Here is a 63,146-nt window from a genome sequence, read left to right on the forward strand (position 1 = left end):
CTTGGTGAGACCAGGCCCTAGCTGTAAGAGGCAGGAGTGGGCTGGAGGCTGCAGGACCAAGATGGGGCTCAGGGACTGGTTGGACCCTGCTCACTAGCAGCACGTACACTGCTTTTCCCCAGATCCCCACTATTTCTGTGAGCCCTGTGTGGTCTGGGGGGCCTCACACAGCTATGTACAAGGTTAGAAGAGTATAAAAAAGGCTCCCTCCAAGCCCTAGGCTTCTACCCCAGAGCCCCCAGTTTTTTGGACTCCCCCAAGAGACTCTGGAACCTTCTTCAAGCTCAGGAGCCTGCATTCAGCGGTGGGAGAACCCTGGGGACCTTGAGAGTAATTGAAACCAGGGCTAAGACATTAGAAACCATAACGCCAACTCCCCGGCTCCCCCAGGACAGCTCCTGGTTTTCTTCTTACCCCGATCCCCCCTGTTGCTGACAGGCTGGCTCTCTCAGGCCCCCACCAGCTGGGCTGTTGACCTTCCTCTCCAAACTAACTAGAGGGGACCTCCAACCAGAGACACCCAATCCAGACCTTGGGGGCCTCTTCTCTGTGCTTCAAGAACCTCCGTGTATACTATGTTAACCTTCTTATTCTGAAGTGTCCCAGATTCTAGTCTTAATTGCTTTTTGCCGAGGTGATACTGGGAGGTTGAAGTTAGACAATAAGGGTTTCTCCAGGGGGAAGGAGACAGGGGTGGAGGAGGTGGGCGTGTGGGGGCAGGGCGGCCCTGCAAGCAGCAGGTGCTCAATAAATGCATGGAAAAGGAAGAATTCTCCAACAGGGGCCCCTCACTAGGAGGCTTTGGCTGCTCTGAAGCAGCCCGGGGAGGAGAGGGGTCAGCTGAGGAATGTCCCGAGGTGGGAGCCTCCCCTCCCTCCCTCCCCTCCCTCCCTCTCCTCCTCCCTCCCTCCATTCTTCCCTTTCCTTCCTCCATCACTGACAAGAAGATCCAGAAGTTGCTTTCCTTTTGTCAGCTTGGTGGGAACTCCCTCCCCTAACAGCTGCCTGAAGATTCCCGGATTTCCAGATTACCCAAGAGGGTTGGTATGGGAGTCTGTCTGTCCCCCACCTCTGTCTCTGTCTCTCTCCCTAGCTCTCAGATACCTGTTTCACAGCTTTCCACCTTTGAAGCCCCAGGCAGGTGACTTAATGTCTCAATTACTTTAGAAGGAAAATGAGCCTCAATTACCCCAGCAATAAAATGGGATCATAACAGCATCATCTATTTCCTAAGACTGCCATAAAGATTAAGTTAAATGAGACAGCCCCTAGAGTGCTTACCACTAGGCTTGGCCAGTACTGAGCCTTCCACAAGCTGGCGTCATCTGTGTGGCTGGGTCTCCTCTGCCAGGCTTTCTCTCATTGTCTATATTATCTCTCATCTGAGGCTGGTCATCCCCAGCCCTACATCTCTCTCCTGATCTTTGCTTTTCCTGTGTCTGCCTCTATAGACCTGCTGTTCCACCCACCCCATAGCTCTGTCTGACTCTTCTATTCCCTTGGCACAGCTAGGGTGGGCCGGGGGGGGGGGTTAAAACTTCAAACATGGGATTCCTGGTAGCAGGATCACGCCTGGGCCTGAACATGGGTGAATCACAGTGGAGTGGTGGGAATGTTCCACTATACGGTCCTCCCTGGATGGATGGGTGGGAGAGCTGGGGGCTTTGGCCCCTCCACCTCTTGGAGGAGAGGGACTTGTCCTGACTGCTTCTGCCACCCCCACACCTGGGTCCAGGCCAGATCCCCCACGACTAGTGCCTTCCTGGAGGTAAGGCAACCTGCCCAGAGCTGGAGACCAAAGGGGGAAGCCCTCTGCCTTCATATAGAGTAGCTTCCTGCACATTCCGGAACCTCCCACACTCAATTCCACACACTGTACAGAAGTGTCTGTCCTAGATCTCCTCAATCACATTTGAGCCACAACTTGCTTTTTTTTTTTTTTAATAATTCATTTAACTTTATTTTATGTGCATTGATGTGAAGGTGTCAGATCCCTTGGAACTGGAGTTACAGACAGATGTGAGCTGCCATGTGGGTGCTGGGAATTGAACTCAGGATCCTCTGGAAAGAGCAGCCAGTGCTCTTAACCACTGAGCCATCTCTCCAGCCCCTGTGCCATGACTTTTGCACCTGCATTAACTTTGTGTTCCCAAACTAAGGCTGCCAGAGCGAAGAAACCTTGAGAGGGCTCTTTATCAGGCCAAAGATCTCCTTCTGATTGTTGATGCACAAAATCTCCAAGTTTCTGTGTCACCAACCTACCTGTTAAGGCAGGGGGCACGGTGCAGAATAGGTGTTCACCAAATGGGAACCAAAGGAGGGAGAGGCAGTTAGAGGGCCCCAAATGAGGAAGTGGATGACTGAGGCTGAGGCCTCTGATGGCAGGCCACAGAGAGGCTGAGGCTCAACTTTGGGGCTCGGCAAGGAGTCTTTACTGGGGACCAGGATGGGTCTCAACTGGCCCCAAACACCCCCACACCTGGGCCTACGCCAGACCCCTCACGTCAGCTTTTGGGCAGAGGGCCAGGTGGGCAAGCAATTAAGAGTCTTCTCTCATTTCCCTTTTCTCAACACATCATTGCCTCAAGGTGCCCATCAGCTTCAAGGAGTGCTGGGAAGATAAACCCAGAGAGGCAGGAATACTGGGCACAGTCCCACAGCAGGCCAAGGCTGGGACAGAGACCTGCCATCCTGACCGCCAGCCAAAGCCTGTCATGAGGATCTTGTTACTGGGCACAGTCCCACAGCAGTCCAAGGCTGGGACAGAGACCTGCCATCCTGACCGCCAGCCAAGGCCTGTCATGAGGATTTTGTGTCAGTGCTGTGACAGGGGCCGGATTCAAAACAGGACTCTATGTGGGGAAAGTGCTTAGGAATCCTAGAACATGTGGGCAGCTGGTCCAGGGGTGGTGCATCCCATCAGGCAAGGACAGATGTGTGGCTTCCTGTCTTTCCCATCAGAGACAAATTGTGGGACAAAAGGTTCAGTAAGACAGACCAGAGCAATTGAGAAGAGGCAGACCAAGAAATACCATTCTCAGGGACACAGGCACAAAAACCAGAGTGTGGACAGAGACATGAGACGTGAGACAGATGTAGACGCACGAGGGAAAGTCATGCGATCACAGACACAAGGGCCCGGAAGTCAGAGACAGAGAGACTCTGGCAGGGAAACTCAGGAGGAGGAAAGAAAAAAAAAAAAAAAAAAAAAAAACAGTTGGGAGAGAGAGATCAAAAGAGGCAGAGAAGTGGAAGGGGAGTCAGGCAGACAAAGACAGAACGGAGCAAAGAAACAGATCAAAAATATTATGATTAGGAAGAGCAGGTGGCCCAGCGGAGGCTCCTGGTCTCAGGCTCTGCCCAGGTCTCCCCAGGGTGTGCCCCTCCTTGCTAGTCACTTGTTTCCATAGCAACAACGAGGGCAGCACCAAATCTGCATACACATTTACATCCTTTCTATCTGCATAATTCAACAGGTTCTGTGCATATTCATGAGACGGAATGAAGGTGACTCCTCAATTCCTACTCATGGGCTTTCTCTGGTGCCTCCTGCTCCAAGTACGTGGTTATGGCTCCCACCTGAACCCGTGAGACCTGGTAGACAACATTCCCTCCCATTCATACCTCCAAGTGTGCCTTTTATTCTCCCATTTCCTGGGGTTCCTCTTCCTGGTGGTACACCCTCTCCTCATCAATATGTATGCACACGCAGGCATGTGAGTAGTGCACTCTGGTAGATGGAGGTTGCAGGTGGCACAGAGTGACTAATACTCTGGCTCCCTGGTAGGGGAGGCCCCTTAGCAATACTGAGGACACATGAGGGTCACTGAGAGATGCTACCATGCAGGGTAAGCTACTGACAGTGAGGAACATAGATGATGTGGCCTCTCAATATGGAAGCTGACCAAGACCCTGATTCTAGCCAAAATAACACGAGGAGCTAGGACAGAGTTCAAAAGAACAGAGGGTACGGTAGCTCATACGCTGGGCAGAGGGCTAATAGCACTTTCAGAGTAACACACAGGCATGAGCGGCCCTGTAGGCTGGAAAGGGCTCCCCAGGGCCTATCCTAGTCATAATTTTGGCCTGCTGATCTCTTCCTGGCTTCCTCACTGCTGTTTCAACCCTGTGTTCCCTCCACTCAGCAAGTTCTCACTCTAAAAGAGTCTGACATTTTACCTCGTGCCCTGCTCAGACTTCTGGGACCTCTCATTACTCTCAAGATAAAGTACAAACTCCCTGGCAAGTGTACAGGTCTTTCTGTATACAGTGTGGCCCTACGCCATCCTGAGATTCATTCCTCACAGGCCCTTCCTTGAATGTCATTCTTGTCTTCCCCTATGCCTCAGCTCATGGTTTCCCTTCACCCCATCCTTCCTAGTCAAGCGTCTCCTCTTTTTCTCTTAGATATTGCCTGTCTCTAAGTGTTGGATGAGGGGATCTTATTTCTGCAGTGAGGAACTTCCTGAATCTTTGTACCTATTATGCCTGTCCCATTTCACTTAAACGTGAAATACTGAAATCATCAAACATGTCTATAGCTTACACAGAGACTGGAAGTTCTACGTTTGTCACCGTGGGTTATCATTATCTGTCTTTTTCAACAGCTGAGATGTCACTTTGTCTATTAAGGACCAATTTCAAGACTAGATTGTTTTGCTTCTTTCTATCTTGGGGTTTCTAGAAAAGTAGAGTTTACAAAGGATAGATGGGCTATCTCTTTGTGAATCCTGCCACCTTGTGGCCACAGGTAGAAGTGCTTAGGGTATTTTGAGACATCATCTCAGGCAATCCTGGCGCTCCAGCTTTCCAAATGTTGGGGTTACAGATATGAACTTCCAAGTATTGCTTTAGAAGAGACTTGAATTTGAAGGGAGAACATCTAGGACAAAAATCAGAGGAAGAAAATCTAATAATGTTTGGAAGAGATTAGGCATCAGTGTGGTCAGAACGTAAAGTGCAAAAACCGAGCCAAAGATGAACAAAGATGGCAGGCAAGGGGTCCTTTAAGGCTATCCCGTGAATAAATCTGGATCTCCCCCTCTAATCTGGGGATGGAGGGCCAAGGGAACAGGGAATGACAGTCTGATCTATGTGTGTCCACATTTGGAGGCTAACATTCACCCATTCGTTGAATGGTTACTGTAAACCTACCTGGTACAGATCAGGCTCAAGATTGCTAGGTTACTTTAGTAAATAAAGCAGACATCTGGAATTCACACTGTAACCAGGAGATGATAAATAAAAGTTCTATTTTATTTCATTTATATATTATTTAATTTTTTGTGTATTTTTTTTTCTTGCATTTATATCTGTGTGCCACATATATGCCTGGTGATTGAGGGGGCCAGAAGAGGATGTCAGGTCCTCTAGGACTGCAGTTACAGCTGGTTGTGAGCCACCATGTGGCTTCTAGGAATCAAACCGGAGTCCTCTGAAAGAGCAGCCAGTGCTTAGCCCCCGAGTCACCTCTCCAGATACCCAAAACACTATTTTAAAGAGGCAAATTATATTTAGGTGGAAAAATGCATGACAAAAAGGGGGCGGGGCTGGTAAGATTGCTCCCTGGGTAAAGTACTTGCTGGTAAGCTTGAGACCTAAGTTTGATCCCCGGGTCCCACTTGATGGAAGAAGACAAATGACTCTTGCAAGTTGTCCTGTGACCTCTGTCAGCTGTAGCCCATCCATGCATACACACCCAATAAACAAACAGAAAAAGGAAAACCACCTTTTGAACTGCTGGCCTCCACAACTGTGAGATGCTACGTTTGCGGCAGTGTTATGACAAGCCCCATGAGACTAACACGGCTACACTTTCCTGTCTCTCTGGCATCCCACCTCACCCACTCCAGGCAGCTCAGGAGACCGCCAGGCCGCAGAAACCTGTACTCTTGGAGCATTCCTTCCAGCTCAGTGTGGCCACCACGGCCCTACTCTCTGGCCACTATTCCTTCATTTGTTCCTGCCTCACCTGTCTTGTGGGTACTGTGGAGCCCACATTCTGCTACTGAAAATCCAAGTTCAAGTCTTGCCGGATCATGTCATCTCTCAGTTGCAACTATTTAGACTCCCTGACCGTTTCCCACCCTTGTATAGCGACCCCTGCATCATGATGAGAGGACTTCTGGACTCACTTCCCACTGTCACCTCCACACGGCTGCATGCTTGCCTGTCCTCAACTCTTTCCTTTCTTTGACCCTACTTAAATTTCATTTAAATTTGTTTGTCTATGTGTGCATATGCATGGAGGCCAGAGAAACTTGTGGAAGGCAGCTTTTGTTTTCCACATGGGTTCTAGGATTGAAATCAGGTTAAGCTTGGTGATGAGAGTCCATCCTCTGAGCCATCTCACTGGCCCCTGCTCCTACATGTATGTCTGTGAACCACATGTGTGCCTGGTGCCTGCTGAGGTCACAAGAGGGTATCAGATGCCTTGAGACTGGAGTTACAGACAGTTGTGAGCTGCCCGGTGGGTCCTAGGAAGTGAACAAGTGGTTTGTTTTTCTTGTTTCTGTTCATGGGTGTTTGGTATGCTTGTACATCTGCACCCCAGAAGAGTCTCACTGGGACTATAGTTGAAATTGGTTGTAAACCACCATGTAGCTGCTGGGAATGAACCTGGGTACTCTGAAGAGCAGCCAGAGCGCTTAACCGCTGTACTATCTTCCCTGGCCCTGATTCTACTTTTTGATAGGGGTTTCCTACATCTCCTTACTTTTTGTCCCAAGAAAGCTTTTGTAAGTCATTATGGAAGCAGGAGCCATATTACAGTGAATTAAGGGGAAATGACAGAATCATGTACAACCCTCAGGTTCTCTCCTAAACTTGAACTCACTGCCCAGGCTTCATCTCCGGTTCTTTCGGCATATTCCTCCTGAAGATATCAGAGCCAGGCAGACTCTCTAGGTGCCAAAAGTTAGGGAAAGAACCCTAGAACCTCTCAAGGGCTTCTCTCAAGGGCTTCTGACCACACTCCCTCCACACTCATTCTGGAACTCTCAGGTGATTTCTAGTTAAGACGTCCAATTGGGAGTCCCTTCTGCTCTCCAGAGCTCAGTTATCCTGAGTCGCCCCTTCAGCTAAGCTATTATGTTTATTTCATGTGATCTCTTCAACCCGCCAAAGCAAAGTGATCAGGATGGGTTGCTAGGTCAAATTATCAATAACCTGCAGGGCAGTGGCTGCACGACCTTTAATCCCAGCACTGGGAAGCAGAGGCAGGTGGATCTCTGTGAGTTTGAGGCCAGCCTGATCTACAGAGTAAGTTCCAGGACAGGTTCCAAATCTATACAGAGAAACCCTGTCTCAAAACAAAACAAAACAAAAAAATTATCAATAACCTATAAGGAAGTATGGTTCGAAGTTCTGAGACTGTGACACTGACAACTGCTAACAGTGAAGATACTCTGAGCAGGGCGTGGTAGGAGCTGAGGAGCCGAAGCTTTGATTCAGCCAAAAGCTCCAGGTCAGGCAGTTGTTGGCAGTTTAACACAGCACAGCAGTTTAACTGTCTTCGGCGGTTATGTTACAGGTTTCAGGACCCTGTGTATTTACAGGGCCTGGTAGAGTAGCTACTGAGACTTCACCTCTCCCAATATCCTGACTTGCCCCTTTCCCTCCAGCCCCTCCTCACTGAGGGATAACTCACCTTGGAAAGCAAAGGATGTAGTGTTTAAAGTCCCAGCCAGTTCTGTGGTCCTAGGGTCACTCGTGCCTCCTTGAAGCCCGTATCAAGTCCCGAATTTCCCCAGCTTTCTCCCAGCATGCCAATCTCTTCTGCCCAACACCTTCAACTAGCTGGTTCCTGCTCCATGAACCCAGCACAGCCCCAACTTCATTTGCTTGTAACTGGACGTCTGGGTTACTAGACACGTTGATTCAGTTAGTGTAGCTGACCAGCTGTTGAGGCCACTGCTGCTGACAATCCCACCCTATTACCTGGAGCCAGCTGACTGCCAATATAACCATTCTCTTTCTTCAGACCCTTTCGGTAAATCTGAATCCAAGGCCAAAGTGAGGCAGAAAAAAATCCAGCAGTGGAAAAGAGGCAAGAATGACACCCAAAGAAAGACTGTGGGGTTAAGGTCTACTGTCAAGACAAGAAAACAGCATGTTTGTAAACTTAAGTCACTTGTAACATTATACAGCATCAGGCACTCAGGTGTTATGTGTCAAATATGTACACCTCTTCATAAAAACACGAACTGGGGGGGTGGGATGGAGACAGTTCAGCAGTTAGGAGCACTGGCTGCTCTTCCAGGGGTCCTGGGTTCAATTCCCAGCACCCACATGGCAGCACACAACTGTCTGTAACTCCACTTCCAGATCTGACACCTTCACACCAATGCACGTAAAATAAATTTAAATAAATTATTAAAAAGCATGCTAATGAGGTAAACCCTCTATACCCCATTTCATAGAAGAGAGCACTAAGGTCCAGGAAGTAACTTTATCCAAAATCACAAAGCAGTAACTTATGAGTGGGAGAGCCAGGATTAAAACCGTGACAGGCAAACTCCGAGTTCATGATCCCACTTTTCTAAAACATTTGCCACAGACGGGAGAAATGCCTGACCTGGCTGAGTCCCAAACCAGCTTAAAGCAAGAGGCAAAAAGCCATCCAGGTGACTGCTGAAATTTATTGACACCAGATCCACCCAGCAGCAGCCTCTACCTACCCTTCTGGCCTCCAGCCCATGAGCTGGGGGGTGGGGGTGAAGGAAAGTGGGCCTCACACTCTTCCAATTCCCTTACTCACAGCAGGCCAAACAAATGGGCACGGCCTTTATCTCCCTTCCCTAGGCTGATGTCAAAAAAGGCAAGTCAGATATACTGTAGATGAGTAAGCCCTTCTCAAGCAGTCTTTAATTCAGCACTGACCCACACCTTCCATTCCTCATAGCAATGCCACCCCAAACCAGAGGGATGGGAGGGCAGGCAAGACTTGAGTGGACTCAAGCCTGGCTGGCATGCTCAGTGTCACACTGCGCTTCTTACACAAGGCAGATATTCAGGTCTAGAGTACAATCGGGCTCAGCTGGTCTTCAGGACCGGGTGTCCCGAGCCCTTCTTCGGGGTCTGGGACCACAGTTAGGTATGGAGCCCAGGCCGGGGGGCGCTCCTGGGGGTTGGTAGCCACATTCACTGGGGTCCAGGGGGTCCCGACTGAGTAGTACCCACACTGCAGGCACGTGACGTCGAACTGTGAGGGGGTCTAGGCCTGTGTCTGGTGAGGCTGGGACCCAGCTGTCCTCAGTTTGCAGGAAACGAAGCTTGGTGAGTTGGTGTAGGCCTGGGACCCGTCGTTTGACAATCTCCGCACAGCTGACAGCCTTCCCAGCGGCCCGACCAGAGCCTGAGAACACCACATGCCTTGTGCTCCCCCCCTCCAGCCGACCCAAAGCCAGTCCTAGAAGGTTTCTGATTTTGCTCCCATCTCGGACTCGCATTTCCAGGGTGTCAGGAGGTAGCTGGGGCATTGGTGAAGATGCTGGGAGCTCTACAGAGCCAGCCCTCCGGTAGTGTTCCATTCTGCTGCCGTGGCTTTGGTACTCTCTTGCTGTGCACTGGGGGAAAGGGTCAGATGAGTGGCAGGACTATGACCAGGTCCATCCTCCATCGCTCCCTCCCAGGATATGGTCCCATTCCTCACCCTATCTTCTCAAGGCTGGGGCCAAGAATTATCCCTAGACCCTTCCCTAAATACTTGCACAAGTCATGTACACGGTCAGAACCAAACTCCCCCCAAAACCAGGCTATCCGGGGTAGGGCCATGCTTCATCAGCTCAAGCCTTTCAGGGCTGGGTCCCAGACCCCTCCTCAGCCACAACTCTAAGAACAAGAGCCGTTCCTCACTAGGCTTCTAAGGACTGGGACAAGGCCCCTCGCTTTGTGCTTCCAGGGACTAGAACCAAGACTCTTGGCCCCAGGCTCTCACAAAGTACTCCCTAAAGAAAGCACCGGCCCCTCCGGGCTCTAGGCCGGGCTGAGCAGACCTCATCCTTAGATCACCAGGGTTGGCCGGCTTCAGCCAGGCGGTTCAGGAACTCGAGAGTGGGGGCTCGCACAGACGACTGCTCGGACCAATCGTGGACGGCCTGGCGGGCTCCCCGGTCGTGGGCCGCTGTCCCAGGCTGCAGACCTCCCCTTTCCCCACGTCTGAGTCCCCAGCCCCTGGGATTTGGCTCTTACCACTGTTGCCAGTACACGCTCAACCCTCACGGAGTAGCCAAGATGGCGCGCAGGCCAGGAGCGCGCGGGGCGGCGGGGCCGCGCACGCAGGGGGCGGGGCCTGAGGGGACCCGGGATGCGGCTCGGCTCAGCGGAGCCGCTCCCCGCAGCTGGCTGCATCCAGGGATGCCGAAGCACGCCAGTACCCTCAGAGCGCCCTGCCCGGGAGAAGAACGGCTATCGGAGGAGTCCTGCGCATGAAGAATGCGGCTTTGTGCCCTTAAACGACGGATGGCGCGCGTCACCTGTTGACACACCGCATCAGTGAAGGTGAAGCTGAAGCACTGGTGGACACAAGCAGGCGATACCCTTAGTTACAGAGTTCTGAGCTTTGCTCTCATCCTGGGGCACTGGACAACCCTGGCGGTTTTCAGTCGGGACCAAGCAATCGCTTGTTCACAATTCATTGGCCATAGATTGGCATATGTGGGGGGGGGGGAGGATCCGGTAGTGGGGTCAACAGATAGATACTGGTGATCCTGGGGTCTATACCCTACACTATCATAACGCTTCAGCCGCGGGTGAGGGGCCCCCACGGAGCCTAGTACAGTATCCAGAGTATAGGCTCTCCAATATTTGTCCAAAGATATGTTGATTAACCACCGAAATGGCAAGAATTGAGAAGAAATTAACTTGGCAAAAACTCGTAGGAAGTTTTGGGGAAGAGCCGGGAACTATTTGTTGGAATAGTCTATGATGACTGCTAGTTTCAGATCGTTTTGGACTTGCTGCATTTTGCGTGCCAGCAACACTACGGGTTGGATGGTCTACAGGTAGTTGAAGGAGCCGAGACACTCCCTCAGACCACAAGAGGGCAGCATACACTTGGTAGAGCGGAGTGCTTAAACAGTTCATCCAAGCTTTCCCATCAAGGTTCGTTGCTCCTCCTTCCCAGATCCTATACTTGCTACATCCAAATCTCTTGGGCTCCTCTTCTGGCTACTGGCATTAGTTAGACACAAGGCTATGCTGCCTTGGCTCTGAACGTCCCTGCTTGTTCCTCCATGACCATCCAGGCATGTTGAGCCCCACCTAGTAGGACTACCACTTTCTTGGTCTTCCCCCAAAACCCTATATTCAGGTGAGGTGACCCTACCTGTGCCCTCCTTACCTGCCAAAGGATCTGATACTTAGAGGGTAGTTGGCAAATGTGGGATAAATAAATATGCAATGCCCCAAGCCAGGCAGTGATGGCACACGCCTCTAGTCCCAGCATTCAGGAGGCAGAGGCAGGCGGATTTCTGTGTGTTTGAGGCTATCCTGGTCTACAGAGCGAGTTCCAAGACAGGCTCCAAAGCAATACAGAGAAACCCTATCTTGAAAAACAAAAAAAAATCAGATGAGAGTGCTACATCTCTCAGCAAGCTCCACCAGGAGTACAGTTCCAGGTCCCACCCTGATGCTACTGACAGCTCTCCCCTTCACCACCCCAATTCTCACAGCCAAGCCCATCCTAGATCAGCAAGCCATTACACTCCTTCAGTGGTCTCCGCAGTTTATTGTCACTGGAATAAATACACTGATGGAGAGTGCAAAGCATGACTCAGGTAACCCAAGTTCTGACCTCAGAGCCCCAGCTGAGCAGACAGGGAGTCTTTGAACTCTGAATAAATACAATGCTGTCTCTGCCTCACAAAGACAGGGTGACACAGAGCCTGGCGCTGTCCTCTTCCCTGGCCTGGCATGGTAAGCAACTGTCATTCTTCTGCTGGCTTCACTTGCTTGGCAGCCTCGAGCTGGCAGAGTAGTTCATCCCACTGCACGAACTGCTTGGAGAGCAGCATCGTCTGGTCACAAGTCAAGGTGACAACAGGAGTCTGAATGAGGAAGCCCAGAGATTTGGCATGCGCCCAAAGCGGTGAAGGCGTGAGAGGAGAGAATGGGATGGGCGTGTTAGGGGTAGCAGAAACAGGCTTTGGGAGAGGGCCCATTAAGCACAAAAGATACAGTCTTGTTATATTCCTCCAGGAGAGCCTTGGACTCCTCAGTGATCTCCATACACTGGTCCTGCAGGCCAAAGCAAAGCTTAGAAAGGAGTGGGATAAAGCCCCATCTCCCACCGAACTCCCTGCCTCATCATTCCCTCCAAACCCGGAAAAGATGGTGTTTAAATAACCTAGAGTGAAAGGAGCAAACCGCAAAACAGGCACCCTAGGCCCTAGGCCAGGTGCCCTAAGCAGCAGTCCAAAGACTAACTGGAGGGGTGGTTTCCACACATTAACATCCCCTTCTCTTCCGTCCCTATGTTTTTTGTTTGCTTGCTTGCTTGAGACAGGGTTTCTCTGTAGCTTTGGAGCCTGTCCTGGAACTCACTCTGTAGATCAGGCTGGCCTCAAACTCACAAAGATCTGCCTGCCTCTGCCTCCAGAGTGCTGGGATTAAAGGAGTGTGCCACCACTGTCCAGCTGCCCCTATGTTTTTTAAGGATTTATTTATTTTTAGTTTATGTGTTAGGGTGGTTTGCTTTTATATATGTGCACCATTACATGCAGTTCCCAAAAAGACCAGAAGAGGGCGTCAGATCCTCTGGGATTGAAGTTACACAGAGGTAACTGTGTAATGCTGACCATGTCAGTGTTTGGAACTGAACCCAGACCCTCAGCAAGAGGAGAAAGTAACCTTAAGGGCCAAGCCATCTCTCCATTCCCTTTGTCCCTATTTCTAAAAAGTCTTTGAATTTGAGAAAAGGTATTTTAGGGATTATTTGGTACCTCTCAACTTCAACCTCTATTCTGGAAAGCAAGAGACCTGGATGTGGCCCTAGGCAAGTCCTTTCTCCCTCTCTAGGGCATTTAGGAATAGAAGATAAAGCTCCACATTTCCTCTGCTGACAACACAAGTGTCTAGGCATTTTCTCCACCCCCAACCCTGCTAGTGTCAGCAGACATGGCCTCTCATCACCTCCACCCTCCCTTCCAGCCCGCTCTCCTTCTGTACCTGCTGTTGGATGTGGATCTGGGCCAAGCGCTGCAGGCGGGCAGCATGCTCAGGAACAGCTGTAAAACATAACACACCGCCCAATGATGCTTGGGCCCTGCCCCCCCCCCCCCCCCGGACTGCTCAATAGTCTATTAGGTCGTCGGCAGGATTAGAGTATTGAGTAGAGAAGCTAAACAAACGCCAGGCTTCATCGACCGCTGTAAGCTGGAGGTGGTGGAAGAGCTCCCTGCCCACTCCAGCCTTATTCCAGGACCCATGGAGTGGGGTTGGGTGGGGTAAGGGAAGAACAGGTACCCAGAAGACAGAACCTTAAAGTCCTCAGTATTGCTTGCTATGAGCAGGGCCAAGTAAAGAGAGCTTTACCTATTTATTGTAGGCCCTACCCCTTTTGCTCTCAGCCCAGCAGAGCTAGGTCTTCCCAGCCTAAGGAGCTTAGGTGGACTCAATGAATACCAGGTCCCTACACTGACACCTAGGGCTCCTATGCTGAGAGCCTTGGCCACTGTGTTATGCTGCAGCTTTAGGATGTCAGATACTCAAGTGGGTAGCTGATCAGGGCAGGGAGAGGGAGCTGAGAGAAATACCTCTAGAGACAGACAAGATGGATATCTGGATTCAATTAAAGCCACTGCCTGCTTGTCAAAGCCCAGGCTCAGGGACTCTTTTAAGAGTGCAGCAGGAAAAACTCACACGCCCGGCAGGAGGTCTGACAATAAAATCTGGGCTCTGCAACATCCTGAGGGAGAGATACTAAGGGAATAGAAAGCAGGAGTCTCCAGAGTTGGGATGGCTGGAGCTTGTGCAATTGTCCTTCTTTGGCCCAAACTGCCTGAGGTCCTGGCCCTAGGCTCTTACTCGGGAATTTAAACCATAGTATGGTAGCACGGGGTAGGAAAAAGGTAAGGAACATATCCAGCATTCATACAGGGAAGCCTTGGCCCCACCAACCACCTTCCCAAGCACAAGAGTGGACCTGCAACGGCAGAGGGTACCTTTGATAGAAGCACTGTCCAGCATGGGCACCAAGGCATCCACTTGTTCCAAGAGTGCCGCCTGGGAAAGGAGGAACTGCTCCTCTGCAGCACAAAGACAAGACAACGGCAGTGAGGCAAGCATGGGCATCGCTACCGCTGTGAACCAGCGGACAGAAAGCTGGGCCCCAGCGCTCTGGGCAGCAGCTATATATACCTGCTGGTCCCCTCCCCTGGGAGTTCATTCCCATCCTACCTGACCTTTTCCGGGTGCCTCTGCCTAGCCCATCTTGAGCCAAGAGCATTTCAGTCTCTACAAACCCCTACCCCCAAGTTTTAACTCCAGATCCTTCTCTTCCACCCTCCTACCATCCCTTAGCAAGTGCTCCTAGGCCACAGGACATAGCTTCCCTAGGCCAAAGGTCCCAGGAAAGACCTGAAAGGAGACATGCATCAGACTGTTTTGGACAAGTTCTGTTCATCAGCCCTCGGAGGCATGGGTAATTACAAATGGCAGAGAGCTGAGAAAGAACGGGAGAGGCCAGTGTGGAGAGCAGCAAGCTCTGGGTTCATCATGTTCAAGGGGTTTCAGTGCACTGAAGTCCACAGAGAAGGTACTCAAGAGCAAGGTTGTCATATGCAAGCCATTGGAGGAAGGGATACTTGGGAATCAGAAAGAAAGAATTCACTGAACTGGCTGGGAAGTCAGGCTTGGTAGACTGAGAGGATTTTATCCTAGCAAATAGAAGATACTGGGGCTCATATACAGGCCAAGTGATATGACAAAAATGTTTGTGAAAATGGGACAAAATGCAAAAAGGAAGAGATGATATAGGAGACTATGCAGTAGTTCATGTGTAAGTGGATGCCTACTTCCCAAGGCAGAGTACAAAAAGGGATGGGGAGGCTGGAAGAGTCCTTGAACTTGGTGTCTGAGCCATGGCAATGGATCTAGGAGCCCTTTGAGAACTCCTACCCCTCCTACCCCTGGTCCTTAGTGTTATAATACAGCTGTCATTCTCCCAAGATAGGTTACAAGCTCAGGCTCCTAGGACAAAAGACTTTCTGATTCACCATTGTATATCTCGTACAAGAATAAAGCCTGTTTATGATCAATAAATGTTACCTGTTTCCCTTTAATATTTTTCTTTTCCCTTTTTTTTTTTTTTTTGAGTTAGGATCATGCCATGTTGACTCAGGCTAGCTTTGAACTTGTAATCCTCTTGCCTCAGTCTCCCAAGTACTTAAGACTCTACACACATGCCCACATGCCATCTTGGTGTCTTCTGGATGAATGAATGCATACAGGTGCTCAGAAAACTCTACTGTGGAATGAGTGACTGACTAGAACCTCTGCCTAGAATACTAAAGTCCTAGAGCTTTCTCCCAAGAAAGATGACCTTCAGTGAGAGCCACCCTTTTCCATAATTTGCCAACATGGAAAACACAAAGGGGAAGGGAAAGGAACCTGCTGTGTGTTCTCTAGACCTTCTAGAAAATAAACAGCAGGGCTCAGCAGTTAAGGGTGCCTACTCTAGCTGGGCAGTGGTGGCACACGCCTTTAGTTCTAGCACTTGGGAGGCAGAGGCAAGTGGATCTCATGAGTTCAAGGTCAGCCTGGTCTATAAGAACTACTTCCAACTCCAAAGCTACAGAGAAATTCTGTCAAAAAAAAAAAAGGAGAGAGAAAACCTGTCTCCAAAAACAAAACAAAACAAAGCAACAACTCTCCCGCCATTCCAGAGACTCAAGTTCAGTTTCCAGCACCCACGTCAAGTGGCTTACAACTACTTGTAACTTGAGCTTCAGGGAGATACGATGCCTCTGGCCTCTGTGGGCACCTGCACTCATATGTACATACCTGTACTCAGACACACACCAACTCATGGCTAAAAAATAATAAACCTTAAAAAAGAAAGGAAAAACACCCAAAAACCAACCAACTCACCGACAAATTGTTCCACATATATGTTAATCTATACGTATGATATTGCAGACACTAATGGAATAGGTACTATTCAAAAAGGAATGCCCTGTGCTATCATGGCAAAACAGGGAGAGCCACAGTGTCACTAGGCATACTGTTGGCATTGTTGTAGGTGACAGGCTACATGTATAACAAGATAGAAGAGGAAAGCCATCACTGCCTGCCTCCTCCACAAATGATACCCTCGGGTGCCTGTGCACACATAGTGTAGCATTACCTGCTAAGATGAACTGTAACTTTGAGGCATCAGGTATGGCGATGCGATCTATGTATTCAGGATCCAGGTATTTGATCAGGTCTTCAACTAGCAATGTAGCAGGATAGAAAAAAAAAAAAAAAAAAAAAAAAAAAAAAAAAAACAAAAACAAAAAAAACAAAACAGAAATGGAACCTTATTTTATAAAGGAAATTTAGAGGCTGGCAAACAGGTAAAGGTAACTGCTGCCAAACTGACGACCTACATTTGACCCCTGGAATCTACATGGCAGAAGAGCTGACTCCCACAGGCTGTCCTCCAACTACACACACACACACACACACACACACACACACACACACACACACCCCATAAATATTAAAAAGCTAGGGTTTTGTCTAATTTCTAGTTACTGAGAAAATTACTATCTACAATAATTTAAGACATTTGGATAAACCAACCTTGCCTGGAGAAATGTCACATCCTGTCCCCTCTTCCAATAAGGAAAGCTTTGTGGGAGAACTCTGGACACTGGACACAGGCTTGGGATTTACCCATAAGAAAGCACACCACAACTTACCACATCAACAGGAATCTACCTGCTATCCTCAAGGGGCTACTCTAGTGACATACAGGCTGGAGGGAAGGGACACAGCCATGGGAGGCAGTGCAATTGCACACCTAACAGAGGTACTTACTCTTTTTGTAAAGAATCTTCACCCTCTCCCTCTTACTGGCAATGTTCCCCAAAGCCACCTGCACCTTGACCAGACCATCAGCCACCTGAAAGGAAGTAGAGGTTAATTCCAAGGTATACCACATGGCTTAAGATGTAAAAGAACCCAGATATAATGGTGTAAACCTTTAATCCCAATACTCCAGAAGCAGAGAGATCTCTGTGAATTCAGGACCAACCTGGTTTACATGGCAAGTTTCAGGACGGCCACTGCTACTTAATAAAGACCCTATCTTAAAAAAAAAAAAAGAAAAAGAAAAAGAAAAAAGAAAGATATGGGCGAATCCTTGTCTCTCTAGACTTTCATGCCTCTGAATTCCAATAATTTAGTCTCCCTTCTCTTGCATTATGGATGGTAAGGTCTCATCTCCAGGAACACTTTAAAAATGTGGAAGGAGAGGGACTGAATCGTGTTAACCTTGGCAGGATGCGGGTGGCAGTGTGTGTCTAATTGGGGATGTAATGAACTAGTTTAGGATGTGATGGGGCACCCTTACATACTATATATTTCCTGGTTCCCAAGTCCCAGGTTTGGGTGTGAAATATGCAAATATCCTCACCCAGTTCTTCTTTCCCTCAAGGCTGGAGGACAGATTGGTTGGCCTACCTCTAGCCCCATCCCCTCTACATCAAGTCTAGTACAGGAGATGGAAGACTCGCTAGGATCCTGAAGATGGTGCATCCTCATCTTAGAGAACACAGAGGAAGATCAGCTTAGGGCAGAGCACAGTTAAGGGTGTGAGCTTGAGATATCTGTGGGATATCCCAGAGGACAAGGCCAGCAGACAAACATTAGGAAGCTTCACAGAATAGAAAATCCAGAACAGAGATACACACTGCAGACATGATGTCAAACTGTGGGAGCGAAATGAGCCAACAACAGTCAGGGTCAGCTAGCCCGTCAGGCTGAGGAAATGGATGAGTTCAGTCAATATTTTTGTTTTTGCAGAAGGTGAAGAATACTAATATCCAAGGGACAAATACATGGGGAGGGGGACACATATAAAACTGATAGTGTGGAGCCGGGCGTTGGTGGCCCACACCTTTAGTCCCAGCCCTCGGGAGGCAGAGGCAGGTGGATCTCTGTGAGTTCGAGACCAGCCTGGTCTACAGAGCCAGCAGTTCCAGGACAGGCTCCAAAGCAGTACAGAGAAACCCTCTCTCGAAAAACAAAACAAAACAAAAAAAACAAACAAAAAACAAAACAACAACAACAAAACCCTGATATTAGCAGCCAGAGATAAGAGGAAAATCAAGAGTGTTTTTGAAAAGCTGGTTCTCAAGTGGTAACACAATCAACTGGTGATGATTTTACAAAAAGTACACAGACCTTTGATGTAGTTAGCTCCAGAGAATTCCTGACACGACCAGAAGTTCTCCAATAAACGGTTTCCACATCATAAAAAAGGATCTAAGGGCACCTAAGCTTTTTCACAAAATTCAGACACTATGTTCGTTCGTTCACCCTTGAACACCTAGGACTCAGTTCCTAGGCCTTCTTGTCTGGGCCAACTCAACTCTCATCCCTCGGAGGCTTCTTTATCCACCTGTGCTCAGCCTGTAGGGCTCTTGTGTCCCCGCGCAATTCATTTAGCAATTAATTTCTCAAGGCTCCAGAACCACACTCCACTGCGGCCTTCAGCTCTTACTGAAACTCCCATCAATCAGTTTTTAAATTGGTCTGGTCTCCTTAGCGCGCCTATGAGCGCCAAGAGTAGAGTTTTAGTAGAAGTCGTCACTGAGCCCATCTCAAAAAGGCTTAAATATCCTCCTCGAGCCTCCGCTCATCCCAATCCCAAAGGGAACGGACCCCAAGGGTCCGATTCTTTCCAGGGAGGTCCCGGATCTTTGTTATTCCAAAGGCTGGGTTGCCCACGACGGGATACAAGTGGTTGTTTCGTCCCGGGGCAGGGCCAGTGGACCGCTCCCGTCCTGCCCCAGGAACGGAACCCTGAACAGCACCGCTCACCTTCTTGGAGCCTCGGGTCCCGCCCGGGCCGTACACCCAGCGCTCCAGCTCCTCCACTCGGTACTGTAACCGCTGCACATCTGTCAAAGCCGCCATCGCTCTGCAGCCGGGTCTCAGCCACCAGAAACAGTCAAAGGGTGGGACGTCCGCCCAAATAAGAAGTCTGGCCAATCCTAGAGCACCGTTGCTCCTTGCAGGAACTGACGTCACTATTTAGTCTTTGGATGTCGGAAGTGACTAGACCGATGTCAAAGCAATCTGGTTTCCTAGGTAACGTTCTGGGTCCTGGCTCCAGCCTGGTTTCCAGGGCCTAGCTGTTAAGACTTTTGGTGTTCTAATTCCAGGATACAAAGCCTTTTCCCTGAGGGTGCGTGTATAAATACACCCAGTATTCCAAGATATATTCATACCCACCCAAAACAAAAGAGGTGAGCACAAGTGTCTGGGTTCTCAGAGAATCACACACATCCCATGCCATAGGCAACTAATCAGAAGGCAGCTTCCTGGGGAAGACACCATGAGGTTTTGGATCTTTTAAGGTTCAAGTAACCTGCACCTAAGTCTCTTATCGTTAGACCTTAACACCAGTCTGATTTGGGCGTGGTGATACTAAGAGAGAAAGCAAGAGGATGATTGCAAGTTTGAGGCCAGCCTGCTCTACACAGTGAATTCAAGACCGTCAGGGGACAACTTAGTGAAAGCCTGCTTTATTTTCTTTTAAAGTGCTCGTCTATTCTTAGGGAGCTTTGCTATTCTGCTTTCCGCTTGGACAGCTCAATGTAGCCTGTGTACCCTTCACCTCCCAAACCCGAGCAAGAAGAAGAGGCGCGGGATACAGAGGAAGTACAACTTTATTTTCCAGATGCTACCTAAAGGGACATCTTAATCCAATCTTTTATCTGCCCCCTGAAAAGGAGCAGAGTTGACTCAAAGAGGTGGGGTACCAAAGATGACATTGACATAGAGGTCACATGAGGAGATGACAGGGGTTACTGAGGGAAGAACTCTTTGGTATGGAGGTGGGGGCCTCCTTTTACAATGAGGTAGGTAGAACATAAACAAGAAATCCCTTTGGTGTGGAGGTGGCATGCTGTCATCTCCCAGAACTGGATCCCAGAGGGGGCATCACATCCTGAAAGAATCAAGGTGGGAGGGCACCTTCTCTCCCCTGCAATGATATTGAGACTCTTAATTCTCAATAGCTGCCTTCAGGGCAAGGTGCTGGAAGGAGGCCCTGTAGAGGGTGGAGGTGGAGGATTGGTTGGACCCAAGGAAGCTGGCACAGGCTGGCGGCGGGCAAAGAGGATACCTAAACAGGAGAGGGCGGGACCCAAAACAAAAATGCTGAGCAACCACACACATCCCATGCCACACAGTACGGTGACAAGTCTGGTCAGTGAGAAGCTCCTATGGCAATGTTGATACCCTCACGTGGGTACAGAATAAATACTAACACAGAGACCCATGAAAAAGCAGACATCCCATGACAATCATACCGCAGAGATCATGCTGGGACCCCATGCCATGTAGAAATGCTCTTTAACCCATTTTAGTGTAACAATCCTCTGACTCCCCATGCAAGTTCAGATACCTTTCAACCCATGCTGGTAGAGAAAATCTATAATCCTCATGCCAGTCTAAATCCCAACTTCATGCCAGTGTAGACAGCCTATAGTGCCCATACCAGTGTAGACCACCCCATTGATCTCCAGTGCCATGTTGATACTGCTGATACCACTGCCTGCCAGATTGAGGGGCCCATCCAATCGCTCTTCTGTCCAAAAGAAGGCAGGGGAGTCACATTGGGGCCAATCAGATTTCACTCCTCCCTTATTCCTACAGATAGCCCCCATTTCACTTGAACCCCATACCAGGACTATGTGGCTGTCCATATAAGGATCTATCTGTACCACCTCCAACATCCATCAGATGAAGTCTGTCTTCCCTCGGCACAGAAGCCCAAAGTCCTTCACTAACAAGCCCTTCCTCACCCCTTAGAGGAACCTTGCCACGGGGTAGGAAACTGGAGGGTGCACTCAGTCGAGGTGGGTCCATGGGGCCCATCAGCACAGCCCTCTTCTCTGGAGGCTCTTCTGGTGCCAGCTTTTCCCGTGCTGCCTCCAAGGCTAAGCCCACAGGCACTGTCAGACGAGGAGGTGGAACCCCGGTCTCCTCTGGGGGGGGGGGGAAGAGAGAGAAAAACCAAACAGGTCACTAGGCTCCTCTGGCCCAACCAACCTGTGATTCTTCCCTAGGCCTGGGACCAAAAAAGGGCATGCAGGCTGATAAACAGGCTCAGTCTGTCCTTCCATCCAGGGGCTCTGAAAATGGTGGAGAATAAAAGACCAGCACATTGGTCCAGGTTGGTTTTATGTCAGAGAATGTGCAAGCTCTCCTTTCCCTTTTTTTTTTTTTTTTTTTTTTTTTTTTTGGTTAAATAACCCAAGACACGGGAGTAGCAAACTATAGCCAAATGGGCGCTCTATGTGGACGGCTGTGGAATAAAGCTGCTGTGAATGGAGGACCCCACGGGTCTCATGGCTTTCTTGACCTCAAGGCTCAGAATCTCTAACTTAGAGATTCCAAAACCTTCTACCCCATCAGATCTTTGCTTCCCACACTTGAGTCCCTATATTTTGATATTCCGTGTTTCAGTGCTTGCACAGATCTCAGAGATGACATCCCCCAAACTCTGCCTTCTCCCCTCGCACCTTTCTTTACAGGGCTCGGGCTCAGTTGAGCGCACGCGTGCACAGGCAAGCCAGCAGCAGAACCCTGGGCGGGACCGAGGCAGCCCGGGGTCGAGGCCGGGGCGGGGCCATGACCCGAGGCGGGGCCAGGAGCTCCCCGAGGTGTCGGCCCTGCTAAGCTGAAGAGCGGGACCGTGGTGTAAGCTTGGCGACGGCCCTCGCGCCGATTGCTGTCTATGGCAGCCTGGAGCTCCCCTGGGGAACTGAGTGCCCGCGTCTCGCACTCGTATGGGTATAAATACTTCATGTACCTAGGGGCAGACGGATGGGCGGTGGGAGGCTGGACCCAGCGGATCGTCCCACCCCCATCCCGCGCTTCACTCCCCCGCTCCACCCAGGCCCTCTTGCTCTGCCCCTGTGCCCGTGCCCTCTGCTGTCCTCACTGGGTGCGTAGTGTGAAGGCTGCAGAGGTGATGGTGGTTGGCAAACTGAGGCCGCGTGTGACTTCTCGCCACACTTTTCGGTTGATGACTTCCACCAGGCCACCCTTGGCTGTCACCAAGCGAAACAACGCATACAGGTCCAGCACCTGTTTGGCCATGATGGGAACCCGGTTCACTGGCGTTCCTGGTGTGAAGTGGGTAGAAAATCAGGATACCAACATTAGGCCTCATCTGAGGTCACCTAAGCCGACTGAAGGGTATCTCCACGAAGCTTGGGTAAGGACAGGACCCACAAAAGGATTGTGGGGGAGTGATAGGATTACAGTCAGAACCCTATGTAGGAGAAGGACAGGAGACTAAGACAAGAAATCAGTTTAGTTGTCCTGTAAGGGACAGAAGGTAAATATTTAGACTTTGTGGGCCAAAGGGTACCTGTCACAAATACCCAACTCTGCAGTTTATCCAGAGAACAGTCCTCCATCTAAGAGGATGGGCAAGGCTGTGTGCTCCAATCAACTTTTATTCACAGGCTCTGAAATTAGAATTGCACAGCCCGTAAATGTTTTGCCTATTTTAACGCTATTTTCCAAATACGAAGGGGGGGGGGAGGAAAAAAGAAAGAAAGAAAAGAAAAGCCATTCAGCCATTCTAATCTACCAGACAGATGGATTTGGTCTGAAAACATGGGTTTGCTGGGCTGACTGTAGGAAGGACTTGCATATGTACTGAAGAGGTATACTCGCCAAAGCAACAACCCTCAGATGCTGCAGGAAGCCAGGGGACAGCAGGTGCAGAAGAATCTGCTCCTTCCTGGGTCAGTCAACTCCTCAGCCTAGCCACCCCCGCCAGCCAGTCCTGACAAAGGGGCCTGTCTGAGCTGAGCGATGGGACCCAGTTAATTCCTTACCGATCCCCAGCCCCTTCCACCAGTGCCTTTGGACCCGAACAATTAGCTGCGGCCTGATTAATGGGGGGAAATTATCGGCCCCGCGAGACCTCCTCCCCCTGCAGCTGAGCCGAGGGAGGCAGAGCTCGGGGTGTGGGCAGTGCTGTCAGACCACACCACCCCATTACTAGGAGAGAGGTCCCCCAAAAGGTGCAGGGAGGGAACACTAGGGCTACTAGGGAACAAGAAAGCCTGGGGTCCTCACACATGGCTCTTAGTTAGGAAGGGACCAGAAAAGGTTGCTGAGCGTTGGGTTGAGGACTGGGGAGACTAGGAGGGGGGCAGTGCAGCCAGTTAATTAGCAGCTTATCAGGCTGTGCTCTGAGTGAGTTAATTAGCTTTGTAGAGAGAGATAATGAGTCAGTGTTCAGTCCCGTGAATCTGGGGAGAAAGCGGAAGTGATGGACTGCTGCCCACCCTCATCCCTCCCAGACCCCTTCTATATTCTTCCAACACTGAGATTTTCTGGAGAGGAATTCCTTCTCCACTGCCCAATTCACATGGCCCCAGCACATCCTTTGGGAAAGCCTTCCTTCAGTCTAATCCTATTCCTTCCTGCTGCAGAAAAGATAGGGAGTGCCCTGGGATAAAGCAAAAGGAAATGGAGTAGAAAGATAAGGCTGGGGGAAGGGTATACTGTATGCAACCGAGGATCAAGGATTCTGGTTGGTCCTAAGTCCTGGGACCCTCCTATTTCAAGCCAGTCCTGACCAGTCCTCCCCCCCTTCCTAATTGATCTCACACTCATTAACCTGCCTGTGGGCTGGGCACTAATTAATCCCTGGTGGAGAAGGGGGTCAGGGTCAGAGGTTAAAGATGCTATTGAGAGCCCAAAGGACAGGAGCCACCAACCCTGGACCTCTGCAGGGAGGACCTCCCGTGAGGACTGCCCCTTGAGGTCTCCTTTCCTCGAAACCCAGTCAACAGGAGAAATTCCAGGGTACTTCCCCACATCACTTTACTCACCCCTCTTCTGCATGAAGCTAAACAGGTCATCCAGAAATTCCTTCCTCTTGGGGTCCGCATCGAGTTCATACAGCTGGGGAAGGACCAAGGTCATTCTCCAGCGCCACTGGCCCCCTCCCTCCTGGAACCCCAATTCAGGTGGTACCCTGGATGAGAGTGCTGGGTGAAAGGGTGGATGGATTCTAGATGTGAATTCTCTGGCCGTAGACCCACCCGCAGAGCAGACAGAGTGCCTTCATCTAATACATTCAAGAAACCTATCTTAGCTAGTGGTTGGTACCTTAGGTGGCTTAAACCTTGCATCTGGCAAAAACGGGGTGGCAGGAAGGTACTTCAGTGGCTCAGCCTGCTCTTCAGGACAGAATCCTAACCATCCTGAGGAGGGACATCCAGAGTCCCAGGAGGGAAACCATGCTGGGGCCATGCTCCACAACCAGGAGACTGACGAATATCTGAGGTACTTATTCATTACCCTTAATCTGTATAAGGGCTTCATGCAGTTCATATCCTTGTGGGCCAGGATATGAACTAGGGTGAGTGAGTTCAGGTAGTAAGGATGCTGGGGAACTCCTTATGGGCACCATCTTGTCTCATCTCCTTCTAGAGGTGGGTACTGTGCCTACTACAAAAGCTATCACGTGACACATGTCATGGCCACATGACACACAGAACCTAAGATGTCAGAACGTAAAGAATCTACTGGTCATCACCACCTCCAACATCAACCCAAGTCTAAACCAAACAATTCGAGTAATGGAGTCGTTGACCCAGAGTTACAGCTTCTCAGCCTGAACTTGCTATGAATCACACACATAAGTAACATTCCATCCATCAATAATAACTCTCCAAATCAAATCCTCCCAGGAGCATCAAACCCAAGAGACCCAGCTTCAGAACCACACACACATGACCCAGAGTTCTAAGCCTCACATGTAACTACAATGACACCCACACTCTCTCAGTCATAAACCTAGAACAATGCCCTAGAAAAACAGACACTAGAGCCGAATCTCCAGGGTAACAAAGCCCTGAGTGACGCTCCTGGTCTTACACTAATGTCACAGAATACTAGCTACAAATTAGCACTTCTAGAAAATACCCCAAACCAACACCCTATGAGTAACACCTCTAGAGTGGCACACATGGAAATCACAGCCCTCAGTAACACCATGGTGACAGCCCATACTACTGTCCCTAGAATAACACTGGAAGGGTTCGGATTAAGGTCGTAAAGACGTGTAGTGCCCAGGTTGCACAGGGGCCCTCAGTTACAGCAGCTGAAGTGACCAGCACAAGCTGGAAACTGGCATTGGTGGAATTTAGGCCAGAGGGAAAAACTGGATGGTAAAACAGTGTGGCAGGAAAGAAGATGGGTATATCAGTCTACAAGAAGAGGAACAAACTCTGTTCTCCTTCCAATGACAGTAGACAGACAGCCCAAGACATTCCCTTTGGTACTTGTTATGTGAGAGAGTAGATGAGGTAATGTTGCCATGAATTCCTCAGACTCCAGATCTCCAAAAGGCCCTTACCTTATCCATTCTACCTCCATTTCAAACTCCTCAAATGACCTCCAACCGTCACTCCCCATGTTTCTGGGATCTTCTATACCTCTTAATGAATTATGTGCACTTTGCACATGTTTCCATGAGTGTCTCTCCTGGCTCATCACTATCTATCCTCCTGTCTTCTCTGTTTTTACATCCTGCAGAGGCTGGTAGGGATGTGTGGACTACTTTTGCCAGAGGGGAGGAAGGAGGGACAGCCTGACAGAGATGGAGAGACGGTTCCTACCTGCTTGAACTGTTCTTCATAGGTCCACTCATGTGGTTGGAGTCCAGGGGGCTGGTTGGAAGGTGAGTTGGGACACCGGGCTCCTGGATGGCTCTCCTCATCTGCCTCCTCTTCTGCTAAGGGTGCCTCTCCCTCCTCATCTTCTTCAGCACCCTCCACTTCTTCAGCCCTAACCACCCCCAAGGCCCCCTCAGCCTGTAGGGTCCGGGCGCCAAGCAGAGGAGGCTGTGGAAGCGGTAGGCGTGGAGGGGCCAAAGGCCCCACCCCTTGGGCCAGCCGTGCTGCTTGCTGCCTCTGCAGGGCCTCCATTACAGCTTCCAGGCGCAGTCCCCCTGCTGGGGGGGCTCCTGGTACCAGGCTGGGCCCTGAGGAAAGGGCCGTCTGTGGGGGAAGGGAATTATGGGTGCTGGACCTTGCTGCACCCACACCCTACAGCACAAGGGGAGATGCGCATGGATTCAGGGACATACATGGAGTTCTAAGGAAAGGGCAAATAGATCAAGTGAACAGGGATAGAGGGATAGAGGGAGCAAAGGAGTCAAGAGACCAGACCTAGGGAGTCAGAAATGGCCAGAGACTCAAGATAGGACGAGGCCAAGCAAATTGGAAAGAGTAACAAGGACCAAGGAAGAGTGGTGCAGGGAGATGTGACATACAGACACGTACACACAGAGACAATGACAGAGAGATGCGGAGACAGAGATGGAGGAGAGACGGGTGGGAAGACTGAGGAGGACCAAGAAAGAGAGGGATGGAGGGAGGGAGGAAGGGATGGACGGAGGAAGAGAGAGAGAGAGAGAGAGAGAGAGAGAGAGAGAGAGAGAGAGAGAGAGAGTGAGTACCAGGAGATAAAATACCTAAGAGTGAGGGACAGACAACTGAAAGACAGCTAGAAGGATTGAGAGACGCGGGAAGACCGACGCAGCAGCAGGAGAAAGACTAGAAAGAGTGAGAACATAGAGGACAGTGACAGAAAACAGGGTGGAAAGATAAAAGATAAGAATCAAGAACCAAAGAGGTGCGGGAAGAGGGCAGCAGTGCCTGGGTCTGGGACCGGGACAGGACCAGACAGGCGTGAGGTGGCAGGTCACTGCGCCTGGATCCCGGGCTCTGGGCGCTCTGCAGCTACACTCACCTGCCTGGCACCGCCCGAAGCCCCCGGGGTCTCCACGGCGGTGCCTCTGCTCGGTCGCCTTTCGGGCGGTTCCTGTTTCAGCTGGGTTCCCTGCACAGGGTCCCCGCTGTGCGCTCCTGCCGCCTTGCGCTCTTCTGACCGCGGTGCGCTTACTGGCGGTGGCTGTGCTGCCTGCGGTCCCGGGGGCGGGACCCGAGCCCAGCAGGGCGGGCGCTGGCGGGAGGACGCAGCGGGAGAGGCCAGGGTGGGCTCGACCCCTCTTAGCCCCCAACAGGTGTCTCCCACCTTCCTTACAGCCAAACTCAAGGGAGGGGGCGCCGGAGAGCTATGGGGAGATCACGCGTGGGAGAGTGAGGAGTCCACAGCTGGTAAACTCCGGCCTATAGCTCTGCCCAGCCTCACAAGTATCCCCCAAACCACACTTAGTGCCCTCCGTTCACACAGTAATGTGCCTTGACACAAATTCAAGCCCAGTCTTACACACTCCGTTTAAAGGTCTCTAAAGGGGTCAAGGACCTGGGCAACCTGTGATGACACAGAATCATTCTGCCCGATGCTGGGGTGAATGTGGAACACCTGGCCAGAACATAGCTTCGCCTTGTGCCCTGCCCATGTGTTATCTCCAAGCGCAAGTGTGTTTGTATAGAGGTATGCACACGCCAGTGGCCCCGTATCTGTGCACTTACACACTCACAGGTCTCTGTGTTGTCTGTGCACTCATATCAGGATATACACCAAATGAGATATACAGGCATACACACTTTTTAAAAACCTCATTTGACATTCTCTTCTGGATTTCCAAGCTTGTATAGAAGAGCAAGAGTATAATGACTCTTGGCTTCTCACTATCTGTTTTATTCTCGTGATCATCAGTTTGCCCATCTTCACACACATTCTCCACTCATGTGTTCCTGACTCCCAAATCTATATGTCCGGATCCCTTGAGCCAACTGCCATGGGTCTCTCTTACCCCACCGATTCTCTGATGCTGTTTCTGCTTGGGGAGTCCTGACTGGCAGGTCACCGTTTCTCATCTGAGTAGACTGACCCTATTCCTTTCAGGGACCCTCACACATTCTGAGCTTCTTTTTGTGGTCAAGGAGACTTACCTGCTAAAGGCACGAGTTTGCCATGAGCTAGGTGAGTAGCAGATGTCTGTAAGGGTGACCTCTGAATGGCTATGTAACTATGCCAGACCCTACCCTCAGACTTTGCACCCATCGGGGCACAAATGCCTCAGGACAAACATATCCCTACATGGCAGGAATATGGGCATGACCTTTGTCTCCCCGCTCATCCTCCTCTTACTTCAGCTTGCCCTGGCCCCAGGTCACCCATTCTGGTGCCACCCCTGTTCACCCACATCTATCCTCCACCATGTTCTGAAATCCAGCTCCTGCTGCAGCATCTTGAGTATTTGCTCTCTCTGGCCACCCCTGGCCATGCTGGGGCTCAGCCCATTCATTCCTTGGGCAGGACTGTGTGTCTTTCCCAACACATAGCAGAGCTCATAGCTGGTCAGAAGAATCCCATTCCAACAGCTCCAATCCTTGGTCATCCCTCATCTTCAGTATTGAGACTTCCTCACCCCATGCTCATGAATGTCTGAGGATGTACTCTCCCCTGCAGAGCTCCCACACCCCACCATGTTAGGCTCACAGAGGGGTGCATTAGTAGGATTAGTGGATGAACAGGGACAGCTGGTCACAGCCTGAGTTGCTGTGGATGACTGGAGGGTAAAGGGACTCCAGTTTGCTCCTTTCTCTCCTAGCTTTCACTGGCTGCTTTAGCGGCATCTGGAGGGAGAAATTCCAGTTCTGAGAGGCTGGAGATGACTTTTTGTAGGTCTTGGTGGGAGGGAGGAATGGGGATGGTTATCCCCTCCCCAAATACGAGCAATCAAGCAAAAATTCTACCTCTGGAATTTGGGCCAGAAAAACTACAACTAGGAAGGAGTGAAGGAGAGGAATAAGGCAAACTGGATCTGGTTTTAAAGGAAAGACTGCCTCTTACCTCACTACATACAGACTTCCTATACCTCAGAGACACAACAAAATGACCTAGACCTTCAGAACCCAGCACACATTTATTGAGTGCTTTGCAGCGGGCACTGTTGGGCACAGACCTGAATAAAACAGTGTCATTGTGACATGGCATTATTCTAGTGGAGGAAATGTAAACTGGATCAGATAGAGGTATGTAATTAGAGCTGGGTCTGGTGAGCACAGGTACGTAATCCCAGCTGAGGCAGGAGGATAATCAGTTTGCTGTGGACATTATAAGCTAGAGACATCAATTAAACAACCAAGAAGAGATGCGGAGTGAAGACAGAAAGACATCCAGAGCTGAAGCTCAGGGAAGAGACTTAGGCTAACACAGATACAGTAGTCAAAATATAGATGTAGCTCTGGGAACCCTCAGAAAAGAGGCAGGAAGGGTTATAGGAGCCAGAGGGGCTAAGGGCACCAAGATAACATGGCCCACAGAATCAACTGAGCAGGGCTCCTAGAGGTTCACAGAGACTGAAGTGACAATTATGAGCCTGCATGGGACTGAGCTAGGTCCTCTGCACACAGGTTATGGCTGTGTAGCTTGGTGTTCTTGTGAGTCTCTTTAACAGTGGGAAGGGGGGTATCTCTGATTCTTTTGCCTGCTCTTGGGACTCTTTTTCTTCTACGAGGTTGTCCAGTCACGCCTTGATATGAGGGTTTGTCCCCAGCCTTGTTATGCTGTGTTGGTTGATATCCTGGGAGGCCTGCTCTTTTCTGAAGGGAAGCAGAGGAGTGGATCTGGGGGAGAGGGAAGGTTGAGGGGACGGGACTGGGAGGAGTGGAGGGAGGGGAAACTGGTGTCAGGTGTATTGCATGAGAGAAGAATTAAAAGAAAACAGAAAAAAAAGAGAGGTACATGTTATTTATTTTGAGTGTATGTTATGTGCATCTGTGCTGAAGCTAGAAGACGACACAGGGGTCCTGCCCACTTTGTGTCCCTTTCCCTCGAGACAGGGTGCTTCACTGGAAGTAGGCTATGGACCAGCAAACCCCAGCAACTGCCCTGTCTACAGTGCTCACATCACTGGGGTTACAGGCACATGGATGACTATGCCCAGCTTTTTACACCAGTGCTAGGATCTGAACTCAGGTCTTCACACTGTGCAGCATGGACATTTAGTTACTGAGCCATCTTTTCAGCCCTGTTACAAAGAGATAAAGATCTGTAAATACAGAAAAAACTATCAATAAAGAAAAAAAAAATGACTGAGCAGTGGTGACAGACACTTTTAATCCCAGCACACAGGAGGCAGAGGCAGGCAGATCTTTGTGAATTTGAGGCCAGCCTGGTCTACAGAGAAAACTTGTTTCAAAAAAAAAAAAAAGTGTCCTTGAAGCCAAATTTTTTTAGGGCTTTCAAAACAGTTGAGATCTAGGAGAGTAGCTCAGTTGTGCTTAGTGTGTACAACTTTGGATTTGAACACAGTATCAACTGCAAAAGTTAAGAACTATGAAATAACCACTGGCTTTAACAACAGAGATGGGGGGCAATAGTCCCTTATAAGATGGGTGACGATGGGCTGAGATACATGTGCTCCTAGACTAGAGTCAGAGCTGGGTACCATGTAGGGCAAGTTCCCTAAAGATCAAGAGAGAAGTTTCAGCCAGGGTTTGCCACAGCCAATATGATGGCAGAGGGGGCTGGGGGGAAGGTATCAGGCCAATTTGCCTGAGTTTCACATTCTTTCAGAGGCACACATTTAAATTGTTGATGCTTTCTGTTGTTGAGACAGGGTCTCATCTTATAGTTCAGGCTGGCATGGAATTTGCACAGCTCTTCCTGCATCTGTCTCACAAATGCTGAGATTATAGGCATGAGCCACTACGCCTGACTAGAATTTGATGTTATTGTCAAATAAGGTTATGCATGTAGCCTTTTGAATTTGTGTTCTCTAGAACGATAACTATATAACCTTGCTCCTTCCGATACTAATTTATCAAGTTATCAAGTCCAAGAAATGGTAGAGGTCTGGACCTTATTCAACCTTAGTAGGAGCAGGATGAAGATGACAGGAGCTTGGTGACCAGGGTACAAAAGAAGCCACAAACGTCCTTAGAAATGATGTCATTTGACCCTGTCGGCCTGTGCATCGTGCCTGATTCCCACCCCACAAGAGCTCCCCTAAAGTGCTGAATAAAAGGCAAATCAGAACAGAGGAACTCTCATTCCACAGAGTTGCACTCCATACTCTAGGAGCCCCAAAAGCCAGCCTAGATTGCGTTTAAGCATAGATGTGGGAGTATAGTGCCACCCCATGGCCGTGTATGGTTAATTCCTCAGAACCATCCCCAGGACAGGACTGAACTGACAGAGTAGACACAGTACCTCACACGGTCTCAGTTCCTCATATTTAAAAAATGATCTCTATAGATGCAATCCAGTTAGCTAGAGACTAGGGTTGTGGTTAGAACCGTGCTTGCCAAGCATGCACAAAGCTCTGGCCCTAATCCTCAGGCCCAGGAAGCAGAGGCAGGAGGATCAGAAGTTCCACGTTTAATTCCAGCTTCATATAGTAAATTCAATGCCAGTCTTAAGATTTAAAAAAAAAGCTATGTGGTGGTGTCCACCCTTAGTCCCAGCACTCAGAAGACAAAAGCAGGCAGATTGATTTCCAGGACAGCCAAGACTGTCCTTGCTCCAATACCACCACTCCTAAAAAGGCTGACTCCTAAGTAATTCCTATTTAATTTTTGTTTGGTTTTTCAAGACAGGGTTGCTCTGTGCAGCAGCCCTAGGCTCTGCAGACGAGGCTGACATGTAACTCACTGAGATCCTCCTGTCTTTGCCTCCCAAGTGCTGGGATTAAAGGCGTGTGCTACCACACGTGCCTGACATCCTAAGTAATTCTTGAACACAGTCAAATATATAGTCCCTTCTGTCCAAAACTAGTCTTACACACTGGATTGCACAGGCCTTTTGAAGTGTCCAGGAGGCAGTGGCCTTCCCGCTGTTCACACACACAAGGAAATGGAACTGTTTAACAAACTTTTATTACCAGAGACAGACAGGTAGACAGAGAATGCAACAGAAATGTCTGGAAACAGAGGGGTGTGCACATAAGGGTTTCTTTTGGACTAGGGTGGCTCCTTGGACCCAAGTTTCCTTCTCCAAGCCCTCTCCTTGGGGACAGGCCTGGGCTTAAGCCCAATAGGGGTCTCTGAGATGGAGGCACTCCCTTTAGCATTCCATACATTCTTCTGCTTTCCCAGCCAAGTTGGTTGCTGAGGGCATGGAGGACAAGCCACAGGGGCACTTGCATAGCAGGGGGTGGAATGGAGATAAGGCATATGGTGAGGAAAAGGGACATGAAGGGAAGAACATTATGGCTGCAGGTGAAGGGCACCTCCCAAGGGCAGGTCCACTTTTCCTTCACTGAGATCCCTACTGGACTGAGGCATCAGAGTGAGGCAGAATGGAACATCCACCCCAATCCTTAATCCCAGACCCCTAAATGCCAGCAGCAAGCTCTGGAAAAGCCTGAGTCAGTGAGTCAAGTTTGTGATGGATGTTCAAACATGACTGGCTCCCTCTGGTATATATGTAGGGGCTCTCTCTGGATGGATATGAGTGCATGATCTTACAGTACAAATTTTGGCATCTCTATGTGTCTCATTTGCTCCCAAAGAGCTGTGTTTGGATGTATAACTATGTATGCCCTTCCTCATACAGTGGGAACTTAATATCTGCATGGTGTATGCTGCTGTCTGTGCACATGAGTTCCAGCAAGTAGATGAATGTGGTCCTGCCCGCTCCTGTCCATCCACAGGTCTTCCTTCAGGCCTGGCTGGTCAGGGGTCTTGGCCAAAGAGGTAGGTAGTGAGCTCAAGCCGAAGGCCCCGGGCGTAGGAGCGAAGGGTATAGAAGAGGGTGAGGAAGTCCTGGGTGCTGAAGACAGTGTCAGCCAGTGCAAATGCCAAGGTAGATGGAATGACACCTCGGCCGTACTCCACCATCCACGTGTTTGGTCCCCACTCCACAGCTGTTGCCTCTCCAGGTCCGTGTACAACTGTCTCTCCTTGGGGGTAGACAGGGATCATGTTGTGAGAAGCCCAGCTCTGCCGTGGCCTCCTAGCATTACATTTCCCTAGCCTATGCACTATCTATGTAGAGGTGGGCAATGAAAAGACAATTTCAAGAAAGGAAAAAACTATACCCCGTTGGCCTGGCTGTCCAGTCAGAGGGGAAATAGAGGCCAAAAACACCCACTCCTAAATGTCCTATGACATTACCTGGCCCATGTCCTCTTTTGGGGGAGACTATGGAGGGCTATCCCCACCCAGCTACAGGCTAATCTATGGAAGCAATGGGCATCTGCATTCTCAAGCTTCACTCAAAACAAGTGGAAATGTTGCTAATCCGAGCTGGACTAATTTGACAGAGGGTGTGGCTTAAGCCAGGCTTACGCTTGACTATTATCCTTACACCAGCAAGTCCAAACCTTTCCTTTTAAATGAATGCAGAGGTCCACTTAAAAAACAATAGGTGGTGGCACATGCCTTTACTCCTAGCTCTCGGGAGGCAGAGGCAGAAGGATCTCTGTTAGTTTGAGGCCAGCCTGGTCTACAGTGCGAGTTCTAGGACAGCCAGAACTGTTACACAGAGAAACCCTGTCTCGAAAGAAAGAAGTTTGAAAAACAACACCAAAACTTACAAAATGTCTCACTAGTTTAAAAAGGATGGGAAATGGAATGTCTGTCTTAACTTTCAGACATGAGTATCTTCCAAATAATTGCTGGAATAATGGCTGGGTAAAACAGGCTGATAAAATTCAGCTCTGCATGATGAGAAACTGCCTTGTTTTGTTTCCCTTTAACCAATGAAAGCGACAGGGTTCCTCAGCTCTAACCTAACCAAACACCTGTGGTTTAGGGGCGAGACGGAAGAAAATCACTTGGTTGGCCTTTTCAATACGTCCTTTCCTTGTCTTAGGCCTGTCCCTAGCCCTTCGGACATAACTTCCTTACTTACCTGGGTAGAAGACCTCACTTTTCGTGGTGCCCTCTCTCCACTGGTGGAAAGTGCCTGAGATGATGGTGTCAGAAATCTCAGCCCAGTATCGCCCTGAGTGACAATAAAATAGACACCGCCCATCAGGGTATCCTTGTCAACCACACGGCCCAGCCAAACCTCAGAATAGAGGGCAGGCATCAGACCTCGAACAGCCCCAGCCTCCCAATCCGGCCCACCGCCAGCACTGACCCGAATGACCACGGGAGCCCAGGGCGGTGCCGAAGAGCAGCACGTACTCAGACAGCGAGGCGTGCAGAAGGCACATGGCGCCCATCCAGCCACCCGCGTTCACAAACACCCACTGCAGCTCCTCATCCGGCAGCACATGGCCTGGGTGCAGCCTCCGCAGCTCCACGATCAGCCGAGAGAAGGCCAGCTCATGGTCCAGTCCTGATGGAAAGAGGAGTGGCGTGGGTGAGACCAGCCCTCTATCGGGGCTCGGCGGGGAAGGCGCCTTCGGGAAACGCAGGTCTGCTCCGCTCTGCGCCGGCCCATCCCGCTCCCCGCCCTCACCCGCTCACCCGCTCACCAGCGTACTGTCGAGCAAGCTGCGCTATCTCTTCTCGCTGGAAGACGAAGCTCTGAGTACCCAGCCACAGCCAAACCGCCTGGGTAAGCACCGCGGCGACAGCCAGAAATAGGGCGATCCATGCCCACCGCCGGCCCACGGCCCACTGCATCCCGGCGGGCAGCCTGGCACCACCAGCGTAGGACAGAGATAGGGCCTCAGGTTATGCACACACAGACTCAAAAGCCGCTGCCCACGGTCGCCCCCGTGGTACGGCTCGCCGGGGCCAATCGAAACGTTCGGGGCACTAAGCACCGCCCTCTGGATTGAACCATTTTATAACGGGGAGAGCAAGGGTTGGGTAGCGCGATCCATACGGGAGGTGAGGGGGCGGGGCCGAGCTGCCCTAGAGTGTTTAATCCTGGAGTCCTTTAGCACTATGCTCTGTAAGAGCTGCGGAAGTCCCAGAATGGAGTCACCCACCTGGGCTGGCAATCGCAGAAGTAGATAGAGATTTCTAGGACTCGTGATGGCTAGCAAAGAAGAAGGGAGGAGATAGTGTCTTCCGGGGTGGTGACATTCGAAGTGATTATGAGAGAGAGAAGGACATTGCAGCTGATGGGAATCATTCCAATAGTCCAAGAGCGGAAGGGCAAAACAGGGTCTCACTATGTAGCCTTAGCTGGCCTGGAACTATATAGACTAGGCTGACCTTGAATTCATAGAGAGCCTCTTGCCTCTGCCTTTCCAGTAATGGGATTAAAGGTGTGCACTACAGTGCTTATTTTTCTCTGAGCCTACAGTTCACTCCATGTTCTGAAGCATAAAAATGTGGAAGGCCTTGTAAACCAATAGGTTTATCCCCTGGGGAGCCATGGAATTCCATATTGCCACAGAATGGTACTGGGTTACATTTGGAGGGGAGCAAAATTGGACTAGGGTACAAGAAAGAAACCCCATTTGTCAGTGCTGCTACCTAGTGAGAGCTTGTTTCAGAAAACAAATTAACTCTGGGTGCTGCTCACATGTCTCAGCATTTAAGAGCATATATTGACAGCTCTATCTGTAACACAAAATAAATAAATAAATAAATAAAAAGCATCTGCTTCGTAGTCCATACCTTTATTGTGATGGTTATTAAGTGAATTACTATTTTTAAAGTAGCGAGTGCCTGGCACATGGTTAGGATTATAGATGTTAGTTGGAAGAAGACAATATAAAGCTGAGAGTAGTGGCACACAAATCCTAGAACTTGGGAAGTAAAGGTACAAGGATCATTTGTTCAAGGTCTCCCTTAGCTACAGAATCAGCATAGGTCACAGGAGACCGTATCGAAAGCAACAACAAGAACAGAGACAAAAGCATCAGGAACTAGAAGAAACTAGCCTTATGCACAGAAGTGATGGAATTAAGGAGCACTACAGTCAAACGTAACTGAGGGATTCCAGAAGCACATGGGGAATGGCCATTAGATTTTTCAGTGAGGGTATGTGGCAGGGACATCTCTTTTTGCTCTTGAGTGATCTCCTCTGTGGTCAGGTAGGGCCTTGTGTTATGCCATTTTGTTCTGAACAGTGAAATGGCAGAGTGCTGTGTGACATTTCCAGATCTAGCTTCTAAAATGATGTGAAATCTTGGCGCTGGAGAGATGCCTCGGTAGCAGCATTGCTGATCGTCCAGAGGACCCTGGCTTGATTCCTAGCATGTACATGATGGCTCACAACTGTTTGTAACTCCAGTTCTAGTGGAGCGGACTCCTCTGACCTCTGTGGAACTGCACACACATAGTACACTGACATACATGCAGGTAAAACACCAATACACATAAAATTAAAAAAAATAATTATTGTGAAATTCTATTACCCGTTTTTTTTTTTTTTGTTTTTTTTTTTTTTTTTAATCCTTGGCCAGTTACATAAGTCCTATGGTTGTGTGATAAAATGTTTCTTAGGGAGACACAAGGCACAACAAGTCTACTCACCCCAGACAGGGAATCCACAGCAGACCAAAATACAAATACCACCAAAATTCAATTTGATGACCCAATGAGTTTTATTGGGTTACTTACAGGAACAAAAATTACTAAAAGACAGCAGCTGCATCACCAAAGCCCATTCCAACATGGCTGACAACTCACAAAAGCTAGGAACCTGAAGCACAGTGTAGAGCTTGAAGATAGTGTCCTTTCCAAGTGATTCAGTTGATACAAACCTCTTCTAGGCAGCCTGGCTGGTTTCTGTTTCTGGAAGGGAACTGGTCTGCTCTCCAGAGTTTTGCAGCTCAGCCTCACTTTATCTGAGAGGGACTCCCAGCTTTTATTGCTTACTGTGGCAGGGTGGGGCCTAGTGAATCCGGTAGGTTTCAGGAACTTCCTGAAGTTGTTTTGAGTTATTTATCTCCCTCCTTAAGGAGCTTCCTGCAAGATGGGATATTCAATCATAGGAGGAAATTTTTACAGAATACCTATTGTGATGGCTAGTTTTGGTTAACTTGACTACATGCGGAATTAATTAAAACCCAAAATGCTGGGCACACCTATGAGAGATTTATTATTGTTAATTAAATCAGTTGTACTGAGAAGACCTACTCTAATTGGGATCTTTGAGGTAGGAAGATACACCATTAATCTGGACCATTCCTTCTGCTGGCAGCATATATAAACAGTATGAAGGTAGGAACTTGCTTGCCTGCTCTCACTCTCAATGGCAAGTCCATTCTTGCCCTGGCATTAGAGCCTACTTCTTTGAATTCCAGGTATACTGAAGGCCAGCCGAGGCAGCCAGACCTGTGGACTGAACAAATCCTGGATTTTTGGACCCAGATAGCTGGACCACAGCCTGTAAGCCATTCTAATAAATCTGTTCTCATTTGCCCCTTGGTCTGCCTATGTTGTACAGCTGAGATTATAGGCTGGGGAGATGGACTATGGTGTCTTTATTTTGTTTGGAGAAATCTAGTGGCAAATGAAAAGTTGAAAAATATTTTAACAGTCTCTGGTTTTTATGTTATTACTAAGTTGGCCACTTTCTAAGACCACTGAGACCGGTCTAGTAAATTCCTGTTTCATATCCCTTCACCAGGTTTCTCGTAAATAAATAAATTATCCACCTTCTCAGCCTCAGGTACTAACTGTACTATAGATAGTGACATGTCTCTTTTCTATATGAGTTAGGGTCAGTAATCTTTGTTGCTGTAATAACCTCCACTTCCCTGCCAAGCAATACCCAGAGCCCAGAGGGCCCTTTCATAACTGGCTCCTTCCCTCATTCCAGGCAGAAACATTTTCTGAGACCATCAGGCCTGCACCTTCCCTCTCTGGCCTTTCAGAAACCTCTTCTAACACAATCCATAAAAAAATAAATAAAAAATAAAAAATTCTATGCCTTTGAGTGACTCCAGGAGGGAACTAAGGGGATATGAATGACAGCCATATTCCTCTAATGTCATAGCAGAGATCCTGTATCTGGCTGGCATCTGGAAGGGAGAGGACCAGATAGACTCTATCTAGACCATTCTCCTCTTCCCCCCCACAAAGGGGGCCTGGAAAGACAGAGCAATGAGAGGCATGGAGATGTCCCTGAAGGGCGTAAGGAGTCAGCTGGCATGATCTGGGGAGTGGCACTGAAGCCACTGTGTCACAATGTAGCCACTGAAAGACAGCTGAAGGGGTAGAAAGTATGTCCCTTTTCCTGCCCTCATTCTCTGCTGTGCTTTGAGCAGCCACTGGACTGGGAAAACTCATATTTCAGGCCCTGCTCTCTGCCCTTTACCTATCAGTCTCTTCAGATTCCAGACTCAGGATTCTAGGGCAGAGATCAATGACCAATGACCCAATTTTTGTAGCTCAGCTGCCAGTGTGCCTGGCTCTATGTAGCCTGCAGAAACCTACCTATAATATCAGTAGTCAGAAGGTAGAAGCAGGGAGACTGAGGTTCAAACTCATACTTTCACAGAGTTCAAGGCCAGTCTGGGAGATGTAAGACCCCGTCTCACTAGAAAGAAAAACAACAACTCCAAAAGAGCTCCCTCAAAGAAAATCAAATTTTCTATAGAAAATACCTCCGCTACACAGAGAAACCTTGCCTTGCAAAACCAAAAAGAAAGTAGAAAGAAAGGAAGGAAGAAAGAGCCAGGTGGTGGTGGCGCATGCTTTAGTCCCAGCACTCGGGAGACAAAGGCAGGTAAATCTCTGCGAATTTGAGGCCAGCCTGGTCTACAGAGCGAGTTCCAGGACAGGCTCCAAAGCTACAGAGAAACCCTGACTTGAAAAAAAAAAAAAAAAAAAAAAAAAGAAAGAAAGAAAGGTAAGAAAATGCCTGTGGAGGCCCTTGAGAGATAGGTCAGTGGTTAAGAGCAGAGCATTTGTTGTTCTTGCAGAGGACCTGGGTTTAAGTCCCAGCACCCACATGATGTCTCACACCATATGTAACTTCAGTTCTAGGATGCACAAACATAAATGCTAGCAAAACACATACATAAAATAAAACTAATACATCATTAAAAGAGAAAATATATATGATGCGTTCGAGATAGAAAATGAGGCTACCTGACCATCTAGGGATCCCCACATTTTTATATTTATTTATTTCCCCCTTTGTTTTTTTTTTTTTTTTTTTTTTTTTTTTTTTTTGTTGTCTAGAACTCTCTTTATAGACCAGGACACTCATAGAGATCCATCTGTCTCTGCCTTCCAAATGCTGGTGTTTGCCACCTTGTCCCACCTTTTGTCTGTTTTTGAGATGGTCTTCACTATATTAGCCAGGATGGTCTTCTGATTCAGTTTCTGGAGTAGCTGAGACTATAGCAAATGCACCACTGTGCCTGGCATATGTGTGTGTGTGTGTGTGTGTGTGTGTGTGTGTGTGTGTGTGTATTCACTTTCTTTTCATTTACTTTTATTTATTTATAAATTGGGTCTTACTATGTAGAACTGTGCAAGCTGAATTTGAACTTGTAAGTCTCCAGATTGCTGGGATTAGAAGTGTACACCACCACACCCCACACTCCATTACTTAATTCCCCCCCCCCAAGCCTTTTTCTACTGATGAGGGTGGTAGTATAGTTACAGTGAAGTACTCACTCCTCCAGGTAATACTGAAGGGCCAGGCGTCATCTATAGTAAGAAGTCCCCACCCCTCACCCAACAAGCTTGCTTCTTTATCACAGCCACTGAACAAGTGACTTGGGTCACTGTGAGTTCACGATGTTACTGTTCTTTGCACAGGGCATCTCTATGCACTACATAGAACCTAAGTGTTTGGCACATGGTTAAGATGTTTGGTAAACACAATGTCTTCTGGACTTGACGCAGTCGTTGCATTCACGAACTCACTGACGCTGTGATTACCTGCACAAAACCTCAGATTTGGCCCATCAATATTTCATACCAGATGGAGGAAGGATTCATGAGGCTCCGCCTTCCCTGAGGGACTACTGGCGGTCAAAGGTTGCTAGCAGCAGTGTCGTCTCGTCCTTCAGTGGTGTAGTTGATACTCTCCCCTATACTCAGGCAACCAACCCTAACTAATCTCAGTGGGTCACAAAAGACAAAACCAAACCAAAACAAAAGAAACAGGACGTGAAAGCAGGGAGGCTTATTGGGAAGAAAGGTTTCAGCGGGTGATCAAGTCATCACATACGTGTGTGAAAATTTCCCTTTCCCCTCAGTAAAAATTTGCTGAGTTCGTGGCCACACGAGTGGGTACAGCAACCAGTTTTCACAGGCGCTCTCCAGACGTGCGGCTCCACCAGGTGTGGAGCCAGGTCTCATCAAAACCACTTTGGCGAGACGTGTGGCTGTCCGGAGCCCCGCCCCTAAGTGGCAGGCGGACCATCATCACGTGTTGGCGGCTAGCCAATCATCCAAGGAGGGCGGGGCGAACCGGGGTGGGGGAGAAGGGTGAACCTAGACCCGCGGACATTCCTCTCTGCCCGCTGGTCAATTCGGATGGTCTCATGTCGCAAAACGGAGATGATCCTGAGCAGCGCCAGCAGGCGTCAGAGGCGGACGCCATGGCAGCGACCTTCCGGGCGAGCGGTAATTGCAGGGCGGCCTGCACCCGCTGCGGCGCGGAGCCGAGCCTTCCTTTTCCGTAGGAAGTTCTGGTCCCAGAGTCAAGGCCGGCACTCCCACTCGAAGCCAGGGTGGCAGGCGAGGGCCATGTGGCACTGCAAGGGTTTAACCCTTTTAACTCCTCTCCTTCAGCCTTTAGCTTCTAGAAACACTTGGCCGACCCAGCGCTCCTGAGCTTGGGCTTGCTAGGGCATTAGAGCCATTCAGGGAAAAAGGAGGGAGACAAGGAACTTTAGTGATTGATCTTTACTGACTGTCCCCAGAACACCAGCATATTCGCTACAATCCGCTCCAGGATGAGTGGGTGTTAGTGTCGGCCCATCGCATGAAGCGGCCCTGGCAAGGACAAGTGGAGCCCCAGCTTCTGAAGACAGTGCCCCGCCATGACCCACTCAACCCTCTGTGTCCCGGGGCCACCCGAGCCAATGGGGAGGTAAGCCCGAATACACAGTCACCGAGCGAGATAGGAGGAAATAGCTCTCCCTTATTGATGCCCTTCACCCACAAGAGGGAGCAGTGTGCCTCTTTTTTTGGGTCATACCCTGTCAAGCAATTTTGATTCCTAGAGTGGGCCTTCCTCACTCCCTTGCAGTTTGTGTAGGTCTTGAAGCCCACCAGGTGGTAGTATTTCTAGCCTATTCTCGTCAGTAGGTGAATCCACACTATGATGGCACCTTCCTGTTTGACAATGACTTCCCAGCTCTGCAGCCCGATGCTCCCGATCCAGGTACCCCCAGTCTCACCTGTTGGGGAGAAGGGAGACTGGATCTGTCAGTAGAGCTTGTGCTGCAGAGTAATGCTCCTTTATCGCAGGGCCCAGTGACCATCCTCTTTTTCGAGCAGAGGCCGCCAGAGGAGTTTGGTAACTATGGATTTCCCCTCTAACAACTCCAGCCAGGGTTGAAGACTAAGACCTGGGCTTGGACACAACCCCTGTCCCTCTGTCATCCCTTCTTCCCTCACCACCTAGTAAGGTCATGTGTTTCCATCCCTGGTCGGATGTGACGCTGCCGCTCATGTCAGTCCCTGAGATCCGAGCCGTCATCGATGCCTGGGCCTCAGTCACGGAGGATCTGGGTGCCCAATACCCTTGGGTGCAGGTCTGTGAGGAGGAAGTGTACCTTTGACTTGGGGGAGAAGCATTACTGCTTCCACAGGGTGTGGTCAGGAGGGGATCGACTCAGTGTTTCTTGATTATTAACTCTCTCTACTCATACCCAATAGATCTTTGAAAACAAAGGAGCCATGATGGGCTGTTCTAACCCCCACCCCCACTGCCAGGTAAGTTTGTAGTCAGGGGCAGTAATGGTTTTCTTGGCTGAGTCCATGAGGACATTGTGGACAGAACTAGAATAAGGGATGGGACAAAACAAATGCATTAGTAAATGTGGAAGCTTAGAAATAACGGACTTGCCTGCTCGTCTTTGTTCTTGCCCCTTGACAGGTTTGGGCCAGCAGTTTTCTGCCAGATATTGCCCAGCGTGAAGAGCGATCCCAGCAGAGCTATCACAGCCAGCATGGAGAGCCTCTATTACTGGAGTATGGCCGCCAAGAACTCCTTAAGAAGGTAGGAGAGTGCAGGGCCCTGCATCCTCAAGGAGTCTCTAGCCTTTTTACCCTCACAGTGCACAAAAGGGGAGTGGACTAGTAGCAGTCATCTAAAGGAAGATAATGGTAGCTTAGACTAGGGTGGTAGCAGAAATGGAAAGACTCAGTCCCTCAAATTCTTCTCTTTTGCTTTCCTGATACTTGTGTGTCCCATGCACACCTCATTTCCTTTGCGTGTCCAGGAACGTCTGGTCCTATCTAGTGAGCACTGGCTAGTCCTGGTCCCTTTCTGGGCAGTGTGGCCTTTCCAGACACTACTGCTGCCCCGCCGGCATGTACGGCGGCTACCTGAGCTGACCCCTGCTGAACGTGATGGTAAGTATCCCAGGTAGGACCCTGGGACTGGGTGCTGGATAGAATGACCCTAATGGGGCCAGCACCTATTCCCAGGCTGAAAGTCAGACTCTGATTCCAGATCTAGCCTCCATCATGAAGAAGCTCTTGACCAAGTATGACAACCTTTTTGAGACATCTTTTCCCTACTCCATGGGCTGGCATGGTAAGGCTTTTGGTGGTGGAGTAGCCCCAACACTATTTCTGGGCTTCAAGGTCCTGGCTTAGGGAACTGCAGTCCCTACCGGGCCTTAAAACATTTGGTGGCTTTAAAACAAGTGTCCAGCAAGGCAGTGGTGGTACATGCCTTTAATCCCAGCACTCGGGAGGCAGAGACAGGTGTATCTCTTAGTTTGAGGCCAGCCTAGTCTACAGAGCAAGCTCCAGGACAGTCTTCAAAGCTACAGGGAAACCCTGCCTTGAAAAACCAAACCAAATCAAAACAAAAAAAAACCCCCCACAAAACACAAGTGTCCAGTGCAGGGGTACTGGGACTGAGGGTGAAGTAATTTGGTGAAACTGTCACCAAGTACTAATGCTTGAGCTCCTTGGTGGGGAACACTGGGAACTGTAGTATTTAGGTGCCTGGACTAGTTTTGGGGAGGGGCCAGGCTGAAGACTTGAAAAAGAGCTTTCCCAATCATTTCCGACTTTGTCTTGTCAGGAGCTCCCATGGGATTAAAGACTGGAGCCACCTATGACCACTGGCAGCTACATGCTCATTACTACCCCCCACTCCTGCGTTCTGCTACTGTCCGGAAATTCATGGTTGGCTATGAAATGCTTGCCCAGGCTCAGCGGGATCTCACTCCTGAACAGGTCAGGGCTCAGGGCATCCTGGGTCTTCACCGCCCCTTTCATCTCATTTTCTCAAGGGACCCCAACAGTCCTGACCCTGAGGATCCTCATAAAAATATATGCATTCCTAAGAACCTGGTTACTGCTTAACTCCATCCTCTGGTGACTCCAGCTATCCTTGTCATCACTCTTCCAACCCCATAAGCCCTCCTCGGTATTTCCCCGGGCCCAGAACTCCACATCATTCTGGGTGACCCTTACTCTCCATGTTTTCTCACTCTAGGCTGCAGAGAGACTAAGGGCGCTTCCTGAGGTACATTACTGCCTGGCAAAGAAAGACAAGGAAACGGCAGCCGTTGCTTGACCATGATGACAGCAGAGCCTTAAATCTTTTTGCCTGAGAGAACTGGGACCTGGAATTTGGGCAGATGTGACATCAATAAAACTACATTTCAAATTTTAACCATGTTTTCTGGAGTCTTAGGGAAAGACTGAGTAACTCCAAACACTCTAGCTTGCCTACAGATAGATGTTCAGAGTGTAGGTAAGAAAGATCTGATGCAAGAATTCCCTCCTAAGGCAGATCCAATGATGCATGCCTGTAATTCCACTGCGCTGGAGGCTGAAGAAAGACTCTGAATTTGAGGTCAGCATGGGTTACCTAGTAAGACCTAGTCTCTGAAACCAAAGCCAAGCTGGGCCTCGTGGTGCAGGTCTGTAATCCCAGCTACCCAGGAAGCTGAGGCAGGAGGATTGCAAATTCAAGGCAAATCTGCCTCAGACTGTCTTGGGAAATAGCTCAGTGATACTCTGATGTGTATGAGACCCCATGGAGGGTGGGGGACTACCTCTGATCTCTAGACTCTATTCATTATTGTATCTGATCCTTTTAACTTGTGATATGAACATCATTGTAATTTGGGAGACTATTTTAAACTCTTGTATTCTTATCTTGGCAGTCTTTGGGAAGGCCAGGCCAGTGCCCTTTGTATCACTGAGTTTATTATTGCCAGTTCACCAAGCCCAGGCCTCAAAGGTTGGTGGGGAGAGGGTGAGCAGAATCCTAGTCCCAGAGGTCAGTTCAGATGCTGGGCTGCTGGCCAGAACCCTGGTTTTGTGAGTGGCCACAGCTAGACTCTGCTCCAGACCACAGGGGCTAAAGGGGCAGGCAGGGAGTGTGCATGTGGCTTGGTGTCCTTGGCTTCCTCAAGCTTCAGTACTGTGCCCATGCTACAGTGTAGGCACAGTAGAAAACAGTGCTAAGCATGGAGAGGACAGCCGGGGTAGCCCCACTGAATCAACCGTCTCCTTCCTGGATCTGTTTGCCCTTGTGATAGTGGAGGAGACCAGATGTCATGTAGTGTTCTCCAGACTCTAAAGCAAAGTCGAGAGTTGTGAGTGTCATGGAGATGGCTAGAATGCCTTTCTTCCATTCTTTTCCGTGGGAACTGAGTCTTGGGGTTGAGAAGTCACACTAAACCAGGACAGGTGACTGGGCCTGGCCTAGAAGAACGAACGGTGGCTCCCTCCTTCTGTCTTCTAACTTAGGGCCATTCCTCCTGAACCCTTGGAGGGATGAGGGGGTGCCTGGGATTGGGAATACTGCCAGGATCTGGGAGAAGTCAGACAAAGTAGGCGTCTCTTGGGGCTCCCTGGTGGCTGGTTTCTTACAAAACACATAAACACACACACCCTAACCTTGCCTGTATTTGGAATCGTCTGAGGAGTTTTAAAAACAGTACTGGGATCTAGATGGAATGGACAGAGGCTGGATGGGATGGGGCCCGAATGTTCAGCACTCGCAAATTTGAAAACTAGACCAACCCTCAGTTTTCCTATCTTATCTGGAGTCAGGGGCACCTTCAACTAATGCAATCGGCTGCCCAGTGGTTCAGTAGGCAACCTGAGGTTGTGTGGACGGCTTGGAGGGGAAGAAAGGGCCTGCTGTCCCTGGGAGAATATGCTTTCCCGAGAGGTATGAGGAATGCAGTTTCAGGTTTTGTCCTAGGATTCCTACTCTGGTATCCTCCAAGTTCCAGACGGGACAGGAAGTGTCCGGAGAGATGGAAGTGATTGGCAGTTGGAGGCTCCAATGGGCCGAGAGCCCCCCCTGTTCACCTCTCTCGTTCTATTGGCGCCTGGAGGAGCCGCCCCCACTGCGGGAGGCCCTCGCATAAGGGAGTAAGAGGCCGGGGCAGAGGGCGAGGGTGGAGGGCGCTGGCGGCGGTAGCCGCGGAAGGTGAGGCCTGCTGGGACCCGGGTGTCGACTTCCAAGTCCTGCCAAGAGGGGGCGGGGCAGGGTGGTGTGTGATCTGAAAGGCGGAGAGTGACTGATGGACTATGAGTGTGTCTGGGTGAGTACGAGGCAGTGTCTCCAGTGTGTGAGGCTCAGAAACTGGTGTCACCTGGTGTATCTGTCAGGGAATGCGACTGCATTTGAGACTGATTGTAGTTAGGTCTGCTTGTTGCACGGCAACTGTGGGAATGCGTCTGTCAGTGGGCAGTTTTTGTTTGTTGTTTGTTAGAGGAGCTTTGACCAGGGAGTGTGGTTTGGGAAGCTTTGTGGGTCTTAGATTTTGTCCGCCAGTGTGAGAGTGGATGGCTAGGTTTTTGTATGATAATGTGTGACTTCAGCAAGAGTGAGACTTGTGAGTGTTGTGTGCCCTGTGTCCTAGCCTGGACAGTGTGGGAGTGAAGCCGTGTTCTTATATTTGAGGAAACTTCGGTTGTTGAGGGAGACTGCAGCATAGACAGACAGTCCCACCCCCCAATGTGCTTGGCTTTCTTTCTTCCTCTGCTCAGTGTTTGACCCGGGCTGAGAATACAGCTCAGTGTGAGCCAGGCTTGGGTTCCTGCTCCAGTGCTGAGAAAGTAAATCCCATTGCTGGTCCACTGCTCTTATTAGAGAAGGGCAACATATATCCTAAGCCTCTGGATTGCTGGGATTACAGGTGTGGCACATCTGTTTCTATATGGTACTGGGCATCGAACCTAGGGTTTTGCACGTTAGGCAAGCTCTACCAAGTGAGGCACATTTCTAGGCCCCTGGTCTACTGGTGTTTCTGTTTTCATGCCTGACTCAGTTTTTTTTTTTTTTTTTTTTTTTTTTTTACATTTCTTCCTCTGTTCCCATGGTTTTCTTCCTGGAGAGATATTTGTATCTCTTCATAACTTTTTCTCCCAGCTGTCTCTGCTTTTCTAGTTCTGTCACCAAGCTATCCCTCAGTGTCCCTCTGCTTGACTTCCATGTTTACTCTTGTTTCTGGCCACACAAGGACTTGTAACCTAGACAGGATGCTAGGAGCTCCTGTGAGCTCCTTATGGCAGGGCGTCACTTTTAGGGAGCCCTGACTCACGTGTGTCTTTGTGTCAGTGGGGTCACTAGTAGACTGTGGTGAGTGTGTCTGGGCTGAGGGCATGAGGGTGACGGTGAGTGACTGTCTCTAAGAATGTGAGTCTGAGGGTAGCTGTGACTCTAGCATATCTGGCACCAAGGGATCAAAGGCATTTCCTGGTGCTGAGGCCCCACGGAGAAGGGGGAGAATAGAAATGGCTGGAACTTCCAGGGAGGGGGGAATTGGACTCTGGCTTTTCCTTATATTCTCCATTGTGAGGCCTATTTTTTCCCTGGAAACACAGCCAGCTGTTCCCATAGGAAACATTGGTTGGAGAATGGAAAGAATAGGAATGAGTGTGTGTGTGTGTGTTAATTCTTTTTATTGTGTCCACATGTGTTCAAGTGACTGTCTTTGTGTTAGTTAACTGTACCTAGGGAGTCCCTAAGTAAACATGGCTCTGTGAAAGCGCAAGAAATCTTCTAGCAACAGGGATATAAGCAGAAACAACCCTCCTCTCCCTCTTGCCGGTCCTGGCTGTGTCTCTGACTTCCTTTTCCAGCTTGAGGGGGGAGGCCTCTTCCCTTCCCAGGCCCTGGGGTGGGAGGGAATGAGAGAGGAGGGAAGAGGAAGGGGTGGGAGGAGGGGGCCTGGCTAGGGGTGGCTAAGCTCAAGGCTCAGAGGGGGCGGGGCAGAGAGTGGGCAGGAGGGGATGGCTCTGGGGTCCCAGGACTGAGTGGAGAGGAGACAATGCTGTAGCCTGTAGGAGGAAGTCTTGGAGACCATGGACACTCAGGCACTGTGACAATCAAGGTAGGGTGGGGCTAAACAGGGTAAATGGGGCTGAGGACACTGGGGTGGGGGGGTGAGCCAACGAGACCTTCAGGGTCCAGTTATGTGAGGGCCTCATTCTGTTCTATTCAGGAGGAGTCTTCTGGCACTTTGACTTAGGCCTTGCCCTCTGCCCCTTCTTTACTACCTTCAATCTGCTGCTCATCTCCAACCCAGAATTCTTTCTCTCAGCACTCCACTCCTGCCCTATATGAACACCTCTCACACTTTGAGTTCCTGCTGCCCCCACTACAGACCTTAGACACCCCCCCCCAGCCACTGCCTTTGGTCCTGAGCACTTTTCTTTTCCTCCACTTGATGCTGTGGAGGCCCCCACCCCAGGCGCCTGCTCCTGCAGGCTCCCAGCTCCCCTCCTCCGCCACCCTGTCTCCAAACTCCATCTCCATCTGCTGGCTCCTCGCCTGCTCTCAGCCTCTGGCAGCAGCCAGGGCATCTGGATCTGCTTAATTCTGCAGCCCTAGCCGGCACCCTAGCTCTCTTCAGCCTCACAGGCTTGAGACCAACAAGATTTCAAGCCAGGCCCAACTGAGCGGCCCAAGTACTAGTGTAAAGAGCCAGGCCCAGGCCAGAGGCTTGGCAGCCAGAGCAGAGCTAGGCCCCATGTAGGGATTATAGGGTGTATTTGGACCCATCATGCCAGCTCCCTATCTTAGGGTGATGAGGTCTCATTTGCTGTATGTTGGCCAGAGGCAGTAATTAGCCTTGGTCAGGTTGCAGGCGAATGCCAGAATTCCCAGCAGCTGGATTGTATGGGTTAACAGGAGTGGTTGAGCCAGTGCCAGTCCTTGGTGCCAGGGATGGGTGCCAAAGTGGTGTCTGTGTGTGTGTGTGTGTGTGTGTGTGTGTGTGTGTAGGGGGGAGATGCTGGCACAGCCTGTTGCCTCTGGCTTTTGTACTGGGCCCTAAGCCCAGGACTGAGATGAGTGTGCGTGTGTGTGTGTGTGTGTGTGTGCGCGTGCGCGTGCACGCGCGCTCTCGCATGCGCACGTTCCTGTGTGCATGCAGACACACACACAAAAGCACAGATATCTACAGCACTGGGTATATGGTGGGAAAGGGGATTCAGGTTAAAGTCTTCAGTCATTTCCAATAGCTGCATTTCTCTTGATGCTTCAGTTTTCCCTAAGGAAGTCCCAGTTTTGGAGAGGATGAGCCAGGCTTTAGCCTTCTGGATCATGGATGGGGAACTCCTAAGCTTCCCTTTTCCCCACAGATGAGCAGCAGCTGCTCAGGGCTGAGCAGGGTCCTGGTGGCCGTGGCTACAGCCCTGGTGTCTTCCTCCTCCCCCTGCCCCCAAGCCTGGGGTCCTCCAGGTAAGAAAATTCCACTCTGTGACCCCCTTAGGAGGCGTGCTATTCTCACTTTGGCCCATACCTGTGGCCTATTTAGAACCACCCCCTCCCCATTTCTGATAACCTGGGTCCCTTCTCCATCTTGTCCCCTGGTCTCTAGCTCTCAAGTGTAACTTCGTGCTTGACCCAATGACCCCGCCCAGGGTTTAGCAGCCTGCCCCTCACCCTACCAGTCTCATAAATGGGAGGGGAGTATAAAAGAAGGGCTTCACCTCAGGAATGACCATTCACAGGGGTCCAGTATGGGCAGCCTGGCAGGTCCGTGATGCTGTGCTGTCCTGGAGTGAATGCTGGGTAAGTATTCACCTACCTGTTAATCTCATACTCATGGCCCTTTCTTGACCCTGTCCAGACCTCATATTCCCTCCTGTACTTGCCTCTTCTGGCTATAATTCCTGCTTCTCTGTCCAACCCCTCCAACTATACTTATTCAATAGAAAATTCAGCCAGTGTTGGGGATGTAGTTTGGTGTTACAGTGCTTGTCTGGCACATAGAAGGCCTTGGGGTTGATACCTAGTACCAGAAATCATCAATTAGTTAACCAGCCTGCATGTTAGTTAACTAGCCAGTATGTTTGAGTACCTGCTAAGTGTCTGATCTGTTGTAGGCTCTGAGATAACAGCACGATGCATGTCTTCAAGAGCTTTCATCCTTATAGGGAAGACAGACAGTAAGCCCGCAAGAATCTTGCTAGGTCAAAATGGAGCAGCCATGCTCAAGTTAAAGGCAACAGCTTGTGAAAATGCCCTGAGGTGGGGATGACCTCAGAAGAAGAGGATGTGGCCTGTGGGAGGAAAAGAAGGCAAAAGCTAAAGCATAAGGGGCGTTATAAAGTGAAGGGAATTGGGGTTTGGGTAGTCGCTTTCTTATTATTACTTTATTTATTCTGGTACCTGGGAATATGGTCTGGATCTTGCTATATAGCCCAGACTGGCCTAAAACTCATGAGCCCCCTGCTTCAGCCTCCTGAGTTGATAGGCTTGCTCCACCAGGCCAGGCATGGGGTTGTGGTTTATTGCACATGTACTAAGAAGCTCTCAGGGAACAGTTGCATGGCCTGACTTAGGCTCTTTTCTGTTTCATCACTTCATCTCACTTTCAGGACCCCAGTGTCCTGGTTTCGGGATGGGGAGTCAAGGCCGCTGCAGGGACCTGACTCTGGACTAGGACACAGACTGGTCTTTGCCCGTGTGGACAGCACCGATGAAGGCACTTACATCTGCCAGACTCTGGATGGCGTATCTGGGGGCATGGTGACCCTGAAGCTGGGCTGTGAGTTAGTGTTAGGGAAGGTGGCAGTGTGGAGCCATTGGATTCCCAAGGGGACCTGGGACCTGAGCAAGCCCTCTGGGATAGGGAGGAGATAGGGCTGCCTCAGTCTCTAGCTATACCCTTTGTCTCTAGTTCCCCCAGCTCGTCCGGAGGTTTCCTGCCAAGCAGTAGACTATGAAAACTTCTCCTGTACTTGGAGTCCCAGCCAGGTCAGCGGTTTGCCCACCCGCTATCTTACTTCCTACAGGTATGTGTATGTGTGTGTACCTGTGCAACTAGGCATGCTGGCATGATATGGGTGTGGCAGGCAGGGAGGGAAGTTCTGACAAATTCTCAGAGAAGGTGGTGGGGGGGAAGCGCCCTCCTTCCCTCCTGACCTTGGATGGTATCCTTTCTTATCAGAAAGAAGACCCTGCCAGGAGCTGAGAGTCAGAGGTAGGACGAGAGAGAGAGAGAGAGAGAGAGAGAGAGAGAGAGAGAGAGAGAGAGAGAGAGATTGGGAACTCTAACTTGTGACCTATTTGCAAAACCCAAGACCATATCCTTCTTCTTAGGGAAAGTTCATCCGCAGGGCCTTGGCCATGCCCACAGGACCCTCTAGAGGCTTTCCGATGTGTGGTCCATGGGGCAGAGTTCTGGAGTGAGTACCGGATCAATGTGACTGAGGTGAACCCACTGGGTGCCAGCACGTGCCTCCTGGATGTGAGATTACAGAGCATCTGTGAGTAACCCATCCTATAGGTCTCCTACCAGACTCTTATCACAGAGACTCTAAATAGACTTACACTTTGCTTGCCCCTACTTGCAATTAGTCTTCTCCTTTTCATACACAAACACCAAGTAGTGACAGGGATGGGTTCTGTACATACTCTAGAGCAGTGGTTCTTAACTTGTGGGTTGTGACTCAGTTGAGGGCCATATATCAGGTATCCTGCATACCACATATTTACATTATGATTCACAGTAGTAGCAAAAATACAGTTATGAAGTAGCAATGAAAGTAACTTTATGTTTGGGGGTCACCACAGCACGAGGAACCATATTAAAGGGTCACAGCATTGGGAAGGTTGAGAACCATTAGTCTAGAGACGGCTACCACCCACTACCTACAAGTCCTTTGTGGCTGCCTAGCTGACTCCTGCTTCTAGGCTCTATGCTGAAGGCAGCCCAGTCTCATGCTCTTCCTGACCAGGGGAAAGACTTGCTGGTCCCTTTTTCTTCTTAATCTGAGTGTGGGTGGGGAGAAGGCAATAAAACTTAGGTTGTGATTTGAGCCAGTGAATCTTCTGTGGATGGAGAGAAGAACCCTTTTATCAGTCAAACATTCAAAACTCTGCTATTGGATTGCTGCTTATTTTATAACAAGGATGACAGACAGGTCCTGAGGCTAAATGAGTGACTGAATTTGACATCTCCCCTCCCTTCTGGGAGTATCTGACTAAAGCACCTTTGCGCATACACAGCGCACACCACGCACAGCATGCACATCTCGCACCATGTGCATACTGCACATACTGTGGGTGGTGGTGAGGAAGGGATGAGCACTTGTCGCTTACCCTGAACCGTGTGTCTGGCTACCTTTAGTGCGTCCCGATCCACCCCAGGGACTGCGGGTGGAATCAGTACCTGGTTACCCGAGACGCCTGCACGCCAGCTGGGCATACCCTGCCTCCTGGCGCCGCCAGCCCCACTTCCTGCTCAAGTTCCGGTTGCAGTACCGTCCAGCGCAGTATCCAGCCTGGTCCACGGTGAGATCTGCAGTGTGTCTCAATCTTGATCTTCCAGTTCTGTTCTGGTTTTAAGATCTTGAATATTCTGCATAGCTTCCAGGCATTGGCGAGTCTCAGGAGATTTTCCCCCCATATAGTGTTCCTAGGTGTCGAGCTAGGTGCTGGAATTGCAGCTGGCAAGACAGAATTTCTGTTCTGGGTAACCAGCTATACTATAAGCCTGTCAGTGACAACGGAAATGGCTTTAGAAAATCACTTATAGACACTGGGAAAAATGGCTCAGTGTGTAAAACAGTTGCTGTGCAAGCATGAGGACCTGAGTTTGGATCCTCAGAACCTACATAAAGCCTGGTGAGGCAGTGTAGTTTGTAGCCTGAGTGCTCCCATGGCAAGATGGGAGGCAAAGACAGGAGAATCCCAGGAAGTTCATGGGCAGGCCAGCCAACCTGGCTATGCCGCTGAGAATGGCGACCTGTTTCAAATAATGTAGAGGGCAAAAGGCTTATTCCTGAGTTTGTCCTCTGACAACCACATGCATGCTGTGGTTGCAAACACACACACATGCACGCATGCATGTACACGCACGCACACCAGGTAATAATATCTTCCAGGAAAGGGGTTATCTTTTACCCCGAGGACCCTCCTCATATAAACGCTCCTATGTCTAGCTGAAAATAGTGAATTTCCACAAGCATAAATGACAAAGATAGGTTGGCATCTGTCCTGGGATCTGCATTCAGAGCTGTCTGCCTGCAGGTACCTTGCTACACATTTTACATATGTTATCTCTGTTGGGTATATTTACCGCTATTTTACAAATGAAATTGAGACACAGAGAGGTTCAAAGTCCACTCAGCAAGTGGTTAGCAAAGTTTTGACCATAGACAGACTGATACAATAGTCCCTCTAAGTAACTACTACAAACTTCAATTTTCCAAATCCCAGACATAGATTCTGTCCCATCAGGCACCCAACATGGGACCTAGACCCTCTACCTGGTTGATAAGGGTGGCAGTGTGAAAAAGGGGTACCCTTTTCTGGCAGAGGCTGGGCAGGATCTCTACTTACATATTGGGCCACATACTGAGGAACCATTTTTACCTTCAGGTCGAACCCATTGGCTTGGAGGAGGTGATAACAGATGCTGTGGCTGGGCTACCCCATGTGGTACGAGTCAGTGCCAGAGACTTCCTGGATGCTGGCACCTGGAGTGCCTGGAGCCCAGAGGCCTGGGGTACTCCTAGTACTGGTGAGAGACAAAGACAAAGAAAAGAGCAGAGCCCTTACCCCAAAGCAACTAAACTATCAGCTAGATGGTTTTACACATCCTCTTGTTAGGGTCCTTCAGGTACTGCTGTTGCTGTCCTATGCTATAGCCTTGGTGGTCTGCAACCCTGTCCTAAGTTTAGCTCTGAGTCTCTGCTTCTGCACTTATAGACTATGTGTCTGCCAGTCTACAAGCCAGACCCCTAGAAACTGGCCACACCCTTTGAAACTGCCCCTTGGGGACCCCCACTTCAAACAGGTTCTAGTCCTGCTCCTGCCTTAGAAAGGCAGAAGCTTCTATGAACATTTCTCAGGTTTCATCTTCCTCCAGGTCCCCTGCAGAATGAGATAGCTGATGAGAGCCAGGTACACAAAGAGCAGCAAGAGGCAGTAGCTCAGGAGGATGGTCCCACTCCTCCAAGGCCTTCCTTACAGTCAGACCCAAGGCCGCTCGGTAAGTTTGAGCCGATTGGTAAAGGTGGAAAGTCTGAGAGACAGTAGCACCAAACATGGCTAACACTGCGCTCACAGTGACAGAGTCTTTTCCCTCAGATCACAGAGACCCCTTGGAGCAAGTGGCTGTGTTAGCATCTTTGGGAATCTTCTCTTTTCTTGGCCTGGTTGTTGGAGCCCTGGTACTGGGACTCTGGTAAGTGAGGGCCACTGGTCCCTTAGCTGTACCCCCAACAGCTGCTTTGATGCTCAGAGACCACATCCTCTCCCAACTGCAAGGCATCCTGCTGAACCTGATTGATTTTGGAACCACTTCTCCCCACCTGACTGTCCTCTCCCTCATTATTTTCACTAATTCCCCACCCCTTGCTACTGAATCCTCTTGGAGGAGACATGGCGCTGGAGAGATAGCTGCCTTTTTATGCTTCAGGCTGAGGCTGAGACGGGGTGGCAAGGATGGACCTCAGAAACCTGGATTCTTAGCACCAATGATTCCAGTGGACAAGCTTCCAGGTGAGTAGCATTTAGTGGTGTATGTATGTTCCCACTTAACCCGATGCCCTAGGAATTTTATGGGTACTGGGAATCACTGGAGTTAGGGCTCTTCGTTTTTTATACCTAGGCAAAGGGATGTAGGGGTAGACCTTTTGTTGTGTGGTCTCAGAAATGGGTCTCTTTCCCTCTTGAGTATTGAGAATTCCAGGTAGCTCCCTTCTCTTTCAAGGAGTGAGAACTGGCTGTCTCCCCTTCCTCCGTTAAATGTCTTGGATATATGCTTGCTCCTCTCTCTGATTTGAAAAATTAAATTTTATTACTGTGTTGTGTGTGTATGTTATGTGTATGTAGGCACATACATGCTATGACATGTCAGAGGACAACCTTGTGGCATTCTTTCCTTCCACCTTTATGTGGGTTCCAGGAATTGAACTCATTTTGGGCTTGCTTGCTTGCTTGGCACATGCTGTACTCACTGAGCACCTTGCCTCCCCCGCCCCAAGGCCCAGAGCTATGTCTACTTCCTTATCTTTAGGGTGTTAGTGCTCTCTCAAAAGTGGGCCCCTCTGTCCCTCCTCGGAGCGTTTGGGAATGTCCCCCTTTTACTCTCAGGCTGTCTGGGCCCAGTCCTACTGTGTATTGATTTGCTTCCTGCTCCTTTAGGCATTCCAAACCTGCAGAGGACCCAGGAGGACTTCAGCTGATTCTACCTGTAACCCCGTCAGGCTGGGGTGGTTAAATGGACAGGAGAAAGGGGCAGGGCAGTGTATCCCTATGGATGGAGGTCTCAGTTGGAAGTCTGAAGCCCTTTTCTTTTGAGACCCTATACTCCAAACTTGCTGCCAGCTGAATGCTGCCTGGACTTCTGATGCCATCCTTGAGGTGGAGGTCCCCCCAGGGGATGTGTATAGATGTGCATGTGTTCTTCTGTGACTGTGCATATGTGAGATAAGGAACATACATTCTCTGTATGTGTGTGTGTGTGTATAGATGCTTGGAGAGTGTGTGCAGACCGTGCCTTGGCCCTTGTAGGGACAGTGAAGAGTTGAAATAAAGAACTGAAGAACTTTTTGGAGATTATTGTCTAATATTTTATTAGTTTTGCTGTTGGGGGCTCGAGTACATTTTCATTTGTAGTTCCAGATTTAAGTTGGATCTAGTCTCCTGGAGCCTTTTCCCATGGCGCTCAAACCAGCGAGCCAGGCTGCGGTTCTGAGGATGAACGCAAACACTGCGCTGAGCCAGGTGAAGCCTGGGAAGGGAAAAGTCCAAAGCTGTGGTGATATTTGAGGGATGAGCTTAGGTACAGGGTTCAAGGGTTAGGGGCAAGAGCCAGATGAAAACTTGAGTAGGCATCAGAATTAGCTTTGGGGCTGGGATTGGGATCAAAGTCAGTTGTTCTGAGGCAGAGTTAGAGGTGTCAAGGTTGGGGGCAGAGCTCACACAATAGCCTGAAGGTGACAGTCCCCATCAGCCTTCTGCAGTTTCACGTGGATGATCTTCCTCAGTAGCTTGTTTGGGAGTGGTTGTCTATAGAGCTGAGTACAACAGGTAGTACTGGAGGGCAGTGGCAAGGCTGTAGAACAATAGGGGCATGTCTTCAGAAAGGTCTAACAGCTGCTCTGTTAGATAGCTGGAAGTTGAACTTTCTGGGCCCCATCCCTTCTAGTTCATTCACGAATCGTCCTATACCCTCTGATAACTTACCTGCTCCAGGGTCTGGGCTCAGAAGCAACAATATCAACAGGAGGCTGCTGGTGGGTGAGAGCCCCTCCATGCCGCTCAGCCTAGACACTTCTGTCTCCTCCTCTCCCTACCTTTTATCTAGTTGCATTTTGCCTTGGGCACTAGGTGAGTCAGGCACAGGTGGCCAATACCTTGCTTATCTTGTGATACTGAGCTCTAACTCTTGGCCTGTTACCACTGATCCCATCCCTTTCCCTTTCCAGGACTGCCATTTCCCATGGGCTCCTAAGCCCTGAGCAGGGAACACTGAAGAGAGGTAGTAAACGATGTAGGGGCTGATATTACAGCATCTTAGGACAGCCACGATCCCCTGGGGCATCTACTAATGGGCATTTACACTCATGCTCATAGCCGCACATTCATAAGTCATATGTTGGTCACGTAACCTCATAAAAGTCACACCCATGACTGTATAATCATAGACAAAAATCATACAGTCCCACTGCAATACATTTGCATTTCCACAGCCATCCCTCTGTACTATCTATCATACTAAGACATACATTTTCTGGCAGAAGAGTTTATGAGTGGGTGGGAACAGAAGGCAGGCCAACACTAATCTGCCTTCATCTTCTCCTCCCTACTCCCTGCCTTAGCCTGCCTATTTTTCCGGAGAAACTGAGAGAACTGTGTACCCAAAGCAGACTCTTCTTGGCTAAGGGGTAGACTTCCACCATGAAGAGGGGGAGGGAAAGCGAGGTAGATGAGGAGGAGGAAGAAAAGCTCTTTGATGCCCAATTGCTGTTAGAACAGTGCAAGGGGTAGGGTATTGTGGCATGTGTCTTTATTTCCAGCACTTGGGAGGCAGAAGCACTTCAATTTCTATGAGTTTGAGGCTAGCCTGGCCTACACAGTGAGTTCCAGGCCAGCCTGGCCTACACAGTGAGACCCTGTCTCAACAAACACACAAAACTCCCAGAAGATGATAAAGCCCCTCTCCCAAATCTTACCTTCTTGCTTCTGCTTAGTCTCGTTCCACGGTTGCCAGCTTGTCAGTGGGAGCCTGGGGATTTCCAGACTTAGTCTCTGGCTTGTTGGAGACATCAGACTCAAGAGCTAAGTTAGGTCTCTTTTAATTCAAATTCTATCCTCTTTACAATCTGGGCTTGAAGGAACATACCCCCTCCCAACTCAGATTCAGAAATACCCACTTTCCCAAACTCTGAACACCCCGTTCTACTCCCCCCTTCTCTTCCATGCAAAATTCTTACTCATCCTGGGTCAGTTCTTCTGTAAAGCTGTAATCTGTCAGGGGTGGGGCATGCTTGTTGGGTTAATTAGTGGCCTAGGCTCCTAATGTGGAGACTTCAATGTTCAAGTCGTGTTCTGGATTTGAAATATAAACTGAGCCATAACCCAAGGACCTGTCCCTAATCTGTCTGCTGCATTCCCCCCCCCCCCCCAGGTCAGTCATCCTCTGTGGGTAGAGCTCTTGGGATAGGACTGCCACTGTATCTGAGCAGCTTGTTCTGCTACAGTTAGGCTGAGAATCTAAGCCTCATTTCCTCCTGTCCAGGGCGAGACCCACCCTTCTGGACATTGTCTCAGAGGTCTTCTGTCTGGGGAGATGTGGGCTCAGGTAGACAAAGATTTTGAAGGGGTCTTTGATGTACCCATTGTGAGGGAATGGCTAAAAGTTTGCACACTTTTAGGTATTTGAAAGTAACCACAACCCAGAGGCCACTCATCCTCAGTTTTTGTACCTGAGGCTTTAGGGTATTTCTTACTCCTTGTCTAGACCTTTGTCCCAAGGCTTGGGTGTAGCATCAAAGAGAGAAAGGGAGAGGAAGAGGGAGAGGGAGAGAGGCAAGAGAGAGGAAGGGACAGGTGGAGAGAGAGGGGGAGAGAGGGAGAGGATGAGGGGGAGGATGAGGGAGAGGGGGAGAGGGAGGGATAAGATAGATTCTGAGGAAATTCCCCAGGTGGTATCATCTTTGTCTTGCATGATTTCTGTTAGCTAGTTGCCTGTCATTTGTGAGTTTTCTTGGACTTGTCAATCCAGAGATCTTTGGAAGGCAGAAACATTTTCCTGGCCATGTACCCATCTCTCCTTTTTGGCGTCTCTAAAGATATGAAAGCCAACTCTTCTTTCCCAGCACAATCTGCTATGGCAGAGACAGTGACAGGCTAAAAGTCAGCTCTGGGCTCAGCCAGAATCCATAACTTAATCCGCAGGTGTCTTTTCTGGTGCTGGAGTTAGTGTCTATGTGGAGGTGACTGAGGCAACCTGACTCTCCACTGTAAGAGCTGGTCCCAGAATGATTTGGGTTGACAAGATAAAAACGGGTGGCATGTATCTTTAAAACAGATCAGGGGCTGGCAAGATGGCTGTGGTGCCAAACCTGAGGACCTGAGTTGGATCCCTGGAACTCATATGGTAGAAAACGAGAACAGACTCTCACAAGCTGTCCTCTGACCTCTACATGCACATGAACTGTGGTGGACGCGCGCGCGCGCGCGCACACACACGTAATAAAAGGAACAAATGAAAAAACAAAACAAAAAACTGGGATCAGACTGGAGGATCAAGTTTTGGGGTTTTACTCTTGGGCCCTCAACCCTTGTCACTCCCCTGAGGTAGACTTTGAGAGGCAGCTTCTAGGAATTTGTCCTTCCTCTCGCTGACAGCGGACTCTGTAATTTTGGCTAAAATGTTTTAGATTCACTCCCAGGAAGAGAAGATTCTTCAGACACTTGGCAAAGTTCCGGTGATAACAGCTGGAGTTGTGGGAACATTGATAAGTGCGGAAATATGAGGCTTACTGTGTGGGCGTTTTTTGGGGAGGGTGTGGCAGGGAGCCAGTCACTGATAGTAATTGGAAACCTGACGATAATTAGGGGCCCTTAGGAGCAACGGAGGCCTTCACATGCAAGGGCATCCTACCAGGGAGGGACTCCCTGTGGGTAAGAAAACAGCAGGTGTGGAGTGGGATTCCCAGCACCAAAGGCGGCTGCGGCGGTAAAGTCAGGAAGGCAGTGGGCGTGACTTTAAATCTTTAATGCACCGGCTGTCTGTGCAGCGGTGGTGGGGGCACGACAGAGGAGACCACGACCTGAGCGCTGGGGAGCAGGCCTCAGGCCGCTCGACAAACAGCTCATTAGGCCCCGCAGAGGCTCCAGCTTCTGCTCCCGGGGGTGCGCCGAGCTGTAGGGCGACCCGACAATGACATGAGGCGGGGCAGGGGCTCCTGAACTCCCCCGCATCCGTCCTCCGACACAGAACCTCTTTCATGCCCCCCGCAAGATCGCAGCCCCCTCACCTCCGCTCCCTGCGCCACATTCGCAGCCAAGGAAAAAAGTAGAAGCAGCCCCAGTAGATCCTGCAAAGAGAAGGCAGAGCCGGACCCGGAGGGGCGGGGCTGACCCACAGACCCCACCCCTGGAACCTAGCCCGCAAGGAAGCCCCGCCCCCAGGGGCTGGACACCAGCAGCCCACGCCCCACGAGGGCCCGCTCCGCCCGCCCCAGGACGCGCACCTTCCCCCACCCCCGGCCTCATAACCCTCCTCCGCAACTCCCGCCTCCACTCACTCCTCCTCCGCTTCCAGCGCCACTTCGTATCTCCTCAATCGCGACATGTCCCGGGCTCCGAACGGTTCCTGGGGAGCAGCATGATAGGAACACTTATTCCCAGCCGCAAGTCCCCTCCTCCGTCATTCCCAGGACGAGTCTGAATAGTCCTCAGGTTCTCTGAGGCAGGTGGCCCCCCGCAAGCCAATTGCCACATCCGGACAGGACCGGCTTGATAATGTGGAAGTCACTGGAAGTTAAGGCGTTAGAAGGACGGCTATCTAGGGACCGGGGCGTGGAGTCGTCAAGGAGAGCGGTCTGGCGGCAGTGGGGCTGGGTCATTTAGGGCCTTGGATGAAGATTTTCAGGGGCTGGAGTCACCTGAAGGGGGGCTCAGGGGTCGGCACAGCCTAAACTCCCCGCCCTCCCTGGCTCCGCCCCGGAAACGGACCGTTAGCAATTACATCACAGGGATACCTTCGCACTCTAGGGGTGTGGTTTGCGTATCACCCGGAAGGGGAGGAGCCAGTTTTTCCTCGGAGGAGGTGGGTTCAAAATGTTACGCTAAAGTAGTGGTCCTGGGTTTTGTTACTGAAGGGGCTTAGTCAGAGTTTATTCAGATACCGGACACGCAGGACCCTCTTTTCTAGAGACTTAGTCAGATTTTAGGGTTCCACACGTTGGTGGGCTGTGGCCTTGGCACGAGGCCGTAACAAAAAAGTGCTTTGGGCCTCTCCTTACAGTGTCTGTTCCCCGCGTCCCCACTTTGACTTTGACCCTGTCAATTTGCTTTTTTTGTTTGTTTGCTTGTTTGTTTTGCTTGCCCAGTTCTTGAATGACCTCAGGCCAGAAGGAATAAGCCACCAGAGAGAATACAGTCTAGAGCTAGCTAGGGTATGGAAATCTTTCTAATGGTCAGAGGGTCATTGCCCCTCCTCTCGAGCCGAGACAGTGATTTTTATTTTTTTTCAGTCATTTAGTCAAATGCTGTTGAATGTCTAGGAAGTGGTGTGTCCATCTATCTTAATATCAGAATTTTAGCTTGTTGATAAGTGTCTTGGGGTCTCTTCTTGTAACAGGCATCCAAAGTAGAACAGCTGGGGACCTCCCCTTAAATCTTTGGAGTCGGATGCTTTGTGGTGTTATTGTTGGAACCGAATTAAGTAGTTTGTAACAATACTTTCTCATTGGGTGAATTCCGCACTGTCTTCCTGTTTGTGGATGCTTTGGGGGAAGGAGGGGTCCCTTTTAAATTTCTTAGTAGGTGCATTCATTTATTACTCCTTGATTTCTGTTCTGACAATGACAGCAAGCAGTCAGGAGTTTGGGTAGAGGTATGGTGCAGTCCCAGCGCCCACATTGGGTGGCCATAACCACCTGTAATTCCAGCTCCAGGGGGAGCTGATACCTCTAACCTCCACGGGCACCAGTCGTCATGTGCGTATTCTCCATCTTAATTAAAAATAAAATAAATCCTAACCAATGCACATAATAAAAAGAAATAAATCTTTAAAACGATTTAAAATGTGTGTGTGCGTGCACATTGTTATCCTTAGGGAAAGTTTGCAATACTGACCTCATGAGGTATTTATACTGCCATTCTCAAGGGTGGCATCAGGCTGTGGCATAGGATTAAAGAGTAAGCAGCCCTTGCCTTCACTTTCCCGCCACGATGGACAGACTGTACCTGGAACTGTGAGCTGAAATAAAACCTTTCGCCCTTAAGTTACTTTTGTCAGAGTATTTTATGACAAGTACAGAAAAGAAACTAAGAACTAAGACACTGCATGTCTTCTCTGTAGTTTTCTGTATCTGCGAGGGTTGGAGAAGTAGGGAAGATGAGACAGTCCCTCATATTCTGGGGACACAATGGCAGGAACAAGGCAAGGTGAGAGAATTTCACCTCTCAGATTCCCCAAGGTCTACCCAGCATACCCACAAAGCCATCATCTAGCTCCAGTCCTCCTGTGGATGAGCAAAGCCAAAAGAAAGTTCTTTAAAATCAGATCCAATCTGATTTTGTCAAGATTTTTATCCCCATGGCCTGGCCATTTCTGCCCCTCTGTTCTGTTGACCCATTTTTTTTTTATGTTCCGTAGCTGCCAGGAATCAAGAGATGATAATAGTCCCAAACACCTCTTTTCTACCATGCCCTCTCTATCTTGGGGACTGAGGGATTTTTGAGGAGAGAGGAGCAAGGGGCGTGGGGATGGAAGAGGCCCAGGAAGCAGGTCCAGGATGCTTTGGTTACCAACTTGTCTGAGCTCACTGAGAAGATTGTATCACAATTACATAAAAGAACTCACACATAGGTAGAAAGGGACACTGGAAGCCTGAGTTCATTGTGAATCAGGCCCCCAAGGCTGCCCTGGCCCAGGGTATAGGGTGTCTTGTCCTGCACTGCACTTATACAGAAACTGCTCTGGATTTTATACTGAGGTGATGTCATTTGTTGTGCTGTGTTGAAATATTTCCCGTTTATGAAGGTGACTGTTTCTGGTCTGCTTATTTCATTCCTGAGGCTATTCTTGAGAACAAGTTAGAAATGGGTGAGTGTCCAAGGGTACTTGGAGAACTGTCCTATAAGACTCCAGGAAAATTAGAGGGGAAAGACCCACAGGAAGACTGCAGGAGGATGCTGTTTTCTATTTCTCAGCCTTGGGATATGTAATGTGGTGGATTTAATTGTGGTCTGTCTTTTTGTGGTCCTTCCTTTCTTCCCTCTGTCCATCTACTCATGCCTATATATCCACCAATCTTGACCCACTCTCCCTCTTTTATTATTCCTTTCGCCCTTTAAAATATCTTCATCCTCATTGTATTTCCAATCATTACCTATTGATATGTCCATTGATCAATCAGTATGGCATTCATATTTGTTTATCCTTAAATGACAGGTGGCATGTTAAATGCTTTAAGATGTCTCATGAAAGCTCGATTGCTTGAGGACTGTTTTTTCATACAGGCCAGTTTTCTTCCTCTTTTCACAATAATAATAGTTATTATTAATTATTATTATTAGTTTCACTGTGTCGCTCTGGCTGTCCCGGAACTCATTATTTAGATCAGGCTGTCTTTGAATTCACAGGAATTTGCCTGCCTCTGCCTCTCAAGTACTAGAATTAAAGGCTTGCAACATCTGGTTCTGACTTATTATTGTTTTTGAGACAAAATTTTGCCATGTGTTCAGGCTGGCTTTGAACTCACTGCAATCTTTATGCCTCAGTCTCTCCAGTGCTAGGATTATAGGAGTTTGCTACTTTATATGGTAGTAGTGGTGGGGCTGTCAACCACAGTGTTGTGATCCCAGGATGCCAATTCCTGAACATCGTGGTAGATTAAAGACCCAGACATTCCATACAAGCAGAGCTGACCAGAGCTTTTCATGATCTTGGAGTTTGGATGTAGGAGGGTTAATGTTTTAGATCGGCTTCTATGAAAATTTAGACATGACAAAGTGCTGAACTAAAGAGGCTGAGTGTTCAGATCTAAACAGGACATCTGTATCAGCCCTTTTCTCCCCAGTGGTGGCTCAGGGAGCACAGTAGAAGAGGAGTTGAGTGTACGAGCTGGAGGATGGGGAGGAGTGCTGTGAAGGGCAGTTTTCTGACCATGAATACATGGGTAGCCCACACATGAACACACAGAAGCAGTGGTTACCCGCATAAGACCTTCAGAAGGTCAGCTAGCCAAAATTCTGTCATACATGGAATGAGCACTGGCTGCTCTTCCAGAGGTCCTGAGTTCAAT

General features: G+C 49.6%; 7 protein-coding genes across 14 annotated transcripts; 2 read left to right on the plus strand and 5 right to left on the minus strand.

Annotated features, from left to right (window-relative positions):
- Positions 1-8,843: 8,843 nt before the first annotated feature.
- Positions 8,844-9,578, minus strand: Rpp25l (ribonuclease P/MRP subunit p25 like). The gene has a single exon (XM_051187584.1). It carries the CDS (start codon positions 9,528-9,530, stop codon positions 9,045-9,047), a length of 486 nt encoding a protein of 161 aa, XP_051043541.1. The 5' UTR covers positions 9,531-9,578; the 3' UTR covers positions 8,844-9,044.
- A 2,130-nt stretch (positions 9,579-11,708) lies between these two features.
- On the minus strand, positions 11,709-19,198 carry Dctn3 (dynactin subunit 3). Its single transcript, XM_051187585.1, has 7 exons — positions 19,030-19,198; positions 17,023-17,107; positions 16,346-16,432; positions 14,163-14,246; positions 13,168-13,226; positions 12,178-12,237; positions 11,709-12,017 (listed from the first exon to the last, which is right to left on the minus strand). Exons 1-7 carry the CDS (start codon positions 19,123-19,125, stop codon positions 11,928-11,930), a joined length of 561 nt encoding a protein of 186 aa, XP_051043542.1. The 5' UTR covers positions 19,126-19,198; the 3' UTR covers positions 11,709-11,927.
- Positions 19,199-20,088: 890 nt separating this feature from the next.
- On the minus strand, positions 20,089-26,309 carry Arid3c (AT-rich interaction domain 3C). The gene is made up of 7 exons (XM_051187545.1): positions 25,869-26,309; positions 24,075-24,147; positions 22,163-22,346; positions 21,741-22,030; positions 21,021-21,203; positions 20,714-20,803; positions 20,089-20,338 (listed from the first exon to the last, which is right to left on the minus strand). Exons 1-7 carry the CDS (start codon positions 26,175-26,177, stop codon positions 20,238-20,240), a joined length of 1,230 nt encoding a protein of 409 aa, XP_051043502.1. The 5' UTR covers positions 26,178-26,309; the 3' UTR covers positions 20,089-20,237.
- Positions 26,310-32,031: 5,722 nt separating this feature from the next.
- Sigmar1 (sigma non-opioid intracellular receptor 1) lies at positions 32,032-34,835 on the minus strand. The gene is made up of 4 exons (XM_051187586.1): positions 34,595-34,835; positions 34,255-34,455; positions 34,024-34,116; positions 32,032-33,070 (listed from the first exon to the last, which is right to left on the minus strand). The coding sequence occupies exons 1-4, from the start codon at positions 34,743-34,745 to the stop codon at positions 32,844-32,846; spliced, it is 672 nt and encodes a 223-aa protein (XP_051043543.1). The 5' UTR covers positions 34,746-34,835; the 3' UTR covers positions 32,032-32,843.
- A 5,638-nt stretch (positions 34,836-40,473) lies between these two features.
- Positions 40,474-43,848, plus strand: Galt (galactose-1-phosphate uridylyltransferase). 2 transcript variants are annotated; one of them, XM_051187587.1, is made up of 11 exons: positions 40,474-40,610; positions 40,910-41,079; positions 41,298-41,373; positions 41,460-41,508; positions 41,617-41,746; positions 41,871-41,927; positions 42,091-42,213; positions 42,437-42,569; positions 42,670-42,753; positions 43,252-43,406; positions 43,669-43,848. In XM_051187587.1, exons 1-11 carry the CDS (start codon positions 40,529-40,531, stop codon positions 43,747-43,749), a joined length of 1,140 nt encoding a protein of 379 aa, XP_051043544.1. In that variant the 5' UTR covers positions 40,474-40,528; the 3' UTR covers positions 43,750-43,848. The 2 variants fall into 2 exon arrangements, with proteins under 2 accessions (XP_051043544.1, XP_051043545.1); XM_051187588.1 differs by having other exon boundaries at positions 40,565-40,692.
- A 1,692-nt stretch (positions 43,849-45,540) lies between these two features.
- On the plus strand, positions 45,541-55,218 carry Il11ra (interleukin 11 receptor subunit alpha). Of its 3 annotated transcripts, XM_051187592.1 has the most exons (14): positions 45,592-45,624; positions 47,480-47,533; positions 48,786-48,885; positions 49,158-49,218; positions 50,028-50,197; positions 50,330-50,444; positions 50,600-50,632; positions 50,752-50,918; positions 51,782-51,945; positions 53,035-53,176; positions 53,525-53,647; positions 53,746-53,842; positions 54,077-54,159; positions 54,805-55,218. In XM_051187592.1, the coding sequence occupies exons 3-14, from the start codon at positions 48,786-48,788 to the stop codon at positions 54,843-54,845; spliced, it is 1,296 nt and encodes a 431-aa protein (XP_051043549.1). In that variant the 5' UTR covers positions 45,592-45,624; positions 47,480-47,533; the 3' UTR covers positions 54,846-55,218. The 3 variants fall into 3 exon arrangements, with proteins under 3 accessions (XP_051043548.1, XP_051043549.1, XP_051043546.1); XM_051187591.1 differs by lacking the exon at positions 47,480-47,533 and having other exon boundaries at positions 45,541-45,624; XM_051187589.1 differs by lacking the exon at positions 45,592-45,624 and having other exon boundaries at positions 47,391-47,533.
- Positions 55,219-59,852, minus strand: Ccl27 (C-C motif chemokine ligand 27). Of its 5 annotated transcripts, none has more exons than XM_051187593.1 (6): positions 59,778-59,852; positions 59,418-59,485; positions 59,148-59,207; positions 56,838-56,917; positions 55,585-55,717; positions 55,219-55,393 (listed from the first exon to the last, which is right to left on the minus strand). In XM_051187593.1, exons 2-6 carry the CDS (start codon positions 59,462-59,464, stop codon positions 55,237-55,239), a joined length of 477 nt encoding a protein of 158 aa, XP_051043550.1. In that variant the 5' UTR covers positions 59,465-59,485; positions 59,778-59,852; the 3' UTR covers positions 55,219-55,236. The 5 variants fall into 5 exon arrangements, with proteins under 5 accessions (XP_051043550.1, XP_051043552.1, XP_051043553.1 ...); XM_051187595.1 differs by having other exon boundaries at positions 56,838-56,890; positions 59,778-59,847; XM_051187596.1 differs by lacking the exon at positions 59,778-59,852 and having other exon boundaries at positions 55,219-55,353; positions 59,418-59,613.
- Positions 59,853-63,146: the final 3,294 nt, after the last annotated feature.

The sequence above is a fragment of the Phodopus roborovskii genome, unplaced genomic scaffold (genome assembly GCF_943737965.1).
Source record: "Phodopus roborovskii unplaced genomic scaffold, PHOROB, whole genome shotgun sequence".
Taxonomy (NCBI): Eukaryota; Metazoa; Chordata; class Mammalia; order Rodentia; family Cricetidae; genus Phodopus; species Phodopus roborovskii.

Coding starts and splice junctions, on each gene's coding strand:
- Rpp25l (XM_051187584.1), bottom strand. CDS start 9,530: ATGGAACACTACCGGAGGGCTGGCTCTGTAGAGCTCCCAGCATCTTCA.
- Dctn3 (XM_051187585.1), bottom strand. CDS start 19,125: ATGGCGGCTTTGACAGATGTGCAGCGGTTACAGTACCGAGTGGAGGAG. Junction 17,108..19,029: donor GGACCCGAGGCTCCAAGAAG/GTGAGCGGTGCT, acceptor ACTTCCTTTCAG/GTGGCTGATGGTCTGGTCAA. Junction 16,433..17,022: donor GAAGATTCTTTACAAAAAGA/GTAAGTACCTCT, acceptor CTACATTGCTAG/TTGAAGACCTGATCAAATAC.
- Galt (XM_051187587.1), top strand. CDS start 40,529: ATGTCGCAAAACGGAGATGATCCTGAGCAGCGCCAGCAGGCGTCAGAG. Junction 40,611..40,909: donor AGCGACCTTCCGGGCGAGCG/GTAATTGCAGGG, acceptor GACTGTCCCCAG/AACACCAGCATATTCGCTAC. Junction 41,928..42,090: donor ACCCCCACCCCCACTGCCAG/GTAAGTTTGTAG, acceptor GCCCCTTGACAG/GTTTGGGCCAGCAGTTTTCT.
- Ccl27 (XM_051187593.1), bottom strand. CDS start 59,464: ATGTCGCGATTGAGGAGATACGAAGTGGCGCTGGAAGCGGAGGAGGA. Junction 56,918..59,147: donor ATGTGGCGCAGGGAGCGGAG/GTGAGGGGGCTG, acceptor GTCTCCAACAAG/CCAGAGACTAAGTCTGGAAA. Junction 55,718..56,837: donor GACTAAGCAGAAGCAAGAAG/GTAAGATTTGGG, acceptor ATTGTTCTACAG/CCTTGCCACTGCCCTCCAGT.
- Arid3c (XM_051187545.1), bottom strand. CDS start 26,177: ATGGAGGCCCTGCAGAGGCAGCAAGCAGCACGGCTGGCCCAAGGGGTG. Junction 22,347..24,074: donor TAGCTTCATGCAGAAGAGGG/GTGAGTAAAGTG, acceptor ACTTCACACCAG/GAACGCCAGTGAACCGGGTT. Junction 20,339..20,713: donor CAATGGGGTGGTCTACACTG/GTATGGGCACTA, acceptor TCTCCTGTTTAG/GTATCCTCTTTGCCCGCCGC.
- Sigmar1 (XM_051187586.1), bottom strand. CDS start 34,745: ATGCAGTGGGCCGTGGGCCGGCGGTGGGCATGGATCGCCCTATTTCTG. Junction 34,456..34,594: donor GCTTGCTCGACAGTACGCTG/GTGAGCGGGTGA, acceptor TCTTTCCATCAG/GACTGGACCATGAGCTGGCC. Junction 33,071..34,023: donor AAGTGAGGTCTTCTACCCAG/GTAAGTAAGGAA, acceptor TCTACCCCCAAG/GAGAGACAGTTGTACACGGA.
- Il11ra (XM_051187591.1), top strand. CDS start 48,786: ATGAGCAGCAGCTGCTCAGGGCTGAGCAGGGTCCTGGTGGCCGTGGCT. Junction 49,219..50,027: donor TGTCCTGGAGTGAATGCTGG/GTAAGTATTCAC, acceptor TCTCACTTTCAG/GACCCCAGTGTCCTGGTTTC. Junction 53,648..53,745: donor GTCAGACCCAAGGCCGCTCG/GTAAGTTTGAGC, acceptor CTTTTCCCTCAG/ATCACAGAGACCCCTTGGAG.